The sequence below is a fragment of the Schistosoma haematobium genome (assembly GCF_000699445.3).
Source record: "Schistosoma haematobium chromosome Unknown HiC_scaffold_194, whole genome shotgun sequence".
NCBI classification, from domain to species: domain Eukaryota; kingdom Metazoa; phylum Platyhelminthes; class Trematoda; order Strigeidida; family Schistosomatidae; genus Schistosoma; species Schistosoma haematobium.
In genome coordinates, this window is record NW_026137042.1 from 32,481 (window position 1) to 104,569 (window position 72,089).

Sequence of the window (72,089 nt, forward strand, 5' to 3'; positions counted from 1 at the left end):
TGATCTGTGTAGAGAAACTAACGGCAAAATGGGATGTGTTTGTTTCTTGTCAATATCCAAAACGACCATGGAGGGAATTTTTCCCAGTAAACTGGCACTCTGATTATAAAGTCATATCTAAATCTGGAACGCAATCAGCTGATGGAGCCGAAGTTTCCTCACTGGAAGAAATAGAAAGTTTGTTGGAACTACAGAAGAACAGTGTCAACAATAAATAATTACAAGTACAATCTCTTCGTTTTAATTCCGTTCGTCAAATATTGAGGTGAATGCGGATATCAGTCTAGTATGAGAGAGGGAGAGAGAGAGAGAGAGAGCTGAAAATGATGTTTGTAATTGTTTTGAATCAATGGACGTAATTAGTTTGATCAGAATCACGATGAATATTGACTGATATTTATGACGGATAACAGTTCAATATCTATTGTTTTGTGTCTTTATACACCACTAGTTATCACGTAATTTATTCGCAAATGAAATTACTACTTATTCGCTCTTGTACTCTACTAATCCAATGACGTTCGTTCGGTCTGATCAGCCTAGCGTCCTATTAATCCATTGCTCGTCTAGCCCGTCCCTCTGAGTCTACAATGCCAACAACAGCTTCCACTATGCGAATTATTTATTTCAGACATACTGGGTTTATATATCATTCAGACAGACCGCAAAGCACCATAAGTAGGAAATAACATTTATACACAATAAAGCCAGAAAGTGACTGTGAACGTGGGAGACCGAAATCAATAAACTGAGTATAACTTATGAACAGAAAATCATGTTATAATAATAATAATAATAATAATAATAATCTGTCGATCAAAACGAAGCTTCTAATAAGTGGAATATAGATATACATAATTTGATCACTGAATAGTTATACCACAGGAGTATATAGATAATATTAGTCCATTAATAGGTCTCAGGAATTACTCGTAATTTAATCTTCGCTAGGATATAACATATTGTTAGTGGTAGATGTTATTGGGAAAAGTGAATGTTAAACACCAAGTGTCAAGAATACGATAATGATGGTGTTCTAAACAATTTAACCTCCTAGTTCACCGACATTAATTAAGCTGGTTGATAATCATCGAGTTGTGAAAATATAACTTGTCAGTCCACGTCGTTCCAATCAGTAAAATTTCAATGCAGTGTTGTTCAATGTTCCAACAGAGAGTTGACCGAGAGAGTAGTACAGATTGTTTTGTAAGAACGTGGCATTTATCCAATTCTCTGTTGTAAGTGAACATTCTGTTCTCCAGAGTTATTTATCATGACCTACTATTTGAAATGTCATTGTAAATAACGTACAGTTATCATATGAATAATGAATTTGTAAAGGTACATAATGAATGATTTCCACTCACTGGTCAATGAGAATGACTCTACAAATAATTGATGGTTACTGTGAGAACTCATAGACGTTCAACACATTAACCAAATTTGGTTTTGAGGGAACACATATGCTAGACTGAATTGCAGATTAAAAAGAAATAACTACACTCTTTTATTGATTAGGTATTTCACTTATCTTACCATACTACTTGGTATTGTACAGTAGATTAAATGATTATCAATCAATTTGAAGCCTTCCTCTCTGATTTCTTTGTTGAAATGAACTGCTCATCTTAAATATTGTCGATTTTTCTGAAGTTTCGAACCACTTTATTGTTTGTAGTTGTATCGCCTATCTCATTTGATTGTTTACTCCCTTTGAAGTATCCTAATACTCTGTAGAAATTTACTGTAGACAGCTTGTTTATTTCGAATCGATGGATACTGATTCACTCTGTTAACTGCTTACATGCTTCTTAGTCTGTTGAAAAATGAGACATAAGACAGGGAAAACAGGAATTTCAGGACACTTGAATGTTTATTAGTGAATTAGGAAAGGAGTTTTCATGGATAATTCACTTATTACAATCCTTTCATTTGATCACATTATCTGATGTCAAATATAGTTATGTCATCACTTTTATCTTATTCTTAACTTGACTCGTATACAAGTTGAATAGATTGCATAGGTAGTTTACATGGTGAATTGAATTGTTTTCATCTTATACTAATAAGCATTTACCGGTTAGCTTAAAAGTGAGACTTGTGAACTTTGAATATCCACATGAAAGATCGCATGTAGCCAAACATTAATTCAGGTAAACGTTTATTGCTTATATTGCACAAAGTTAGCGGATACACTTCGAAGGATTTTGTTCAAGATAAGAGAAGAAAATGATTAGCGATATGAGTATCATACTAATTGAGTTGTCGATTTTAAATTACGTTTAAATTTGAACAATACTCCGTTGTGCTATCACACTATATAATAGGTATATACTTTGTCCATTAAACTATGCAATGCAATTATATTCGATAGAGTAAATTTCTAGTACCGAGATATAGTAGATATTGTCAGATTTTGTATATAATTTTACTTACAAATTGATTGACTGACTCAATAAATGACTAGCTGACTGATCGTGGATAAACAACTATTGAAAACCAGCAAACATTGCGTAGCTGTTTTTCTTAGTGAATTTTCTATAGAACAATGTGCAATGAACTCGCATAAGGTCAGGGGTTATTCTATGAAGAGCACAGAATCTCAAAGCACAACTGTGATCAAACTGTCTACATTTCACCTCAATTAATGTCCACTCAGACTTTGATTTATAATTACTTATCACTGTCCATAATTATGTTTCCAATAACTGGATGCGAACAGGAGAGAGATTTTGATATGTGAATATTTGGAATTAGCATAGAATAATATTCTCCCATGTAAAATGAAAACCAGATATTTAGAGTGAAAGAGAATTGGTGACACTGAATAAATAGAAATGATCTATGTCAGTCAACGCTGTGATGGTAAATGTTTCTCTGTGATTATGGTTTCAATGATGGATTTCGTGCAACAACTATATCGATGCCTAATTACCACTAACTATTTCGTTATGATACACCAAAATGTGCTTGTGCACATGATGATGTGAGTTATGTGTATATGAAATATTGGAATGTGTATGAGTGATTTTCTGTGGTTGACTCAGTTACATAATACATTGCATGACGTAGTTCTCATGAATGGTGTGTTTTGTTGCTGGTAAGCAATATTAGGCAAATTTGATTGTAATGCATGACCGATGGGGATCAAGAAACAACATTAAAGCCAGCATGCAAATATCCAACTAATAACATCATTCTCCTCTTCACCATCACTTAGTTCAATAAACAAAGTGTGATAGATTTGTTGAGAAGCGTTAGATTAGTGAGATATTGATTCATGTGCCATTGTGGATGCTAGTCGGTTATAAGAGTACTCAATGAATTGGTGGTTGGAGTAATGTTTAAATGTAATGTTCATTAGCAAAATAAACCAATGTGAAGAGATTATTTTGACACATGTGTGAGAGTATTGGTACTCTCAAGAACAAATATTTGAATACTGATGATGATTAGTTTTCATTCAGTTACCTAGTGGTCAAATCATGTTTACTACTGATTCGGTTTACATTGTTGTTGGATACTGTGATATTCTGCTGGAATCAACATTGCAACAAGATGTGAATGGAATTTTGTAATTTCATCGTGAACATGGACGAACAATATCATCGTAACGAGCAACACTAAACAATTTGGCATTGTTCTTGATCAAATAGTGAAATCAACCATTGTGGGTCTGTTTATATCATTCATGTCAAAGGAATAAGGTGAAGTGTAGGATTTACGTGTGATTGTTTCGTGACGATTATGGGTTTCTAAATAAATAATATATTTGTAATATCTCAATGAGTCGAAATTTAGATTTTTCTGACTTTTCGTGACTTAGTGTAAGTCACTTCTTCAGAGAATAAATAACCTAATTAAAATTAATCCAAGTATAAATAGCACGTTGGAACAATGCAAGAATAATATTGGATCAATCAAAAACAGGTCTGAACAAGTTAATGTCATGTCATTCCGGTCAAGATGATTCATAAGCGATCTGTATGTAAATTTGTGCGTGTGGGTATTGTTCGATAAGATTTAAAGAATAAGGTTAAATGCGAGTGCATTGTATTAGTTTATGCTACTATATCTAACTAGATCACACGTATTCTTTAATTGGATGTCGATAAAATTAATTCACAGTAACATGATATGACCTATATAAAATAGCATATATAATGCAACTACTCGACCTACTGTGTTGTGCATAATATAAACCGATTTCACGTCCATAACTAATTAGATGAACAATGTCAGTCAATCTGTTCTTCCTCGTCACAGTAATTTCTTATCAAACTGTGTATCCAGTTGTGAGCATTCCTACAACAACTGAGATGAACAGCAATACCACTGCATCGAATAAATCATCAAGTCTACTGAATTGGAGAAATACAATCTCACAATGTGTTCGATTGTATATGGAACCAAATCAACTTGGTGATTGGTTTGATATATGTGATAGTAATGAGCTGCTCTCATCAACATTTGTTTGGAGAACCAAATCGATTTGTACAAGTGGAAATACGAATCCATTCAGAAAAACATATTGGTTAATATATGAGTAGGTTTGTCCAATTTGATATGATCCGTTGTGAGGTTTATGTTGTTAATGTGGATCTACGAAGCTTTGTCCACTTATCCGTTAATTCTATTCTCATGAAGTTATGTCACGGAATTCCTTGAAAACCACTAGAATTTAATAGTTATGCTTATAGTTTGTAATTCATGATACAATCACAACCAACTGTCATGATGATTTCCGGTTCTCTATGTGGTACATCTTGTATTAGTATAAAGACAACATACTGTTTGGTGAATTTCCGTAAACTAACAAAATTGAAGATCACCATTCATTTTGTTGTGTAGAATTAAGAATTAGAATTAGTTGACTGGAGACACGAAAATAATTTCATTCAGTGATGATGAAGCGTTGTAGACCAGTCTGTGTGTGTGTGTATGTGTGTGGTGATGCATTTCGTCTTTCCAATCAATGTTATCAGTTGATTCACGAAATTCAGTTGGTCGACTTGCTTTAGATATTCCGATTAAATGACGAATGGAAAGAGTGTTTGCTTCGTTTTGAATATCTTCGGATAATAGGTAGGTAATTTGCCTAATTATCTGATGCTTCCATTGTCTCCTACCAACGATCGTCAAATATGAAAATATGAATATAAAATGAGATAAGATCAGTGAGAATATCAGTTAATTTTATACACCTTCGCTGTCCTCGTTGGTAATGTAAACACATATGGTTTTCAGCAGAACAAGTTATGTGTTTATCTGTGATCAAATGATGACTCGCAAATTGTGGTTCAGTTGATCTACACTTAAGCAGCATCCGTTGAATGAATAAATAATGTGTAGAGTAGTTCTAGAGCAAATACATTCCACAGAACTGTGATACTTTCAGATCTATAAATAAATTGAATTAATTATCATCATGATTAATTTATGATTTTCATATCTACTTTTGCACGATTTTATCCATCTTTGTTTAGACGATCTCATTTCGCAGGACCTTACATACTACTCAGTGCCAGTAAATGTATTGACGATATAAATCAGTATAAACTTTCGGCAACTATGTCAATACTGATCTGTGTAGAGAAACTAACGGCAAAATGGGATGTGTTTGTTTCTTGTCAATATCCAAAACGACCATGGAGGGAATTTTTCCCAGTAAACTGGCACTCTGATTATAAAGTCATATCTAAATCTGGAACGCAATCAGCTGATGAAGCCGAAGTTTCCTCACTGGAAGAAATAGAAAGTTTGTTGGAACTACAGAAGAACAGTGTCAACAATAAATAATTACAAGTACAATCTCTTCGTTTTAATTCCGTTCGTCAAATATTGAGGTGAATGCGGATATCAGTCTAGTATGAGAGAGGAGAGAGAGAGAGAGAGAGAGAGCTGAAAATGATGTTTGTAATTGTTTTGAATCAATGGACGTAATTAGTTTGATCAGAATCACGATGAATATTGACTGATATTTATGACGGATAACAGTTCAATATCTATTGTTTTGTGTCTTTATACACCACTAGTTATCACATAATTTATTCGCAAATGAAATTACTACTTATTCGCTCTTGTACTCTACTAATCCAATGACGTTCGTTCGGTCTGATCAGCCTAGCGTCCTATTAATCCATTGCTCGTCTAGCCCGTCCCTCTGAGTCTACAATGCCAACAACAGCTTCCACTATGCGAATTATTTATTTCAGTCATACTGGGTTTATATATCATTCAGACAGACCGCAAAGCACCATAAGTAGGAAATAACATTTATACACAATAAAGCCAGAAAGTGACTGTGAACGTGGGAGACCGAAATCAATAAACTGAGTATAACTTATGAACAGAAAATCATGTATATAATAATAATAATAATAATAATAATCTGTCGATCAAAACGAAGCTTCTAATAAGTGGAATATAGATATACATAATTTGATCACTGAATAGTTATACCACAGGAGTATATAGATAATATTAGTCCATTAATAGGTCTCAGGAATTACTCGTAATTTAATCTTCGCTAGGATATAACATATTGTTAGTGGTAGATGTTATTGGGAAAAGTGAATGTTAAACACCAAGTGTCAAGAATACGATAATGATGGTGTTCTAAACAATTTAACCTCCTAGTTCACCGACATTAATTAAGCTGGTTGATAATCATCGAGTTGTGAAAATATAACTTGTCAGTCCACGTCGTTCCAATCAGTAAAATTTCAATGCAGTGTTGTTCAATGTTCCAACAGAGAGTTGACCGAGAGAGTAGTACAGATTGTTTTGTAAGAACGTGGCATTTATCCAATTCTCTGTTGTAAGTGAACATTCTGTTCTCCAGAGTTATTTATCATGACCTACTATTTGAAATGTCATTGTAAATAACGTACAGTTATCATATGAATAATGAATTTGTATAGGTACATAATGAATGATTTCCACTCACTGGTCAATGAGAATGACTCTACAAATAATTGATGGTTACTGTGAGAACTCATAGACGTTCAACACATTAACCAAATTTGGTTTTGAGGGAACACATATGCTAGACTGAATTGCAGATTAAAAAGAAATAACTACACTCTTTTATTGATTAGGTATTTCACTTATCTTACCATACTACTTGGTATTGTACAGTAGATTAAATGATTATCAATCAATTTGAAGCCTTCCTCTCTGATTTCTTTGTTGAAATGAACTGCTCATCTTAAATATTGTCGATTTTTCTGAAGTTACGAACCACTTTATTGTTTGTAGTTGTATCGCCTATCTCATTTGATTGTTTACTCCCTTTGAAGTATCCTAATACTCTGTAGAAATTTACTGTAGACAGCTTGTTTATTTCGAATCGATGGATACTGATTCACTCTGCTAACTGCTTACATGCTTCTTAGTCTGTTGAAAAATGAGACATAAGACAGGGAAAACAGGAATTTCAGGACACTTGAATGTTTATTAGTGAATTAGGAAAGGAGTTTTCATGGATAATTCACTTATTACAATCCTTTCATTTGATCACATTATCTGATGTCAAATATAGTTATGTCATCACTTTTATCTTATTCTTAACTTGACTCGTATACAAGTTGAATAGATTGCATAGGTAGTTTACATGGTGAATTGAATTGTTTTCATCTTATACTAATAAGCATTTACCGGTTAGCTTAAAAGTGAGACTTGTGAACTTTGAATATCCACATGAAAGATCGCATGTAGCCAAACATTAATTTAGGTAAACGTTTATTGCTTATATTGCACAAAGTTAGCGGATACACTTCGAAGGATTTTGTTCAAGATAAGAGAAGAAAATGATTAGCGATATGAGTATCATACTAATTGAGTTGTCGATTTTAAATTACGTCTAAATTTGAACAATACTCCGTTGTGCTATCACACTATATAATAGGTATATACTTTGTCCATTAAACTATGCAATGCAATTATATTCGATAGAGTAAATTTCTAGTACCGAGATATAGTAGATATTGTCAGATTTTGTATATAATTTTACTTACAAATTGATTGACTGACTCAATAAATGACTAGCTGACTGATCGTGGATAAACAACTATTGAAAACCAGCAAACATTGCGTAGCTGTTTTTCTTAGTGAATTTTCTATAGAACAATGTGCAATGAACTCGCATAAGGTCAGGGGTTATTCTATGAAGAGCACAGAATCTCAAAGCACAACTGTGATCAAACTGTCTACATTTCACCTCAATTAATGTCCACTCAGACTTTGATTTATAATTACTTATCACTGTCCATAATTATGTTTCCAATAACTGGATGCGAACAGGAGAGAGATTTTGATATGTGAATATTTGGAATTAGCATAGAATAATATTCTCCCATGTAAAATGAAAACCAGATATTTAGAGTGAAAGAGAATTGGTGACACTGAATAAATAGAAATGATCTATGTCAGTCAACGCTGTGATGGTAAATGTTTCTCTGTGATTGTCGTTTCAATGATGGATTTCGTGCAACAACTATATCGATGCCTAATTACCACTAACTATTTCGTTATGATACACCAAAATGTGCTTGTGCACATGATGATGTGAGTTATGTGTATATGAAATATTGGAATGTGTATGAGTGATTTTCTGTGGTTGACTCAGTTACATAATACATTGCATGACGTAGTTCTCATGAATGGTGTGTTTTGTTGCTGGTAAGCAATATTAGGCAAATTTGATTGTAATGCATGACCGATGGGGATCAAGAAACAACATTAAAGCCAGCATGCAAATATCCAACTAATAACATCATTCTCCTCTTCACCATCACTTAGTTCAATAAACAAAGTGTGATAGATTTGTTGAGAAGCGTTAGATTAGTGAGATATTGATTCATGTGCCATTGTGGATGCTAGTCGGTTATAAGAGTACTCAATGAATTGGTGGTTGGAGTAATGTTTAAATGTAATGTTCATTAGCAAAATAAACCAATGTGAAGAGATTATTTTGACACATGTGTGAGAGTATTGGTACTCTCAAGAACAAATATTTGAATACTGATGATGATTAGTTTTCATTCAGCTACCTAGTGGTCAACAAAATAGTATAGACCAAATATTTGGAAGGCATTTTGTAGTACATGTTTTGCTGAACAGACCAAACAAAGATCCAAGTCAAAGTGACATGGAGCCTTACGGATAAACTTCTCTATTACATTCAAGATAAAATAAATAACGAGAAATCAGTGAAAGTTATACTACCTTGTAGTTTACTGTATTTTACATAATAAATTACGCATCGATATTTGATATGTTCTGGTTGACTGGAATGCGCCAACTGTTGTCTAGACTCACTGAAATTCAATATTTCCATCGTGACCTCAGCACTACCTTCTTGATCCTGATTGACTTGGCACTATCACTAAATTTCAACGTATATTCAGAAGGGTGGGAATGAAGAATAGGGACGATCCGATCAGGTTTGTATTGCTATTTGATCACTAAAGTTTATAGTTGAAATGAGCACATTGACTACAGTATTCCACTTTCTGAAGGTTTCCAAAATGTTTTCAGAACTTACATACAAATAGGGAAGTTCGACTGCTTATTTAATAATGTATGTCACGTAATTTAAAGATAAACTTCAGAATGCTTTATTCAGCTGACAACTGTGTGAACATAACAAGTCTATTAAATTCAAATTCATTTTACTCATTTGAAACTGGTACTTAGATAGCTGATACTTTAAGTAATGGACTGAGTCATACAAACTGGTGTGACGGTCCTTACTGATACAGGCAATGTCACAGCTATTTACAGGTATCTGAACTGTGTTGAGGTGCTCACAAGTCGTAATAGGGACAATGAACTGAGCAAGTTCCAATAAATATGTTTCGAGATTTGTGTTTGATCACCAAGCTATTTTGTAGATCAATTGAAAACCTGTACAAATTCATTATTCATATGAAAACTACACGTCATTTACAATGACATTTGAAATAGTAGGTTATGAAAAATACCTCTGTAGAACAGAATGTTCACTTACAACAGAGAAATGGATAAATGCCACGTTCTTACAAAACAATCTGTACTACTCTCTCGGTCAGCTGTCTGTTGGAACATTGTGCAACACTGAATTGAAATTTTACTGATTGGAACGACGTGGACTGACAAGTTATATTTTCACAACTCGATGACCATCTACCAGCTTAATTAATCGATTTTGTCCTCCAAACAAATATTGATGAGAGCAGCTCATTACTATCACATATATCAAACCAATCACCAAGTTGATTTGGTTCCATATACAATCGAACACATTGTGAGATTGTATTTCTCCAATTCAGTAGACTTGATGATTTATTCGATGCAGTGGTATTGCTGTTCATCTCAGTTGTTGTAGGAATGCTCACAACTGGATACACAGTTTGATAAGAAATTACTGTGACGAGGAAGAACAGATTGACTGACATTGTTCATCTAATTAGTTGTGGAAGTGAAATCGGTTTATATTATGCACAACACAGTAGGTCGAGTAGTTGCATTGCTTATGCCATTTGCATATCGATCATGTGATGTGAAAAATATTTAGTTTGTAGGAAACGATGTGTCAACCGATCACATGCATCACATTCCCTATGCATGAGATATTATCATTACATAATCAGTTAGATTTGATTGCACAATGTTGTGAAGCAATAATATTCAACTCTACACCATCTTCGAATTTCAACATTTTCAAGTTGAATGATTAACACTTGTTTAATTTGTGTATGTCAAATCATCTTATCATGATAATGAAATGAGAGCTTGATGCACGGTGACCAACTGTCAGTTTTCAGTGGAATCGAACATGTACACAATCCTGTGATCCAAAGTCGAGATCCCATGGAGTGAGACTTGATAAGGACCAGTGAAATGTTCACATGTATTGACATGACTAATGGATGTGTTGTTGATGCCAGTGTGTTATTATTGTCCTCTTGTCACGAAACATGTTCGAGCATGGTAGATACGATTGGAAGATTCTCTAGACAAACTGAAATTAGGAAGAATGTGATCGAACTGATGCAAAATGCTCATCTGTGTTGTGAATTTAGTATGCCGATTTGATCTTAGAGAATTTGTGGTAACCGATCACATGTGAAGTGAATGAGTGAGGTGTGGAATGACACCTATTTGTTATTTTGCGAAATTCATTGGATTAAACTTGATTGATCTACATATCATTCAATCGATACAAGAATGTGATGTGATGTGCACATTGATTGTATACTGTTGTTATCATACTGATAATGTCACCCAGTATATAATATCGTCTTCGTCAACAACTCAGGTTCATTAACAACACTGACGTTTCTCTCAGTCGATTAGTATCGATGTGATTAGCGCTTCTTAATCAATAGAATAATTCTAATTGACTTCAGATTTCGATGGCTTATCGATTGGATTTGTGAAACAACTTGATTATCGATCACTTATTTATTGTCTAGAGGTTTCCTGAAATATCTTAGAATGTCTCTTAGAATCCTCTCAATTCAGCTTGTTTCCCTCCTAGTGTTCATTCGACTACGACCACTCTCCCCTAAACGGTATTGTTTTGGAGATCTAAATATGAATTTATTAGTGTACGAATTGTGTAGCGATATCGCTTTCTTAGTGATTGCATTGCAGAAACAAATATGGAAGTTCTACAGATAAGATATCTCTCTATAACCCTGAATAAATAACTCATTTTTCCCCTAATAGATGATAGTAATAATGATAATAATGATAATGAACTGTTTCGAACTGTCGCATACTCTGACACCCATCAATTATGTCATACATTTTGTTCATGCACATCCAGAACACTTCACCTCGTGCAATTCATTTCAACTAGATAATACTTTACTGAAATAACAAAAGAAATCATACCATTGAAATCATGTCACTCTCAGTGTCAACTTGTAATGCGTTAATCTACACAATTGTTAAAAGTCTTGATATTGTTAATTAAAATGTAATTGTTGATTAGTGATAGCATGATAGCAATACAAGTGTCAAGTAATGATTTCACTTAGTAATAATATCGACATTTTCACTGTCTTTCTCTGATGAACCTGGGTCAAATTCATTAGGTGTTTCGTCCCCAGAATTCCACTCCTGATTCAGTGCATCAACAATATTTTCCCCACTTTCATCAGACATCCTCGTTGACTCTCGTGGTATATTACAAGGTGAATGAACACTGTTTCTAGGCCATGTTAAACACTTCATTATGGATCCAACTGATCGTAGTCCACCTCGACGAATGACTGTAACACATGTATCTGGTTGAACTAGTATATATCGACCACGAAACATCACTTGCCTGTAAACAAGTACACAGTAATAAGAATACACATGTGACTGACTACATGGAAGTTTCAATATTGGTAAAACTGTTTGGAAAACAAACCACTTGAAATTATTTACCTTACATTGAACATCTGCACTGGTTTATCTAAACCCAATTATGGATTACTGTCATATAAATCCATCCAATAATCCCTGTTTTTGTAGAAGCTATATAGTCTCATGCATTTTACTGGCAGTGCGAGACTGTACAAAAGTCTTGTTTGTCTTTCTGAGCTATTCGAATTTGTGTGATCCTCGGTTGTAGTTTCCAACGTTTCAAGTGACCACACGGTGGAGCAAGATATCATCGTAACGAGCAACACTAAACAATTTGGCATTGTTCTTGATCAAATAGTGAAATCAACCATTGTGGGTCTGTTTATATCATTCATGTCAAAAGAATAAGGTGAAGTGTAGGATTTACGTGTGATTGTTTCGTGACGATTATGGGTTTCTAAATAAATAATATATTTGTAATATCTCAATGAGTCGAAATTTAGATTTTTCTGACTTTTCGTGACTTAGTGTAAGTCACTTCTTCAGAGAATAAATAACCTAATTAAAATTAATCCAAGTATAAATAGCACGTTGGAACAATGCAAGAATAATATTGGATCAATCAAAAACAGGTCTGAACAAGTTAATGTCATGTCATTCCGGTCAAGATGATTCATAAGCGATCTGTATGTAAATTTGTGCGTGTGGGTATTGTTCGATAAGATTTAAAGAATAAGGTTAAATGCGAGTGCATTGTATTAGTTTATGCTACTATATCTAACTAGATCACACGTATTCTTTAATTGGATGTCGATAAAATTAATTCACAGTAACATGATATGACCTATATAAAATAGCATATATAATGCAACTACTCGACCTACTGTGTTGTGCATAATATAAACCGATTTCACGTCCATAACTAATTAGATGAACAATGTCAGTCAATCTGTTCTTCCTCGTCACAGTAATTTCTTATCAAACTGTGTATCCAGTTGTGAGCATTCCTACAACAACTGAGATGAACAGCAATACCACTGCATCGAATAAATCATCAAGTCTACTGAATTGGAGAAATACAATCTCACAATGTGTTCGATTGTATATGGAACCAAATCAACTTGGTGATTGGTTTGATATATGTGATAGTAATGAGCTGCTCTCATCAACATTTGTTTGGAGAACCAAATCGATTTGTACAAGTGGAAATACGAATCCATTCAGAAAAACATATTGGTTAATATATGAGTAGGTTTGTCCAATTTGATATGATCCGTTGTGAGGTTTATGTTGTTAATGTGGATCTACGAAGCTTTGTCCACTTATCCGTTAATTCTATTCTCATGAAGTTATGTCACGGAATTCCTTGAAAACCACTAGAATTTAATAGTTATGCTTATAGTTTGTAATTCATGATACAATCACAACCAACTGTCATGATGATTTCCGGTTCTCTATGTGGTACATCTTGTATTAGTATAAAGACAACATACTGTTTGGTGAATTTCCGTAAACTAACAAAATTGAAGATCACCATTCATTTTGTTGTGTAGAATTAAGAATTAGAATTAGTTGACTGGAGACACGAAAATAATTTCATTCAGTGATGATGAAGCGTTGTAGACCAGTCTGTGTGTGTGTGTATGTGTGTGGTGATGCATTTCGTCTTTCCAATCAATGTTATCAGTTGATTCACGAAATTCAGTTGGTCGACTTACTTTAGATATTCCGATTAAATGACGAATGGAAAGAGTGTTTGCTTCGTTTTGAATATCTTCGGATAATAGGTAGGTAATTTGCCTAATTATCTGATGCTTCCATTGTCTCCTACCAACGATCGTCATATGTGAAAATATGAATATAAAATGAGAAAAGATCAGTGAGAATATCAGTTAATTTTGTACACCTTCGCTGTCCTCGTTGGTAATGTAAACACATATGGTTTTCAGCAGAACAAGTTATGTGTTTATCTGTGATCAAATGATGACTCGCAAATTGTGGTTCAGTTGATCTACACTTAAGCAGCATCCGTTGAATGAATAAATAATGTGTAGAGTAGTTCTAGAGCAAATACATTCCACAGAACTGTGATACTTTCAGATCTATAAATAAATTGAATTAATTATCATCATGATTAATTTATGATTTTCATATCTACTTTTGCACGATTTTATCCATCTTTGTTTAGACGATCTCATTTCGCAGGACCTTACATACTACTCAGTGCCAGTAAATGTATTGACGATATAAATCAGTATAAACTTTCGGCAACTATGTCAATACTGATCTGTGTAGAGAAACTAACGGCAAAATGGGATGTGTTTGTTTCTTGTCAATATCCAAAACGACCATGGAGGGAATTTTTCCCAGTAAACTGGCACTCTGATTATAAAGTCATATCTAAATCTGGAACGCAATCAGCTGATGGAGCCGAAGTTTCCTCACTGGAAGAAATAGAAAGTTTGTTGGAACTACAGAAGAACAGTGTCAACAATAAATAATTACAAGTACAATCTCTTCGTTTTAATTCCGTTCGTCAAATATTGAGGTGAATGCGGATATCAGTCTAGTATGAGAGAGAGAGAGAGAGCTGAAAATGATGTTTGTAATTGTTTTGAATCAATGGACGTAATTAGTTTGATCAGAATCACGATGAATATTGACTGATATTTATGACGGATAACAGTTCAATATCTATTGTTTTGTGTCTTTATACACCACTAGTTATCACATAATTTATTCGCAAATGAAATTACTACTTATTCGCTCTTGTACTCTACTAATCCAATGACGTTCGTTCGGTCTGATCAGCCTAGCGTCCTATTAATCCATTGCTCGTCTAGCCCGTCCCTCTGAGTCTACAATGCCAACAACAGCTTCCACTATGCGAATTATTTATTTCAGTCATACTGGGTTCATATATCATTCAGACAGACCGCAAAGCACCATAAGTAGGAAATAACATTTATACACAATAAAGCCAGAAAGTGACTGTGAACGTGGGAGACCGAAATCAATAAACTGAGTATAACTTATGAACAGAAAATCATGTTATAATAATAATAATAATAATAATAATCTGTCGATCAAAACGAAGCTTCTAATAAGTGGAATATAGATATACATAATTTGATCACTGAATAGTTATACCACAGGAGTATATAGATAATATTAGTCCATTAATAGGTCTCAGGAATTACTCGTAATTTAATCTTCGCTAGGATATAACATATTGTTAGTGGTAGATGTTATTGGGAAAGGTGAATGTTAAACACCAAGTGTCAAGAATACGATAATGATGGTGTTCTAAACAATTTAACCTCCTAGTTCACCGACATTAATTAAGCTGGTTGATAATCATCGAGTTGTGAAAATATAACTTGTCAGTCCACGTCGTTCCAATCAGTAAAATTTCAATGCAGTGTTGTTCAATGTTCCAACAGAGAGTTGACCGAGAGAGTAGTACAGATTGTTTTGTAAGAACGTGGCATTTATCCAATTCTCTGTTGTAAGTGAACATTCTGTTCTCCAGAGTTATTTATCATGACCTACTATTTGAAATGTCATTGTAAATAACGTACAGTTATCATATGAATAATGAATTTGTATAGGTACATAATGAATGATTTCCACTCACTGGTCAATGAGAATGACTCTACAAATAATTGATGGTTACTGTGAGAACTCATAGACGTTCAACACATTAACCAAATTTGGTTTTGAGGGAACACATATGCTAGACTGAATTGCAGATTAAAAAGAAATAACTACACTCTTTTATTGATTAGGTATTTCACTTATCTTACCATACTACTTGGTATTGTACAGTAGATTAAATGATTATCAATCAATTTGAAGCCTTCCTCTCTGATTTCTTTGTTGAAATGAACTGCTCATCTTAAATATTGTCGATTTTTCTGAAGTTTCGAACCACTTTATTGTTTGTAGTTGTATCGCCTATCTCATTTGATTGTTTACTCCCTTTGAAGTATCCTAATACTCTGTAGAAATTTACTGTAGACAGCTTGTTTATTTCGAATCGATGGATATTGATTCACTCTGCTAACTGCTTACATGCTTCTTAGTCTGTTGAAAAATGAGACATAAGACAGGGAAAACAGGAATTTCAGGACACTTGAATGTTTATTAGTGAATTAGGAAAGGAGTTTTCATGGATAATTCACTTATTACAATCCTTTCATTTGATCACATTATCTGATGTCAAATATAGTTATGTCATCACTTTTATCTTATTCTTAACTTGACTCGTATACAAGTTGAATAGATTGCATAGGTAGTTTACATGGTGAATTGAATTGTTTTCATCTTATACTAATAAGCATTTACCGGTTAGCTTAAAAGTGAGACTTGTGAACTTTGAATATCCACATGAAAGATCGCATGTAGCCAAACATTAATTTAGGTAAACGTTTATTGCTTATATTGCACAAAGTTAGCGGATACACTTCGAAGGATTTTGTTCAAGATAAGAGAAGAAAATGATTAGCGATATGAGTATCATACTAATTGAGTTGTCGATTTTAAATTACGTTTAAATTTGAACAATACTCCGTTGTGCTATCACACTATATAATAGGTATATACTTTGTCCATTAAACTATGCAATGCAATTATATTCGATAGAGTAAATTTCTAGTACCGAGATATAGTAGATATTGTCAGATTTTGTATATAATTTTACTTACAAATTGATTGACTGACTCAATAAATGACTAGCTGACTGATCGTGGATAAACAACTATTGAAAACCAGCAAACATTGCGTAGCTGTTTTTCTTAGTGAATTTTCTATAGAACAATGTGCAATGAACTCGCATAAGGTCAGGGGTTATTCTATGAAGAGCACAGAATCTCAAAGCACAACTGTGATCAAACTGTCTACATTTCACCTCAATTAATGTCCACTCAGACTTTGATTTATAATTACTTATCACTGTCCATAATTATGTTTCCAATAACTGGATGCGAACAGGAGAGAGATTTTGATATGTGAATATTTGGAATTAGCATAGAATAATATTCTCCCATGTAAAATGAAAACCAGATATTTAGAGTGAAAGAGAATTGGTGACACTGAATAAATAGAAATGATCTATGTCAGTCAACGCTGTGATGGTAAATGTTTCTCTGTGATTATGGTTTCAATGATGGATTTCGTGCAACAACTATATCGATGCCTAATTACCACTAACTATTTCGTTATGATACACCAAAATGTGCTTGTGCACATGATGATGTGAGTTATGTGTATATGAAATATTGGAATGTGTATGAGTGATTTTCTGTGGTTGACTCAGTTACATAATACATTGCATGACGTAGTTCTCATGAATGGTGTGTTTTGTTGCTGGTAAGCAATATTAGGCAAATTTGATTGTAATGCATGACCGATGGGGATCAAGAAACAACATTAAAGCCAGCATGCAAATATCCAACTAATAACATCATTCTCCTCTTCACCATCACTTAGTTCAATAAACAAAGTGTGATAGATTTGTTGAGAAGCGTTAGATTAGTGAGATATTGATTCATGTGCCATTGTGGATGCTAGTCGGTTATAAGAGTACTCAATGAATTGGTGGTTGGAGTAATGTTTAAATGTAATGTTCATTAGCAAAATAAACCAATGTGAAGAGATTATTTTGACACATGTGTGAGAGTATTGGTACTCTCAAGAACAAATATTTGAATACTGATGATGATTAGTTTTCATTCAGCTACCTAGTGGTCAACAAAATAGTATAGACCAAATATTTGGAAGGCATTTTGTAGTACATGTTTTGCTGAACAGACCAAACAAAGATCCAAGTCAAAGTGACATGGAGCCTTACGGATAAACTTCTCTATTACATTCAAGATAAAATAAATAACGAGAAATCAGTGAAAGTTATACTACCTTGTAGTTTACTGTATTTTACATAATAAATTACGCATCGATATTTGATATGTTCTGGTTGACTGGAATGCGCCAACTGTTGTCTAGACTCACTGAAATTCAATATTTCCATCGTGACCTCAGCACTACCTTCTTGATCCTGATTGACTTGGCACTATCACTAAATTTCAACGTATATTCAGAAGGGTGGGAATGAAGAATAGGGACGATCCGATCAGGTTTGTATTGCTATTTGATCACTAAAGTTTATAGTTGAAATGAGCACATTGACTACAGTATTCCACTTTCTGAAGGTTTCCAAAATGTTTTCAGAACTTACATACAAATAGGGAAGTTCGACTGCTTATTTAATAATGTATGTCACGTAATTTAAAGATAAACTTCAGAATGCTTTATTCAGCTGACAACTGTGTGAACATAACAAGTCTATTAAATTCAAATTCATTTTACTCATTTGAAACTGGTACTTAGATAGCTGATACTTTAAGTAATGGACTGAGTCATACAAACTGGTGTGACGGTCCTTACTGATACAGGCAATGTCACAGCTATTTACAGGTATCTGAACTGTGTTGAGGTGCTCACAAGTCGTAATAGGGACAATGAACTGAGCAAGTTCCAATAAATATGTTTCGAGATTTGTGTTTGATCACCAAGCTATTTTGTAGATCAATTGAAAACCTTTACAAATTCATTATTCACATAAAAACTACACGTCATTTACAATGACATTTGAAATAGTAGGTTATGAAAAATACCTCTGTAGAACAGAATGTTCACTTACAACAGAGAATTGGATAAATGCCACGTTCTTACAAAACAATCTGTACTACTCTCTCGGTCAACTGTCTGTTGGAACATTGAGCAACACTGAATTGAAATTTTACTGATCGGAACGACGTGGACTGACAAGTTATATTTTCACAACTCGATGACCATCTACCAGCTTAATTAATCGATTTTGTCCTCCAAACAAATATTGATGAGAGCAGCTCATTACTATCACATATATCAAACCAATCACCAAGTTGATTTGGTTCCATATACAATCGAACACATTGTGAGATTGTATTTCTCCAATTCAGTAGACTTGATGATTTATTCGATGCAGTGGTATTGCTGTTCATCTCAGTTGTTGTAGGAATGCTCACAACTGGATACACAGTTTGATAAGAAATTACTGTGACGAGGAAGAACAGATTGACTGACATTGTTCATCTAATTAGTTATGGACGTGAAATCGGTTTATATTATGCACAACACAGTAGGTCGAGTAGTTGCATTGCTTATGCCATTTGCATATCGATCATGTGATGTGAAAAATATTTAGTTTGTAGGAAACGATGTGTCAACCGATCACATGCATCACATTCCCTATGCATGAGATATTATCATTACATAATCAGTTAGATTTGATTGCACAATGTTGTGAAGCAATAATATTCAACTCTACACCATCTTCGAATTTCAACATTTTCAAATCGAATGATTAACACTTGTTTAATTTGTGTATGTCAAATCATCTTATCATGATAATGAAATGAGAGCTTGATGCACGGTGACCAACTGTCAGTTTTCAGTGGAATCGAACATGTACACAATCCTGTGATCCAAAGTCGAGATCCCATGGAGTGAGACTTGATAAGGACCAGTGAAATGTTCACATGTATTGACATGACTAATGGATGTGTTGTTGATGCCAGTGTGTTATTATTGTCCTCTTGTCACGAAACATGTTCGAGCATGGTAGATACGATTGGAAGATTCTCTAGACAAACTGAAATTAGGAAGAATGTGATCGAACTGATGCAAAATGCTCATCTGTGTTGTGAATTTAGTATGCCGATTTGATCTTAGAGAATTTGTGGTAACCGATCACATGTGAAGTGAATGAGTGAGGTGTGGAATGACACCTATTTGTTATTTTGCGAAATTCATTGGATTAAACTTGATTGATCTACATATCATTCAATCGATACAAGAATGTGATGTGATGTGCACATTGATTGTATACTGTTGTTATCATACTGATAATGTCACCCAGTATATAATATCGTCTTCGTCAACAACTCAGGTTCATTAACAACACTGACGTTTCTCTCAGTCGATTAGTATCGATGTGATTAGCGCTTCTTAATCAATAGAATAATTCTAATTGACTTCAGATTTCGATGGCTTATCGATTGGATTTGTGAAACAACTTGATTATCGATCACTTATTTATTGTCTAGAGGTTTCCTGAAACATCTTAGAATATCTCTTAGAATCCTCTCAATTCAGCTTTTTCCCTCCTAGTGTTCATTCGACTACGACCACTCTCCCTAAACGGTATTGTTTTGGAGATCTAAATATGAATTTATTGGTGTACGAATTGTGTAGTGATATCGCTTACTTGGTGATTGCATTGCTGAAACAAATATGGAAGTTCTACAGATAAGATATCTCTCTATAACCCTGAATAAATAACTCATTTTTCCCCTAATAGATGATAGTAATAATGATAATAATGATAATGAACTGTTTCGAACTGTCGCATACTCTGACACCCATCAATTATGTCATACATTTTGTTCATGCACATCCAGAACACTTCACCTCGTGCAATTCATTTCAACTAGATAATACTTTACTGAAATAACAAAAGAAATCATACCATTGAAATCATGTCACTCTCAGTGTCAACTTGTAATGCGTTAATCTACACAATTGTTAAAAGTCTTGAAATTGTTAATTAAAATGTAATTGTTGATTAGTGATAGCATGATAGCAATACAAGTGTCAAGTAATGATTTCACTTAGTAATAATATCGACATTTTCACTGTCTTTCTCTGATGAACCTGGGTCAAATTCATTAGGTGTTTCGTCCCCAGAATTCCACTCCTGATTCAGTGCATCAACAATATTTTCCCCACTTTCATCAGACATCCTCGTTGACTCTCGTGGTATATTACAAGGTGAATGAACACTGTTTCTAGGCCATGTTAAACACTTCATTATGGATCCAACTGATCGTAGTCCACCTCGACGAATGACTGTAACACATGTATCTGGTTGAACTAGTATATATCGACCACGAAACATCACTTGCCTGTAAACAAGTACACAGTAATAAGAATACACATGTGACTGACTACATGGAAGTTTCAATATTGGTAAAACTGTTTGGAAAACAAACCACTTGAAATTATTTACCTTACATTGAACATCTGCACTGGTTTATCTAAACCCAATTATGGATTACTGTCATATAAATCCATCCAATAATCCCTGTTTTTGTAGAAGCTATATAGTCTCATGCATTTTACTGGCAGTGCGAGACTGTACAAAAGTCTTGTTTGTCTTTCTGAGCTATTCGAATTTGTGTGATCCTCGGTTGTAGTTTCCAACGTTTCAAGTGACCACACGGTGGAGCAAGATATCATCGTAACGAGCAACACTAAACAATTTGGCATTGTTCTTGATCAAATAGTGAAATCAACCATTGTGGGTCTGTTTATATCATTCATGTCAAAAGAATAAGGTGAAGTGTAGGATTTACGTGTGATTGTTTCGTGACGATTATGGGTTTCTAAATAAATAATATATTTGTAATATCTCAATGAGTCGAAATTTAGATTTTTCTGACTTTTCGTGACTTAGTGTAAGTCACTTCTTCAGAGAATAAATAACCTAATTAAAATTAATCCAAGTATAAATAGCACGTTGGAACAATGCAAGAATAATATTGGATCAATCAAAAACAGGTCTGAACAAGTTAATGTCATGTCATTCCGGTCAAGATGATTCATAAGCGATCTGTATGTAAATTTGTGCGTGTGGGTATTGTTCGATAAGATTTAAAGAATAAGGTTAAATGCGAGTGCATTGTATTAGTTTATGCTACTATATCTAACTAGATCACACGTATTCTTTAATTGGATGTCGATAAAATTAATTCACAGTAACATGATATGACCTATATAAAATAGCATATATAATGCAACTACTCGACCTACTGTGTTGTGCATAATATAAACCGATTTCACGTCCATAACTAATTAGATGAACAATGTCAGTCAATCTGTTCTTCCTCGTCACAGTAATTTCTTATCAAACTGTGTATCCAGTTGTGAGCATTCCTACAACAACTGAGATGAACAGCAATACCACTGCATCGAATAAATCATCAAGTCTACTGAATTGGAGAAATACAATCTCACAATGTGTTCGATTGTATATGGAACCAAATCAACTTGGTGATTGGTTTGATATATGTGATAGTAATGAGCTGCTCTCATCAACATTTGTTTGGAGAACCAAATCGATTTGTACAAGTGGAAATACGAATCCATTCAGAAAAACATATTGGTTAATATATGAGTAGGTTTGTCCAATTTGATATGATCCGTTGTGAGGTTTATGTTGTTAATGTGGATCTACGAAGCTTTGTCCACTTATCCGTTAATTCTATTCTCATGAAGTTATGTCACGGAATTCCTTGAAAACCACTAGAATTTAATAGTTATGCTTATAGTTTGTAATTCATGATACAATCACAACCAACTGTCATGATGATTTCCGGTTCTCTATGTGGTACATCTTGTATTAGTATAAAGACAACATACTGTTTGGTGAATTTCCGTAAACTAACAAAATTGAAGATCACCATTCATTTTGTTGTGTAGAATTAAGAATTAGAATTAGTTGACTGGAGACACGAAAATAATTTCATTCAGTGATGATGAAGCGTTGTAGACCAGTCTGTGTGTGTGTGTATGTGTGTGGTGATGCATTTCGTCTTTCCAATCAATGTTATCAGTTGATTCACGAAATTCAGTTGGTCGACTTGCTTTAGATATTCCGATTAAATGACGAATGGAAAGAGTGTTTGCTTCGTTTTGAATATCTTCGGATAATAGGTAGGTAATTTGCCTAATTATCTGATGCTTCCATTGTCTCCTACCAACGATCGTCATATGTGAAAATATGAATATAAAATGAGATAAGATCAGTGAGAATATCAGTTAATTTTATACACCTTCGCTGTCCTCGTTGGTAATGTAAACACATATGGTTTTCAGCAGAACAAGTTATGTGTTTATCTGTGATCAAATGATGACTCGCAAATTGTGGTTCAGTTGATCTACACTTAAGCAGCATCCGTTGAATGAATAAATAATGTGTAGAGTAGTTCTAGAGCAAATACATTCCACAGAACTGTGATACTTTCAGATCTATAAATAAATTGAATTAATTATCATCATGATTAATTTATGATTTTCATATCTACTTTTGCACGATTTTATCCATCTTTGTTTAGACGATCTCATTTCGCAGGACCTTACATACTACTCAGTGCCAGTAAATGTATTGACGATATAAATCAGTATAAACTTTCGGCAACTATGTCAATACTGATCTGTGTAGAGAAACTAACGGCAAAATGGGATGTGTTTGTTTCTTGTCAATATCCAAAACGACCATGGAGGGAATTTTTCCCAGTAAACTGGCACTCTGATTATAAAGTCATATCTAAATCTGGAACGCAATCAGCTGATGGAGCCGAAGTTTCCTCACTGGAAGAAATAGAAAGTTTGTTGGAACTACAGAAGAACAGTGTCAACAATAAATAATTACAAGTACAATCTCTTCGTTTTAATTCCGTTCGTCAAATATTGAGGTGAATGCGGATATCAGTCTAGTATGAGAGAGGGAGAGAGAGAGAGAGAGAGAGCTGAAAATGATGTTTGTAATTGTTTTGAATCAATGGACGTAATTAGTTTGATCAGAATCACGATGAATATTGACTGATATTTATGACGGATAACAGTTCAATATCTATTGTTTTGTGTCTTTATACACCACTAGTTATCACATAATTTATTCGCAAATGAAATTACTACTTATTCGCTCTTGTACTCTACTAATCCAATGACGTTCGTTCGGTCTGATCAGCCTAGCGTCCTATTAATCCATTGCTCGTCTAGCCCGTCCCTCTGAGTCTACAATGCCAACAACAGCTTCCACTATGCGAATTATTTATTTCAGTCATACTGGGTTCATATATCATTCAGACAGACCGCAAAGCACCATAAGTAGGAAATAACATTTATACACAATAAAGCCAGAAAGTGACTGTGAACGTGGGAGACCGAAATCAATAAACTGAGTATAACTTATGAACAGAAAATCATGTATATAATAATAATAATAATAATAATAATAATAATCTGTCGATCAAAACGAAGCTTCTAATAAGTGGAATATAGATATACATAATTTGATCACTGAATAGTTATACCACAGGAGTATATAGATAATATTAGTCCATTAATAGGTCTCAGGAATTACTCGTAATTTAATCTTCGCTAGGATATAACATATTGTTAGTGGTAGATGTTATTGGGAAAAGTGAATGTTAAACACCAAGTGTCAAGAATACGATAATGATGGTGTTCTAAACAATTTAACCTCCTAGTTCACCGACATTAATTAAGCTGGTTGATAATCATCGAGTTGTGAAAATATAACTTGTCAGTCCACGTCGTTCCAATCAGTAAAATTTCAATGCAGTGTTGTTCAATGTTCCAACAGAGAGTTGACCGAGAGAGTAGTACAGATTGTTTTGTAAGAACGTGGCATTTATCCAATTCTCTGTTGTAAGTGAACATTCTGTTCTCCAGAGTTATTTATCATGACCTACTATTTGAAATGTCATTGTAAATAACGTACAGTTATCATATGAATAATGAATTTGTATAGGTACATAATGAATGATTTCCACTCACTGGTCAATGAGAATGACTCTACAAATAATTGATGGTTACTGTGAGAACTCATAGACGTTCAACACATTAACCAAATTTGGTTTTGAGGGAACACATATGCTAGACTGAATTGCAGATTAAAAAGAAATAACTACACTCTTTTATTGATTAGGTATTTCACTTATCTTACCATACTACTTGGTATTGTACAGTAGATTAAATGATTATCAATCAATTTGAAGCCTTCCTCTCTGATTTCTTTGTTGAAATGAACTGCTCATCTTAAATATTGTCGATTTTTCTGAAGTTTCGAACCACTTTATTGTTTGTAGTTGTATCGCCTATCTCATTTGATTGTTTACTCCCTTTGAAGTATCCTAATACTCTGTAGAAATTTACTGTAGACAGCTTGTTTATTTCGAATCGATGGATACTGATTCACTCTGTTAACTGCTTACATGCTTCTTAGTCTGTTGAAAAATGAGACATAAGACAGGGAAAACAGGAATTTCAGGACACTTGAATGTTTATTAGTGAATTAGGAAAGGAGTTTTCATGGATAATTCACTTATTACAATCCTTTCATTTGATCACATTATCTGATGTCAAATATAGTTATGTCATCCCTTTTATCTTATTCTTAACTTGACTCGTATACAAGTTGAATAGATTGCATAGGTAGTTTACATGGTGAATTGAATTGTTTTCATCTTATACTAATAAGCATTTACCGGTTAGCTTAAAAGTGAGACTTGTGAACTTTGAATATCCACATGAAAGATCGCATGTAGCCAAACATTAATTTAGGTAAACGTTTATTGCTTATATTGCACAAAGTTAGCGGATACACTTCGAAGGATTTTGTTCAAGATAAGAGAAGAAAATGATTAGCGATATGAGTATCATACTAATTGAGTTGTCGATTTTAAATTACGTTTAAATTTGAACAATACTCCGTTGTGCTATCACACTATATAATAGGTATATACTTTGTCCATTAAACTATGCAATGCAATTATATTCGATAGAGTAAATTTCTAGTACCGAGATATAGTAGATATTGTCAGATTTTGTATATAATTTTACTTACAAATTGATTGACTGACTCAATAAATGACTAGCTGACTGATCGTGGATAAACAACTATTGAAAACCAGCAAACATTGCGTAGCTGTTTTTCTTAGTGAATTTTCTATAGAACAATGTGCAATGAACTCGCATAAGGTCAGGGGTTATTCTATGAAGAGCACAGAATCTCAAAGCACAACTGTGATCAAACTGTCTACATTTCACCTCAATTAATGTCCACTCAGACTTTGATTTATAATTACTTATCACTGTCCATAATTATGTTTCCAATAACTGGATGCGAACAGGAGAGAGATTTTGATATGTGAATATTTGGAATTAGCATAGAATAATATTCTCCCATGTAAAATGAAAACCAGATATTTAGAGTGAAAGAGAATTGGTGACACTGAATAAATAGAAATGATCTATGTCAGTCAACGCTGTGATGGTAAATGTTTCTCTGTGATTGTCGTTTCAATGATGGATTTCGTGCAACAACTATATCGATGCCTAATTACCACTAACTATTTCGTTATGATACACCAAAATGTGCTTGTGCACATGATGATGTGAGTTATGTGTATATGAAATATTGGAATGTGTATGAGTGATTTTCTGTGGTTGACTCAGTTACATAATACATTGCATGACGTAGTTCTCATGAATGGTGTGTTTTGTTGCTGGTAAGCAATATTAGGCAAATTTGATTGTAATGCATGACCGATGGGGATCAAGAAACAACATTAAAGCCAGCATGCAAATATCCAACTAATAACATCATTCTCCTCTTCACCATCACTTAGTTCAATAAACAAAGTGTGATAGATTTGTTGAGAAGCGTTAGATTAGTGAGATATTGATTCATGTGCCATTGTGGATGCTAGTCGGTTATAAGAGTACTCAATGAATTGGTGGTTGGAGTAATGTTTAAATGTAATGTTCATTAGCAAAATAAACCAATGTGAAGAGATTATTTTGACACATGTGTGAGAGTATTGGTACTCTCAAGAACAAATATTTGAATACTGATGATGATTAGTTTTCATTCAGCTACCTAGTGGTCAACAAAATAGTATAGACCAAATATTTGGAAGGCATTTTGTAGTACATGTTTTGCTGAACAGACCAAACAAAGATCCAAGTCAAAGTGACATGGAGCCTTACGGATAAACTTCTCTATTACATTCAAGATAAAATAAATAACGAGAAATCAGTGAAAGTTATACTACCTTGTAGTTTACTGTATTTTACATAATAAATTACGCATCGATATTTGATATGTTCTGGTTGACTGGAATGCGCCAACTGTTGTCTAGACTCACTGAAATTCAATATTTCCATCGTGACCTCAGCACTACCTTCTTGATCCTGATTGACTTGGCACTATCACTAAATTTCAACGTATATTCAGAAGGGTGGGAATGAAGAATAGGGACGATCCGATCAGGTTTGTATTGCTATTTGATCACTAAAGTTTATAGTTGAAATGAGCACATTGACTACAGTATTCCACTTTCTGAAGGTTTCCAAAATGTTTTCAGAACTTACATACAAATAGGGAAGTTCGACTGCTTATTTAATAATGTATGTCACGTAATTTAAAGATAAACTTCAGAATGCTTTATTCAGCTGACAACTGTGTGAACATAACAAGTCTATTAAATTCAAATTCATTTTACTCATTTGAAACTGGTACTTAGATAGCTGATACTTTAAGTAATGGACTGAGTCATACAAACTGATGTGAAGGTGCCTACTGATACAGGCAATGTCACAGCTATTTACAGGTATCTGAACTGTGTTGAGGTGCTCACAAGTCGTAATAGGGACAATGAACTGAGCAAGTTCCAATAAATATGTTTCGAGATTTGTGTTTGATCACCAAGCTATTTTGTAGATCAATTGAAAACCTGTACAAATTCATTATTCATATGAAAACTACACGTCATTTACAATGACATTTGAAATAGTAGGTTATGAAAAATACCTCTGTAGAACAGAATGTTCACTTACAACAGAGAAATGGATAAATGCCACGTTCTTACAAAACAATCTGTACTACTCTCTCGGTCAGCTGTCTGTTGGAACATTGTGCAACACTGAATTGAAATTTTACTGATCGGAACGACGTGGACTGACAAGTTATATTTTCACAACTCGATGACCATCTACCAGCTTAATTAATCGATTTTGTCCTCCAAACAAATATTGATGAGAGCAGCTCATTACTATCACATATATCAAACCAATCACCAAGTTGATTTGGTTCCATATACAATCGAACACATTGTGAGATTGTATTTCTCCAATTCAGTAGACTTGATGATTTATTCGATGCAGTGGTATTGCTGTTCATCTCAGTTGTTGTAGGAATGCTCACAACTGGATACACAGTTTGATAAGAAATTACTGTGACGAGGAAGAACAGATTGACTGACATTGTTCATCTAATTAGTTGTGGAAGTGAAATCGGTTTATATTATGCACAACACAGTAGGTCGAGTAGTTGCATTGCTTATGCCATTTGCATATCGATCATGTGATGTGAAAAATATTTAGTTTGTAGGAAACGATGTGTCAACCGATCACATGCATCACATTCCCTATGCATGAGATATTATCATTACATAATCAGTTAGATTTGATTGCACAATGTTGTGAAGCAATAATATTCAACTCTACACCATCTTCGAATTTCAACATTTTCAAATCGAATGATTAACACTTGTTTAATTTGTGTATGTCAAATCATCTTATCATGATAATGAAATGAGAGCTTGATGCACGGTGACCAACTGTCAGTTTTCAGTGGAATCGAACATGTACACAATCCTGTGATCCAAAGTCGAGATCCCATGGAGTGAGACTTGATAAGGACCAGTGAAATGTTCACATGTATTGACATGACTAATGGATGTGTTGTTGATGCCAGTGTGTTATTATTGTCCTCTTGTCACGAAACATGTTCGAGCATGGTAGATACGATTGGAAGATTCTCTAGACAAACTGAAATTAGGAAGAATGTGATCGAACTGATGCAAAATGCTCATCTGTGTTGTGAATTTAGTATGCCGATTTGATCTTAGAGAATTTGTGGTAACCGATCACATGTGAAGTGAATGAGTGAGGTGTGGAATGACACCTATTTGTTATTTTGCGAAATTCATTGGATTAAACTTGATTGATCTACATATCATTCAATCGATACAAGAATGTGATGTGATGTGCACATTGATTGTATACTGTTGTTATCATACTGATAATGTCACCCAGTATATAATATCGTCTTCGTCAACAACTCAGGTTCATTAACAACACTGACGTTTCTCTCAGTCGATTAGTATCGATGTGATTAGCGCTTCTTAATCAATAGAATAATTCTAATTGACTTCAGATTTCGATGGCTTATCGATTGGATTTGTGAAACAACTTGATTATCGATCACTTATTTATTGTCTAGAGGTTTCCTGAAACATCTTAGAATATCTCTTAGAATCCTCTCAATTCAGCTTTTTCCCTCCTAGTGTTCATTCGACTACGACCACTCTCCCTAAACGGTATTGTTTTGGAGATCTAAATATGAATTTATTGGTGTACGAATTGTGTAGCGATATCGCTTACTTGGTGATTGCATTGCTGAAACAAATATGGAAGTTCTACAGATAAGATATCTCTCTATAACCCTGAATAAATAACTCATTTTTCCCCTAATAGATGATAGTAATAATGATAATAATGATAATGAACTGTTTCGAACTGTCGCATACTCTGACACCCATCAATTATGTCATGCATTTTGTTCATGCACATCCAGAACACTTCACCTCGTGCAATTCATTTCAACTAGATAATACTTTACTGAAATAACAAAAGAAATCATACCATTGAAATCATGTCACTCTCAGTGTCAACTTGTAATGCGTTAATCTACACAATTGTTAAAAGTCTTGAAATTGTTAATTAAAATGTAATTGTTGATTAGTGATAGCATGATAGCAATACAAGTGTCAAGTAATGATTTCACTTAGTAATAATATCGACATTTTCACTGTCTTTCTCTGATGAACCTGGGTCAAATTCATTAGGTGTTTCGTCCCCAGAATTCCACTCCTGATTCAGTGCATCAACAATATTTTCCCCACTTTCATCAGACATCCTCGTTGACTCTCGTGGTATATTACAAGGTGAATGAACACTGTTTCTAGGCCATGTTAAACACTTCATTATGGATCCAACTGATCGTAGTCCACCTCGACGAATGACTGTAACACATGTATCTGGTTGAACTAGTATATATCGACCACGAAACATCACTTGCCTGTAAACAAGTACACAGTAATAAGAATACACATGTGACTGACTACATGGAAGTTTCAATATTGGTAAAACTGTTTGGAAAACAAACCACTTGAAATTATTTACCTTACATTGAACATCTGCACTGGTTTATCTAAACCCAATTATGGATTACTGTCATATAAATCCATCCAATAATCCCTGTTTTTGTAGAAGCTATATAGTCTCATGCATTTTACTGGCAGTGCGAGACTGTACAAAAGTCTTGTTTGTCTTTCTGAGCTATTCGAATTTGTGTGATCCTCGGTTGTAGTTTCCAACGTTTCAAGTGACCACACGGTGGAGCAAGATATCATCGTAACGAGCAACACTAAACAATTTGGCATTGTTCTTGATCAAATAGTGAAATCAACCATTGTGGGTCTGTTTATATCATTCATGTCAAAAGAATAAGGTGAAGTGTAGGATTTACGTGTGATTGTTTCGTGACGATTATGGGTTTCTAAATAAATAATATATTTGTAATATCTCAATGAGTCGAAATTTAGATTTTTCTGACTTTTCGTGACTTAGTGTAAGTCACTTCTTCAGAGAATAAATAACCTAATTAAAATTAATCCAAGTATAAATAGCACGTTGGAACAATGCAAGAATAATATTGGATCAATCAAAAACAGGTCTGAACAAGTTAATGTCATGTCATTCCGGTCAAGATGATTCATAAGCGATCTGTATGTAAATTTGTGCGTGTGGGTATTGTTCGATAAGATTTAAAGAATAAGGTTAAATGCGAGTGCATTGTATTAGTTTATGCTACTATATCTAACTAGATCACACGTATTCTTTAATTGGATGTCGATAAAATTAATTCACAGTAACATGATATGACCTATATAAAATAGCATATATAATGCAACTACTCGACCTACTGTGTTGTGCATAATATAAACCGATTTCACGTCCATAACTAATTAGATGAACAATGTCAGTCAATCTGTTCTTCCTCGTCACAGTAATTTCTTATCAAACTGTGTATCCAGTTGTGAGCATTCCTACAACAACTGAGATGAACAGCAATACCACTGCATCGAATAAATCATCAAGTCTACTGAATTGGAGAAATACAATCTCACAATGTGTTCGATTGTATATGGAACCAAATCAACTTGGTGATTGGTTTGATATATGTGATAGTAATGAGCTGCTCTCATCAACATTTGTTTGGAGAACCAAATCGATTTGTACAAGTGGAAATACGAATCCATTCAGAAAAACATATTGGTTAATATATGAGTAGGTTTGTCCAATTTGATATGATCCGTTGTGAGGTTTATGTTGTTAATGTGGATCTACGAAGCTTTGTCCACTTATCCGTTAATTCTATTCTCATGAAGTTATGTCACGGAATTCCTTGAAAACCACTAGAATTTAATAGTTATGCTTATAGTTTGTAATTCATGATACAATCACAACCAACTGTCATGATGATTTCCGGTTCTCTATGTGGTACATCTTGTATTAGTATAAAGACAACATACTGTTTGGTGAATTTCCGTAAACTAACAAAATTGAAGATCACCATTCATTTTGTTGTGTAGAATTAAGAATTAGAATTAGTTGACTGGAGACACGAAAATAATTTCATTCAGTGATGATGAAGCGTTGTAGACCAGTCTGTGTGTGTGTGTATGTGTGTGGTGATGCATTTCGTCTTTCCAATCAATGTTATCAGTTGATTCACGAAATTCAGTTGGTCGACTTGCTTTAGATATTCCGATTAAATGACGAATGGAAAGAGTGTTTGCTTCGTTTTGAATATCTTCGGATAATAGGTAGGTAATTTGCCTAATTATCTGATGCTTCCATTGTCTCCTACCAACGATCGTCAAATATGAAAATATGAATATAAAATGAGATAAGATCAGTGAGAATATCAGTTAATTTTATACACCTTCGCTGTCCTCGTTGGTAATGTAAACACATATGGTTTTCAGCAGAACAAGTTATGTGTTTATCTGTGATCAAATGATGACTCGCAAATTGTGGTTCAGTTGATCTACACTTAAGCAGCATCCGTTGAATGAATAAATAATGTGTAGAGTAGTTCTAGAGCAAATACATTCCACAGAACTGTGATACTTTCAGATCTATAAATAAATTGAATTAATTATCATCATGATTAATTTATGATTTTCATATCTACTTTTGCACGATTTTATCCATCTTTGTTTAGACGATCTCATTTCGCAGGACCTTACATACTACTCAGTGCCAGTAAATGTATTGACGATATAAATCAGTATAAACTTTCGGCAACTATGTCAATACTGATCTGTGTAGAGAAACTAACGGCAAAATGGGATGTGTTTGTTTCTTGTCAATATCCAAAACGACCATGGAGGGAATTTTTCCCAGTAAACTGGCACTCTGATTATAAAGTCATATCTAAATCTGGAACGCAATCAGCTGATGGAGCCGAAGTTTCCTCACTGGAAGAAATAGAAAGTTTGTTGGAACTACAGAAGAACAGTGTCAACAATAAATAATTACAAGTACAATCTCTTCGTTTTAATTCCGTTCGTCAAATATTGAGGTGAATGCGGATATCAGTCTAGTATGAGAGAGGAGAGAGAGAGAGAGAGAGAGCTGAAAATGATGTTTGTAATTGTTTTGAATCAATGGACGTAATTAGTTTGATCAGAATCACGATGAATATTGACTGATATTTATGACGGATAACAGTTCAATATCTATTGTTTTGTGTCTTTATACACCACTAGTTATCACGTAATTTATTCGCAAATGAAATTACTACTTATTCGCTCTTGTACTCTACTAATCCAATGACGTTCGTTCGGTCTGATCAGCCTAGCGTCCTATTAATCCATTGCTCGTCTAGCCCGTCCCTCTGAGTCTACAATGCCAACAACAGCTTCCACTATGCGAATTATTTATTTCAGTCATACTGGGTTCATATATCATTCAGACAGACCGCAAAGCACCATAAGTAGGAAATAACATTTATACACAATAAAGCCAGAAAGTGACTGTGAACGTGGGAGACCGAAATCAATAAACTGAGTATAACTTATGAACAGAAAATCATGTATAATAATAATAATAATAATAATAATAATCTGTCGATCAAAACGAAGCTTCTAATAAGTGGAATATAGATATACATAATTTGATCACTGAATAGTTATACCACAGGAGTATATAGATAATATTAGTCCATTAATAGGTCTCAGGAATTACTCGTAATTTAATCTTCGCTAGGATATAACATATTGTTAGTGGTAGATGTTATTGGGAAAAGTGAATGTTAAACACCAAGTGTCAAGAATACGATAATGATGGTGTTCTAAACAATTTAACCTCCTAGTTCACCGACATTAATTAAGCTGGTTGATAATCATCGAGTTGTGAAAATATAACTTGTCAGTCCACGTCGTTCCAATCAGTAAAATTTCAATGCAGTGTTGTTCAATGTTCCAACAGAGAGTTGACCGAGAGAGTAGTACAGATTGTTTTGTAAGAACGTGGCATTTATCCAATTCTCTGTTGTAAGTGAACATTCTGTTCTCCAGAGTTATTTATCATGACCTACTATTTGAAATGTCATTGTAAATAACGTACAGTTATCATATGAATAATGAATTTGTATAGGTACATAATGAATGATTTCCACTCACTGGTCAATGAGAATGACTCTACAAATAATTGATGGTTACTGTGAGAACTCATAGACGTTCAACACATTAACCAAATTTGGTTTTGAGGGAACACATATGCTAGACTGAATTGCAGATTAAAAAGAAATAACTACACTCTTTTATTGATTACGTATTTCACTTATCTTACCATACTACTTGGTATTGTACAGTAGATTAAATGATTATCAATCAATTTGAAGCCTTCCTCTCTGATTTCTTTGTTGAAATGAACTGCTCATCTTAAATATTGTCGATTTTTCTGAAGTTTCGAACCACTTTATTGTTTGTAGTTGTATCGCCTATCTCATTTGATTGTTTACTCCCTTTGAAGTATCCTAATACTCTGTAGAAATTTACTGTAGACAGCTTGTTTATTTCGAATCGATGGATACTGATTCACTCTGTTAACTGCTTACATGCTTCTTAGTCTGTTGAAAAATGAGACATAAGACAGGGAAAACAGGAATTTCAGGACACTTGAATGTTTATTAGTGAATTAGGAAAGGAGTTTTCATGGATAATTCACTTATTACAATCCTTTCATTTGATCACATTATCTGATGTCAAATATAGTTATGTCATCCCTTTTATCTTATTCTTAACTTGACTCGTATACAAGTTGAATAGATTGCATAGGTAGTTTACATGGTGAATTGAATTGTTTTCATCTTATACTAATAAGCATTTACCGGTTAGCTTAAAAGTGAGACTTGTGAACTTTGAATATCCACATGAAAGATCGCATGTAGCCAAACATTAATTTAGGTAAACGTTTATTGCTTATATTGCACAAAGTTAGCGGATACACTTCGAAGGATTTTGTTCAAGATAAGAGAAGAAAATGATTAGCGATATGAGTATCATACTAATTGAGTTGTCGATTTTAAATTACGTTTAAATTTGAACAATACTCCGTTGTGCTATCACACTATATAATAGGTATATACTTTGTCCATTAAACTATGCAATGCAATTATATTCGATAGAGTAAATTTCTAGTACCGAGATATAGTAGATATTGTCAGATTTTGTATATAATTTTACTTACAAATTGATTGACTGACTCAATAAATGACTAGCTGACTGATCGTGGATAAACAACTATTGAAAACCAGCAAACATTGCGTAGCTGTTTTTCTTAGTGAATTTTCTATAGAACAATGTGCAATGAACTCGCATAAGGTCAGGGGTTATTCTATGAAGAGCACAGAATCTCAAAGCACAACTGTGATCAAACTGTCTACATTTCACCTCAATTAATGTCCACTCAGACTTTGATTTATAATTACTTATCACTGTCCATAATTATGTTTCCAATAACTGGATGCGAACAGGAGAGAGATTTTGATATGTGAATATTTGGAATTAGCATAGAATAATATTCTCCCATGTAAAATGAAAACCAGATATTTAGAGTGAAAGAGAATTGGTGACACTGAATAAATAGAAATGATCTATGTCAGTCAACGCTGTGATGGTAAATGTTTCTCTGTGATTGTCGTTTCAATGATGGATTTCGTGCAACAACTATATCGATGCCTAATTACCACTAACTATTTCGTTATGATACACCAAAATGTGCTTGTGCACATGATGATGTGAGTTATGTGTATATGAAATATTGGAATGTGTATGAGTGATTTTCTGTGGTTGACTCAGTTACATAATACATTGCATGACGTAGTTCTCATGAATGGTGTGTTTTGTTGCTGGTAAGCAATATTAGGCAAATTTGATTGTAATGCATGACCGATGGGGATCAAGAAACAACATTAAAGCCAGCATGCAAATATCCAACTAATAACATCATTCTCCTCTTCACCATCACTTAGTTCAATAAACAAAGTGTGATAGATTTGTTGAGAAGCGTTAGATTAGTGAGATATTGATTCATGTGCCATTGTGGATGCTAGTCGGTTATAAGAGTACTCAATGAATTGGTGGTTGGAGTAATGTTTAAATGTAATGTTCATTAGCAAAATAAACCAATGTGAAGAGATTATTTTGACACATGTGTGAGAGTATTGGTACTCTCAAGAACAAATATTTGAATACTGATGATGATTAGTTTTCATTCAGCTACCTAGTGGTCAACAAAATAGTATAGACCAAATATTTGGAAGGCATTTTGTAGTACATGTTTTGCTGAACAGACCAAACAAAGATCCAAGTCAAAGTGACATGGAGCCTTACGGATAAACTTCTCTATTACATTCAAGATAAAATAAATAACGAGAAATCAGTGAAAGTTATACTACCTTGTAGTTTACTGTATTTTACATAATAAATTACGCATCGATATTTGATATGTTCTGGTTGACTGGAATGCGCCAACTGTTGTCTAGACTCACTGAAATTCAATATTTCCATCGTGACCTCAGCACTACCTTCTTGATCCTGATTGACTTGGCACTATCACTAAATTTCAACGTATATTCAGAAGGGTGGGAATGAAGAATAGGGACGATCCGATCAGGTTTGTATTGCTATTTGATCACTAAAGTTTATAGTTGAAATGAGCACATTGACTACAGTATTCCACTTTCTGAAGGTTTCCAAAATGTTTTCAGAACTTACATACAAATAGGGAAGTTCGACTGCTTATTTAATAATGTATGTCACGTAATTTAAAGATAAACTTCAGAATGCTTTATTCAGCTGACAACTGTGTGAACATAACAAGTCTATTAAATTCAAATTCATTTTACTCATTTGAAACTGGTACTTAGATAGCTGATACTTTAAGTAATGGACTGAGTCATACAAACTGGTGTGACGGTCCTTACTGATACAGGCAATGTCACAGCTATTTACAGGTATCTGAACTGTGTTGAGGTGCTCACAAGTCGTAATAGGGACAATGAACTGAGCAAGTTCCAATAAATATGTTTCGAGATTTGTGTTTGATCACCAAGCTATTTTGTAGATCAATTGAAAACCTGTACAAATTCATTATTCATATGAAAACTACACGTCATTTACAATGACATTTGAAATAGTAGGTTATGAAAAATACCTCTGTAGAACAGAATGTTCACTTACAACAGAGAAATGGATAAATGCCACGTTCTTACAAAACAATCTGTACTACTCTCTCGGTCAGCTGTCTGTTGGAACATTGTGCAACACTGAATTGAAATTTTACTGATCGGAACGACGTGGACTGACAAGTTATATTTTCACAACTCGATGACCATCTACCAGCTTAATTAATCGATTTTGTCCTCCAAACAAATATTGATGAGAGCAGCTCATTACTATCACATATATCAAACCAATCACCAAGTTGATTTGGTTCCATATACAATCGAACACATTGTGAGATTGTATTTCTCCAATTCAGTAGACTTGATGATTTATTCGATGCAGTGGTATTGCTGTTCATCTCAGTTGTTGTAGGAATGCTCACAACTGGATACACAGTTTGATAAGAAATTACTGTGACGAGGAAGAACAGATTGACTGACATTGTTCATCTAATTAGTTGTGGAAGTGAAATCGGTTTATATTATGCACAACACAGTAGGTCGAGTAGTTGCATTGCTTATGCCATTTGCATATCGATCATGTGATGTGAAAAATATTTAGTTTGTAGGAAACGATGTGTCAACCGATCACATGCATCACATTCCCTATGCATGAGATATTATCATTACATAATCAGTTAGATTTGATTGCACAATGTTGTGAAGCAATAATATTCAACTCTACACCATCTTCGAATTTCAACATTTTCAAATCGAATGATTAACACTTGTTTAATTTGTGTATGTCAAATCATCTTATCATGATAATGAAATGAGAGCTTGATGCACGGTGACCAACTGTCAGTTTTCAGTGGAATCGAACATGTACACAATCCTGTGATCCAAAGTCGAGATCCCATGGAGTGAGACTTGATAAGGACCAGTGAAATGTTCACATGTATTGACATGACTAATGGATGTGTTGTTGATGCCAGTGTGTTATTATTGTCCTCTTGTCACGAAACATGTTCGAGCATGGTAGATACGATTGGAAGATTCTCTAGACAAACTGAAATTAGGAAGAATGTGATCGAACTGATGCAAAATGCTCATCTGTGTTGTGAATTTAGTATGCCGATTTGATCTTAGAGAATTTGTGGTAACCGATCACATGTGAAGTGAATGAGTGAGGTGTGGAATGACACCTATTTGTTATTTTGCGAAATTCATTGGACTAAACTTGATTGATCTACATATCATTCAATCGATACAAGAATGTGATGTGATGTGCACATTGATTGTATACTGTTGTTATCATACTGATAATGTCACCCAGTATATAATATCGTCTTCGTCAACAACTCAGGTTCATTAACAACACTGACGTTTCTCTCAGTCGATTAGTATCGATGTGATTAGCGCTTCTTAATCAATAGAATAATTCTAATTGACTTCAGATTTCGATGGCTTATCGATTGGATTTGTGAAACAACTTGATTATCGATCACTTATTTATTGTCTAGAGGTTTCCTGAAACATCTTAGAATATCTCTTAGAATCCTCTCAATTCAGCTTGTTTCCCTCCTAGTGTTCATTCGACTACGACCACTCTCCCTAAACGGTATTGTTTTGGAGATCTAAATATGAATTTATTGGTGTACGAATTGTGTAGCGATATCGCTTTCTTAGTGATTGCATTGCAGAAACAAATATGGAAGTTCTACAGATAAGATATCTCTCTATAACCCTGAATAAATAACTCATTTTTCCCCTAATAGATGATAGTAATAATGATAATAATGATAATGAACTGTTTCGAACTGTCGCATACTCTGACACCCATCAATTATGTCATACATTTTGTTCATGCACATCCAGAACACTTCACCTCGTGCAATTCATTTCAACTAGATAATACTTTACTGAAATAACAAAAGAAATCATACCATTGAAATCATGTCACTCTCAGTGTCAACTTGTAATGCGTTAATCTACACAATTGTTAAAAGTCTTGAAATTGTTAATTAAAATGTAATTGTTGATTAGTGATAGCATGATAGCAATACAAGTGTCAAGTAATGATTTCACTTAGTAATAATATCGACATTTTCACTGTCTTTCTCTGATGAACCTGGGTCAAATTCATTAGGTGTTTCGTCCCCAGAATTCCACTCCTGATTCAGTGCATCAACAATATTTTCCCCACTTTCATCAGACATCCTCGTTGACTCTCGTGGTATATTACAAGGTGAATGAACACTGTTTCTAGGCCATGTTAAACACTTCATTATGGATCCAACTGATCGTAGTCCACCTCGACGAATGACTGTAACACATGTATCTGGTTGAACTAGTATATATCGACCACGAAACATCACTTGCCTGTAAACAAGTACACAGTAATAAGAATACACATGTGACTGACTACATGGAAGTTTCAATATTGGTAAAACTGTTTGGAAAACAAACCACTTGAAATTATTTACCTTACATTGAACATCTGCACTGGTTTATCTAAACCCAATTATGGATTACTGTCATATAAATCCATCCAATAATCCCTGTTTTTGTAGAAGCTATATAGTCTCATGCATTTTACTGGCAGTGCGAGACTGTACAAAAGTCTTGTTTGTCTTTCTGAGCTATTCGAATTTGTGTGATCCTCGGTTGTAGTTTCCAACGTTTCAAGTGACCACACGGTGGAGCAAGATATCATCGTAACGAGCAACACTAAACAATTTGGCATTGTTCTTGATCAAATAGTGAAATCAACCATTGTGGGTCTGTTTATATCATTCATGTCAAAAGAATAAGGTGAAGTGTAGGATTTACGTGTGATTGTTTCGTGACGATTATGGGTTTCTAAATAAATAATATATTTGTAATATCTCAATGAGTCGAAATTTAGATTTTTCTGACTTTTCGTGACTTAGTGTAAGTCACTTCTTCAGAGAATAAATAACCTAATTAAAATTAATCCAAGTATAAATAGCACGTTGGAACAATGCAAGAATAATATTGGATCAATCAAAAACAGGTCTGAACAAGTTAATGTCATGTCATTCCGGTCAAGATGATTCATAAGCGATCTGTATGTAAATTTGTGCGTGTGGGTATTGTTCGATAAGATTTAAAGAATAAGGTTAAATGCGAGTGCATTGTATTAGTTTATGCTACTATATCTAACTAGATCACACGTATTCTTTAATTGGATGTCGATAAAATTAATTCACAGTAACATGATATGACCTATATAAAATAGCATATATAATGCAACTACTCGACCTACTGTGTTGTGCATAATATAAACCAATTTCACGTCCATAACTAATTAGATGAACAATGTCAGTCAATCTGTTCTTCCTCGTCACAGTAATTTCTTATCAAACTGTGTATCCAGTTGTGAGCATTCCTACAACAACTGAGATGAACAGCAATACCACTGCATTGAATAGATCATCAAGTCTACTGAATTGGAGAAATACAATCTCACAATGTGTTCGATTGTATATGGAACCAAATCAACTTGGTGATTGGTTTGATATATGTGATAGTAATGAGCTGCTCTCATCAACATTTGTTTGGAGAACCAAATCGATTTGTACAAGTGGAAATACGAATCCATTCAGAAAAACATATTGGTTAATATATGAGTAGGTTTGTCCAATTTGATATGATCCGTTGTGAGGTTTATGTTGTTAATGTGGATCTACGAAGCTTTGTCCACTTATCCGTTAATTCTATTCTCATGAAGTTATGTCACGGAATTCCTTGAAAACCACTAGAATTTAATAGTTATGCTTATAGTTTTTGATTCATGATACAATCACAACCAACTGTCATGATGATTTCCGGTTCTCTATGTGGTACATCTTGTATTGGTATACAGACAACATACTGTTTGGTGAATTTCCGTAAACTAACAAAATTGAAGATCACCATTCATTTTGTTGTGTAGAATTAAGAATTAGAATTAGTTGACTGGAGACACGAAAATAATTTCATTCAGTGATGATGAAGCGTTGTAGACCAGTCTGTGTGTGTGTGTGTATGTGTGTGGTGATGCATTTCGTCTTTCCAATCAATGTTATCAGTTGATTCACGAAATTCAGTTGGTCGACTTGCTTTAGATATTCCGATTAAATGACGAATAGAAAGAGTGTTTGCTTCGTTTTGAATATCTTCGGATAATAGGTAGGTAATTTGCCTAATTATCTGATGCTTCCATTGTCTCCTACCAACGATCGTCATATGTGAAAATATGAATATAAAATGAGATAAGATCAGTGAGAATATCAGTTAATTTTGTACACCTTCGCTGTCCTCGTTGGTAATGTAAACACATATGGTTTTCAGCAGAACAAGTTATGTGTTTATCTGTGATCAAATGATGACTCGCAAATTGTGGTTCAGTTGATCTACACTTAAGCAGCATCCGTTGAATGAATAAATAATGTGTAGAGTAGTTCTAGAGCAAATACATTCCACAGAACTGTGATACTTTCAGATCTATAAATAAATTGAATTAATTATCATCATGATTAATTTATGATTTTCATATCTACTTTTGCACGATTTTATCCATCTTTGTTTAGACGATCTCATTTCGCAGGACCTTACATACTACTCAGTGCCAGTAAATGTATTGACGATATAAATCAGTATAAACTTTCGGCAACTATGTCAATACTGATCTGTGTAGAGAAACTAACGGCAAAATGGGATGTGTTTGTTTCTTGTCAATATCCAAAACGACCATGGAGGGAATTTTTCCCAGTAAACTGGCACTCTGATTATAAAGTCATATCTAAATCTGGAACGCAATCAGCTGATGGAGCCGAAGTTTCCTCACTGGAAGAAATAGAAAGTTTGTTGGAACTACAGAAGAACAGTGTCAACAATAAATAATTACAAGTACAATCTCTTCGTTTTAATTCCGTTCGTCAAATATTGAGGTGAATGCGGATATCAGTCTAGTATGAGAGAGGAGAGAGAGAGAGAGAGAGAGCTGAAAATGATGTTTGTAATTGTTTTGAATCAATGGACGTAATTAGTTTGATCAGAATCACGATGAATATTGACTGATATTTATGACGGATAACAGTTCAATATCTATTGTTTTGTGTCTTTATACACCACTAGTTATCACGTAATTTATTCGCAAATGAAATTACTACTTATTCGCTCTTGTACTCTACTAATCCAATGACGTTCGTTCGGTCTGATCAGCCTAGCGTCCTATTAATCCATTGCTCGTCTAGCCCGTCCCTCTGAGTCTACAATGCCAACAACAGCTTCCACTATGCGAATTATTTATTTCAGTCATACTGGGTTCATATATCATTCAGACAGACCGCAAAGCACCATAAGTAGGAAATAACATTTATACACAATAAAGCCAGAAAGTGACTGTGAACGTGGGAGACCGAAATCAATAAACTGAGTATAACTTATGAACAGAAAATCATGTTATAATAATAATAATAATAATAATAATAATAATAATCTGTCGATCAAAACGAAGCTTCTAATAAGTGGAATATAGATATACATAATTTGATCACTGAATAGTTATACCACAGGAGTATATAGATAATATTAGTCCATTAATAGGTCTCAGGAATTACTCGTAATTTAATCCTCGCTAGGATATAACATATTGTTAGTGGTAGATGTTATTGGGAAAAGTGAATGTTAAACACCAAGTGTCAAGAATACGATAATGATGGTGTTCTAAACAATTTAACCTCCTAGTTCACCGACATTAATAAAGCTGGTTGATAATCATCGAGTTGTGAAAATATAACTTGTCAGTCCACGTCGTTCCAATCAGTAAAATTTCAATGCAGTGTTGTTCAATGTTCCAACAGAGAGTTGACCGAGAGAGTAGTACAGATTGTTTTGTAAGAACGTGGCATTTATCCAATTCTCTGTTGTAAGTGAACATTCTGTTCTCCAGAGTTATTTATCATGACCTACTATTTGAAATGTCATTGTAAATAACGTACAGTTATCATATGAATAATGAATTTGTAAAGGTACATAATGAATGATTTCCACTCACTGGTCAATGAGAATGACTCTACAAATAATTGATGGTTACTGTGAGAACTCATAGACGTTCAACACATTAACCAAATTTGGTTTTGAGGGAACACATATGCTAGACTGAATTGCAGATTAAAAAGAAATAACTACACTCTTTTATTGATTACGTATTTCACTTATCTTACCATACTACTTGGTATTGTACAGTAGATTAAATGATTATCAATCAATTTGAAGCCTTCCTCTCTGATTTCTTTGTTGAAATGAACTGCTCATCTTAAATATTGTCGATTTTTCTGAAGTTTCGAACCACTTTATTGTTTGTAGTTGTATCGCCTATCTCATTTGATTGTTTACTCCCTTTGAAGTATCCTAATACTCTGTAGAAATTTACTGTAGACAGCTTGTTTATTTCGAATCGATGGATACTGATTCACTCTGTTAACTGCTTACATGCTTCTTAGTCTGTTGAAAAATGAGACATAAGACAGGGAAAACAGGAATTTCAGGACACTTGAATGTTTATTAGTGAATTAGGAAAGGAGTTTTCATGGATAATTCACTTATTACAATCCTTTCATTTGATCACATTATCTGATGTCAAATATAGTTATGTCATCACTTTTATCTTATTCTTAACTTGACTCGTATACAAGTTGAATAGATTGCATAGGTAGTTTACATGGTGAATTGAATTGTTTTCATCTTATACTAATAAGCATTTACCGGTTAGCTTAAAAGTGAGACTTGTGAACTTTGAATATCCACATGAAAGATCGCATGTAGCCAAACATTAATTTAGGTAAACGTTTATTGCTTATATTGCACAAAGTTAGCGGATACACTTCGAAGGATTTTGTTCAAGATAAGAGAAGAAAATGATTAGCGATATGAGTATCATACTAATTGAGTTGTCGATTTTAAATTACGTTTAAATTTGAACAATACTCCGTTGTGCTATCACACTATATAATAGGTATATACTTTGTCCATTAAACTATGCAATGCAATTATATTCGATAGAGTAAATTTCTAGTACCGAGATATAGTAGATATTGTCAGATTTTGTATATAATTTTACTTACAAATTGATTGACTGACTCAATAAATGACTAGCTGACTGATCGTGGATAAACAACTATTGAAAACCAGCAAACATTGCGTAGCTGTTTTTCTTAGTGAATTTTCTATAGAACAATGTGCAATGAACTCGCATAAGGTCAGGGGTTATTCTATGAAGAGCACAGAATCTCAAAGCACAACTGTGATCAAACTGTCTACATTTCACCTCAATTAATGTCCACTCAGACTATGATTTATAATTACTTATCACTGTCCATAATTATGTTTCCAATAACTGGATGCGAACAGGAGAGAGATTTTGATATGTGAATATTTGGAATTAGCATAGAATAATATTCTCCCATGTAAAATGAAAACCAGATATTTAGAGTGAAAGAGAATTGGTGACACTGAATAAATAGAAATGATCTATGTCAGTCAACGCTGTGATGGTAAATGTTTCTCTGTGATTGTCGTTTCAATGATGGATTTCGTGCAACAACTATATCGATGCCTAATTACCACTAACTATTTCGTTATGATACACCAAAATGTGCTTGTGCACATGATGATGTGAGTTATGTGTATATGAAATATTGGAATGTGTATGAGTGATTTTCTGTGGTTGACTCAGTTACATAATACATTGCATGACGTAGTTCTCATGAATGGTGTGTTTTGTTGCTGGTAAGCAATATTAGGCAAATTTGATTGTAATGCATGACCGATGGGGATCAAGAAACAACATTAAAGCCAGCATGCAAATATCCAACTAATAACATCATTCTCCTCTTCACCATCACTTAGTTCAATAAACAAAGTGTGATAGATTTGTTGAGAAGCGTTAGATTAGTGAGATATTGATTCATGTGCCATTGTGGATGCTAGTCGGTTATAAGAGTACTCAATGAATTGGTGGTTGGAGTAATGTTTAAATGTAATGTTCATTAGCAAAATAAACCAATGTGAAGAGATTATTTTGACACATGTGTGAGAGTATTGGTACTCTCAAGAACAAATATTTGAATACTGATGATGATTAGTTTTCATTCAGCTACCTAGTGGTCAACAAAATAGTATAGACCAAATATTTGGAAGGCATTTTGTAGTACATGTTTTGCTGAACAGACCAAACAAAGATCCAAGTCAAAATGACATGGAGCCTTACGGATAAACTTCTCTATTACATTCAAGATAAAATAAATAACGAGAAATCAGTGAAAGTTATACTACCTTGTAGTTTACTGTATTTTACATAATAAATTACGCATCGATATTTGATATGTTCTGGTTGACTGGAATGCGCCAACTGTTGTCTAGACACAAGGAAATTCAATATATCCATCGTGACCTCAGCACTACCTTCTTGATCCTGATTGCCTTAGCACTATCACTAAATTTCAACGTATATTCACAAGGGTGGTTAATGGATTTATGTTTCGGTCAATTTTTACCCTGTGTTATTGATCGATTGAAGTGACAGCTAAACACGTACGGACGGCCTAGAGTCTCGATTGGTCCCACTTCCCTGTCTAGCCCATTTAGTTGAGTCCAAAACACAAGCCACAGCCTCGGAGATATGAATCATCATATTTCAAACATACTTTGTTTATATACCAATCAAACATACCACATCGTACCACAAAAATAGAAAACAACATTTTGTACAATATTCAACGAGTGAACAGGTATCGACCAATAGGAAATGTCCATTTAAAGTCCAAGGCCATCATTGGACTTAACATGATAATTATTGGTCTATTCCTCTGCATCCACAACACCTCCCCTTTTTTTTGAAGATCCGGAGTTGATATCCGGATTTTGAAATTTTCTGGGTTCATCCTCCCCCACGAAATAATGTTGGGTCCTCATATCCCCAAGTTAAAATCAATTTGACTTTATTTAACACATAATTGTCACATGAAACAGAGAAGTCACTAAAAGTGATTAAGTAGTGTGGACCAACGTCGCTTGATATGAGGTCATCAACGTTCGATTCTTCTGGAACATTATCATAGAATTCCTTGAAAATCTCATTTGTGGATAGTTGATCACTGGGATAATTAACACCTATCAAAATTGTATTAAACTTGTGATCATCATTTGGTGCATTTAACACATTTTCTGGTACAAGAGGATCTAGATAATAAGATTCATCACAATCTTCTGTTGTTGACTGATGAGGACCGTTTGGAGCAGCTAGACTCAGTATACTGCACGATTTGTTTCCTGTTTCCTTGTGAGAGGGTACTGTAATTAATTTATGAGCATTTATTAAGAGATCTTCTTCCTGTGAGCTGGGTACATCACTGTCTCTACACGTTTCAGGAACACTGGGATTTGAACCCACGACAGGGAATGTTTCTGAATTTGACATTTCTGGACAACTGGGCGGATCATGAATGACTTTCTCGTTTACATCACTGGTCGTCCGGGATTCACAGAGGCTTTTATAAACAGCTTCATATGTTCTGCAGTTGTTTTCCATCTCAGTTTGCAGATGAGAAATGAACTTACTAACTTCTGTTGCATCTTCGAAACATGGAAAATTTACCAACAGTGTGCGTAAATTTTCTAAAAAATTTAACTGGCTATTTTTGAAACACTGCTGTTGTTGCTCAAGTAGAAGCTGTAATTGGCCGGAAAACGTAGTCATTTTTTTCTTTTCTGTACCAGCAATGAAAATTAACTGTAGGAATAATGACCAACGTTGCTCAAGGACGCTGATGACAATCTGGATGCTGATTGGTTGAAACAATTAGCCTGAATCTCGTCCAATTACAAGGTTCAAAATTTTTCTACATCCCCGTCGCCAATTGTTATGGCTTTATGTTGCGGTCAATTTTTACCCTGTGTTATTGATCGATTGCAGTGACAGCTAAACACGTACGGGCGGCCTAGAGTCTCGATTGGTCCCACTTCCCTGTCTAGCCCATTTAGTTGAGTCCAAAACACAAGCCACAGCCTCGGAGATATGAATCATCATATTTCAAACATACTTTGTTTATATACCAATCAAACATACCACATCGTACCACAAAAATAGAAAACAACATTTTGTACAATATTCAACGAGTGAACAGGTATCGACCAATAGGAAATGTCCATTTAAAGTCCAAGGCCATCATTGGACTTAACATGATAATTATTGGTCTATTCCTCTGCATCCACAACACCTCCCCTTTTTTTTGAAGATCCGGAGTTGATATCCGGATTTTGAAATTTTCTGGGTTCATCCTCCCCCACGAAATAATGTTGGGTCCTCATATCCCCAAGTTAAAATCAATTTGACTTTATTTAACACATAATTGTCACATGAAACAGAGAAGTCACTAAAAGTGATTAAGTAGTGTGGACCAACGTCGCTTGATATGAGGTCATCAACGTTCGATTCTTCTGGAACATTATCATAGAATTCCTTGAAAATCTCATTTGTGGATAGTTGATCACTGGGATAATTAACACCTATCAAAATTGTATTAAACTTGTGATCATCATTTGGTGCATTTAACACATTTTCTGGTACAAGAGGATCTAGATAATAAGATTCATCACAATCTTCTGTTGTTGACTGATGAGGACCGTTTGGAGCAGCTAGACTCAGTATACTGCACGATTTGTTTCCTGTTTCCTTGTGAGAGGGTACTGTAATTAATTTATGAGCATTTATTAAGAGATCTTCTTCCTGTGAGCTGGGTACATCACTGTCTCTACACGTTTCAGGAACACTGGGATTTGAACCCACGACAGGGAATGTTTCTGAATTTGACATTTCTGGACAACTGGGCGGATCATGAATGACTTTCTCGTTTACATCACTGGTCGTCCGGGATTCACAGAGGCTTTTATAAACAGCTTCATATGTTCTGCAGTTGTTTTCCATCTCAGTTTGCAGATGAGAAATGAACTTACTAACTTCTGTTGCATCTTCGAAACATGGAAAATTTACCAACAGTGTGCGTAAATTTTCTAAAAAATTTAACTGGCTATTTTTGAAACACTGCTGTTGTTGCTCAAGTAGAAGCTGTAATTGGCCGGAAAACGTAGTCATTTTTTTCTTTTCTGTACCAGCAATGAAAATTAACTGTAGGAATAATGACCAACGTTGCTCAAGGACGCTGATGACAATCTGGATGCTGATTGGTTGAAACAATTAGCCTGAATCTCGTCCAATTACAAGGTTCAAAATTTTTCTACATCCCCGTCGCCAATTGTTATGGCTTTATGTTGCGGTCAATTTTTACCCTGTGTTATTGATCGATTGCAGTGACAGCTAAACACGTACGGGCGGCCTAGAGTCTCGATTGGTCCCACTTCCCTGTCTAGCCCATTTAGTTGAGTCCAAAACACAAGCCACAGCCTCGGAGATATGAATCATCATATTTCAAACATACTTTGTTTATATACCAATCAAACATACCACATCGTACCACAAAAATAGAAAACAACATTTTGTACAATATTCAACGAGTGAACAGGTATCGACCAATAGGAAATGTCCATTTAAAGTCCAAGGCCATCATTGGACTTAACATGATAATTATTGGTCTATTCCTCTGCATCCACAACACCTCCCCTTTTTTTTGAAGATCCGGAGTTGATATCCGGATTTTGAAATTTTCTGGGTTCATCCTCCCCCACGAAATAATGTTGGGTCCTCATATCCCCAAGTTAAAATCAATTTGACTTTATTTAACACATAATTGTCACATGAAACAGAGAAGTCACTAAAAGTGATTAAGTAGTGTGGACCAACGTCGCTTGATATGAGGTCATCAACGTTCGATTCTTCTGGAACATTATCATAGAATTCCTTGAAAATCTCATTTGTGGATAGTTGATCACTGGGATAATTAACACCTATCAAAATTGTATTAAACTTGTGATCATCATTTGGTGCATTTAACACATTTTCTGGTACAAGAGGATCTAGATAATAAGATTCATCACAATCTTCTGTTGTTGACTGATGAGGACCGTTTGGAGCAGCTAGACTCAGTATACTGCACGATTTGTTTCCTGTTTCCTTGTGAGAGGGTACTGTAATTAATTTATGAGCATTTATTAAGAGATCTTCTTCCTGTGAGCTGGGTACATCACTGTCTCTACACGTTTCAGGAACACTGGGATTTGAACCCACGACAGGGAATGTTTCTGAATTTGACATTTCTGGACAACTGGGCGGATCATGAATGACTTTCTCGTTTACATCACTGGTCGTCCGGGATTCACAGAGGCTTTTATAAACAGCTTCATATGTTCTGCAGTTGTTTTCCATCTCAGTTTGCAGATGAGAAATGAACTTACTAACTTCTGTTGCATCTTCGAAACATGGAAAATTTACCAACAGTGTGCGTAAATTTTCTAAAAAATTTAACTGGCTATTTTTGAAACACTGCTGTTGTTGCTCAAGTAGAAGCTGTAATTGGCCGGAAAACGTAGTCATTTTTTTCTTTTCTGTACCAGCAATGAAAATTAACTGTAGGAATAATGACCAACGTTGCTCAAGGACGCTGATGACAATCTGGATGCTGATTGGTTGAAACAATTAGCCTGAATCTCGTCCAATTACAAGGTTCAAAATTTTTCTACATCCCCGTCGCCAATTGTTATGGCTTTATGTTGCGGTCAATTTTTACCCTGTGTTATTGATCGATTGCAGTGACAGCTAAACACGTACGGGCGGCCTAGAGTCTCGATTGGTCCCACTTCCCTGTCTAGCCCATTTAGTTGAGTCCAAAACACAAGCCACAGCCTCGGAGATATGAATCATCATATTTCAAACATACTTTGTTTATATACCAATCAAACATACCACATCGTACCACAAAAATAGAAAACAACATTTTGTACAATATTCAACGAGTGAACAGGTATCGACCAATAGGAAATGTCCATTTAAAGTCCAAGGCCATCATTGGACTTAACATGATAATTATTGGTCTATTCCTCTGCATCCACAACACCTCCCTTTTTTTGAAGATCCGGAGTTGATATCCGGATTTTGAAATTTTCTGGGTTCATCCTCCCCCACGAAATAATGTTGGGTCCTCATATCCCCAAGTTAAAATCAATTTGACTTTATTTAACACATAATTGTCACATGAAACAGAGAAGTCACTAAAAGTGATTAAGTAGTGTGGACCAACGTCGCTTGATATGAGGTCATCAACGTTCGATTCTTCTGGAACATTATCATAGAATTCCTTGAAAATCTCATTTGTGGATAGTTGATCACTGGGATAATTAACACCTATCAAAATTGTATTAAACTTGTGATCATCATTTGGTGCATTTAACACATTTTCTGGTACAAGAGGATCTAGATAATAAGATTCATCACAATCTTCTGTTGTTGACTGATGAGGACCGTTTGGAGCAGCTAGACTCAGTATACTGCACGATTTGTTTCCTGTTTCCTTGTGAGAGGGTACTGTAATTAATTTATGAGCATTTATTAAGAGATCTTCTTCCTGTGAGCTGGGTACATCACTGTCTCTACACGTTTCAGGAACACTGGGATTTGAACCCACGACAGGGAATGTTTCTGAATTTGACATTTCTGGACAACTGGGCGGATCATGAATGACTTTCTCGTTTACATCACTGGTCGTCCGGGATTCACAGAGGCTTTTATAAACAGCTTCATATGTTCTGCAGTTGTTTTCCATCTCAGTTTGCAGATGAGAAATGAACTTACTAACTTCTGTTGCATCTTCGAAACATGGAAAATTTACCAACAGTGTGCGTAAATTTTCTAAAAAATTTAACTGGCTATTTTTGAAACACTGCTGTTGTTGCTCAAGTAGAAGCTGTAATTGGCCGGAAAACGTAGTCATTTTTTTCTTTTCTGTACCAGCAATGAAAATTAACTGTAGGAATAATGACCAACGTTGCTCAAGGACGCTGATGACAATCTGGATGCTGATTGGTTGAAACAATTAGCCTGAATCTCGTCCAATTACAAGGTTCAAAATTTTTCTACATCCCCGTCGCCAATTGTTATGGCTTTATGTTGCGGTCAATTTTTACCCTGTGTTATTGATCGATTGCAGTGACAGCTAAACACGTACGGACGGCCTAGAGTCTCGATTGGTCCCACTTCCCTGTCTAGCCCATTTAGTTGAGTCCAAAACACAAGCCACAGCCTCGGAGATATGAATCATCATATTTCAAACATACTTTGTTTATATACCAATCAAACATACCACATCGTACCACAAAAATAGAAAACAACATTTTGTACAATATTCAACGAGTGAACAGGTATCGACCAATAGGAAATGTCCATTTAAAGTCCAAGGCCATCATTGGACTTAACATGATAATTATTGGTCTATTCCTCTGCATCCACAACACCTCCCCTTTTTTTTGAAGATCCGGAGTTGATATCCGGATTTTGAAATTTTCTGGGTTCATCCTCCCCCACGAAATAATGTTGGGTCCTCATATCCCCAAGTTAAAATCAATTTGACTTTATTTAACACATAATTGTCACATGAAACAGAGAAGTCACTAAAAGTGATTAAGTAGTGTGGACCAACGTCGCTTGATATGAGGTCATCAACGTTCGATTCTTCTGGAACATTATCATAGAATTCCTTGAAAATCTCATTTGTGGATAGTTGATCACTGGGATAATTAACACCTATCAAAATTGTATTAAACTTGTGATCATCATTTGGTGCATTTAACACATTTTCTGGTACAAGAGGATCTAGATAATAAGATTCATCACAATCTTCTGTTGTTGACTGATGAGGACCGTTTGGAGCAGCTAGACTCAGTATACTGCACGATTTGTTTCCTGTTTCCTTGTGAGAGGGTACTGTAATTAATTTATGAGCATTTATTAAGAGATCTTCTTCCTGTGAGCTGGGTACATCACTGTCTCTACACGTTTCAGGAACACTGGGATTTGAACCCACGACAGGGAATGTTTCTGAATTTGACATTTCTGGACAACTGGGCGGATCATGAATGACTTTCTCGTTTACATCACTGGTCGTCCGGGATTCACAGAGGCTTTTATAAACAGCTTCATATGTTCTGCAGTTGTTTTCCATCTCAGTTTGCAGATGAGAAATGAACTTACTAACTTCTGTTGCATCTTCGAAACATGGAAAATTTACCAACAGTGTGCGTAAATTTTCTAAAAAATTTAACTGGCTATTTTTGAAACACTGCTGTTGTTGCTCAAGTAGAAGCTGTAATTGGCCGGAAAACGTAGTCATTTTTTTCTTTTCTGTACCAGCAATGAAAATTAACTGTAGGAATAATGACCAACGTTGCTCAAGGACGCTGATGACAATCTGGATGCTGATTGGTTGAAACAATTAGCCTGAATCTCGTCCAATTACAAGGTTCAAAATTTTTCTACATCCCCGTCGCCAATTGTTATGGCTTTATGTTGCGGTCAATTTTTACCCTGTGTTATTGATCGATTGCAGTGACAGCTAAACACGTACGGACGGCCTAGAGTCTCGATTGGTCCCACTTCCCTGTCTAGCCCATTTAGTTGAGTCCAAAACACAAGCCACAGCCTCGGAGATATGAATCATCATATTTCAAACATACTTTGTTTATATACCAATCAAACATACCACATCGTACCACAAAAATAGAAAACAACATTTTGTACAATATTCAACGAGTGAACAGGTATCGACCAATAGGAAATGTCCATTTAAAGTCCAAGGCCATCATTGGACTTAACATGATAATTATTGGTCTATTCCTCTGCATCCACAACACCTCCCCTTTTTTTTGAAGATCCGGAGTTGATATCCGGATTTTGAAATTTTCTGGGTTCATCCTCCCCCACGAAATAATGTTGGGTCCTCATATCCCCAAGTTAAAATCAATTTGACTTTATTTAACACATAATTGTCACATGAAACAGAGAAGTCACTAAAAGTGATTAAGTAGTGTGGACCAACGTCGCTTGATATGAGGTCATCAACGTTCGATTCTTCTGGAACATTATCATAGAATTCCTTGAAAATCTCATTTGTGGATAGTTGATCACTGGGATAATTAACACCTATCAAAATTGTATTAAACTTGTGATCATCATTTGGTGCATTTAACACATTTTCTGGTACAAGAGGATCTAGATAATAAGATTCATCACAATCTTCTGTTGTTGACTGATGAGGACCGTTTGGAGCAGCTAGACTCAGTATACTGCACGATTTGTTTCCTGTTTCCTTGTGAGAGGGTACTGTAATTAATTTATGAGCATTTATTAAGAGATCTTCTTCCTGTGAGCTGGGTACATCACTGTCTCTACACGTTTCAGGAACACTGGGATTTGAACCCACGACAGGGAATGTTTCTGAATTTGACATTTCTGGACAACTGGGCGGATCATGAATGACTTTCTCGTTTACATCACTGGTCGTCCGGGATTCACAGAGGCTTTTATAAACAGCTTCATATGTTCTGCAGTTGTTTTCCATCTCAGTTTGCAGATGAGAAATGAACTTACTAACTTCTGTTGCATCTTCGAAACATGGAAAATTTACCAACAGTGTGCGTAAATTTTCTAAAAAATTTAACTGGCTATTTTTGAAACACTGCTGTTGTTGCTCAAGTAGAAGCTGTAATTGGCCGGAAAACGTAGTCATTTTTTTCTTTTCTGTACCAGCAATGAAAATTAACTGTAGGAATAATGACCAACGTTGCTCAAGGACGCTGATGACAATCTGGATGCTGATTGGTTGAAACAATTAGCCTGAATCTCGTCCAATTACAAGGTTCAAAATTTTTCTACATCCCCGTCGCCAATTGTTATGGCTTTATGTTGCGGTCAATTTTTACCCTGTGTTATTGATCGATTGCAGTGACAGCTAAACACGTACGGACGGCCTAGAGTCTCGATTGGTCCCACTTCCCTGTCTAGCCCATTTAGTTGAGTCCAAAACACAAGCCACAGCCTCGGAGATATGAATCATCATATTTCAAACATACTTTGTTTATATACCAATCAAACATACCACATCGTACCACAAAAATAGAAAACAACATTTTGTACAATATTCAACGAGTGAACAGGTATCGACCAATAGGAAATGTCCATTTAAAGTCCAAGGCCATCATTGGACTTAACATGATAATTATTGGTCTATTCCTCTGCATCCACAACACCTCCCCTTTTTTTGAAGATCCGGAGTTGATATCCGGATTTTGAAATTTTCTGGGTTCATCCTCCCCCACGAAATAATGTTGGGTCCTCATATCCCCAAGTTAAAATCAATTTGACTTTATTTAACACATAATTGTCACATGAAACAGAGAAGTCACTAAAAGTGATTAAGTAGTGTGGACCAACGTCGCTTGATATGAGGTCATCAACGTTCGATTCTTCTGGAACATTATCATAGAATTCCTTGAAAATCTCATTTGTGGATAGTTGATCACTGGGATAATTAACACCTATCAAAATTGTATTAAACTTGTGATCATCATTTGGTGCATTTAACACATTTTCTGGTACAAGAGGATCTAGATAATAAGATTCATCACAATCTCCTGTTGTTGACTGATGAGGACCGTTTGGAGCAGCTAGACTCAGTATACTGCACGATTTGTTTCCTGTTTCCTTGTGAGAGGGTACTGTAATTAATTTATGAGCATGTAATAAGAGATCTTCTTTCTGTGAGTTGGGTACATCACTGTCTGTACACGTTTCAGGAACAGTGGGATTTGAACCCACGACAGGGAATGTTTCGGAATTTGACATTTCTGGACAACTGGGCGGATCATGAATGACTTTCTCGTTTACATCACTGGTCGTCCGGGATTCACAGAGGCTTTTATAAACAGCTTCATATGTTCTGCAGTTGTTTTCCATCTCAGTTTGCAGATGAGAAATGAACTTACTAACTTCTGTTGCATCTTCGAAACATGGAAAATTTACCAACAGTGTGCGTAAATTTTCTAAAAATTTAACTGGCTATTTTTGAAACACTGCTGTTGTTGCTCAAGTAGAAGCTGTAATTGGCCGGAAAACGTAGTCATTTTTTTCTTTTCTGTACCAGCAATGAAAATTAACTGTAGGAATAATGACCAACGTTGCTCAAGGACGCTGATGACAATCTGGATGCTGATTGGTTGAAACAATTAGCCTGAATCTCGTCCAATTACAAGGTTCAAAATTTTTCTACATCCCCGTCGCCAATTGTTATGGCTTTATGTTGCGGTCAATTTTTACCCTGTGTTATTGATCGATTGCAGTGACACGTAAACACGTACGGACGGCCTAGAGTCTCGATTGGTCCCACTTCCCTGTCTAGCCCAGTTAGTTGAGTCCAGAACACAAGCCACAGCCTCGGAGATATGAATCATCATATTTCAAACATACTTTGTTTATATACCAATCAAACATACCACATCGTACCACAAAAATAGAAAACAACATTTTGTACAATATTCAACGAGTGAACAGGTATCGACCAATAGGAAATGTCCATTTAAAGTCCAAGGCCACCATTGGACTTAACATGATAATTATTGGTCTATTCCTCCGCATCTACAACACCTCCCCTTTTTTTGAAGATCCGGAGTTGATATCCGGATTTTGAAATTTTCTGGGTTCATCCTCCCCCACGAAATAACGTTGGGTCCTCATATCCCTAAGTTAAAACTAATTTGACTTTATTTAACATATAATCGTCACATGGAACAGAGAAGTCACTAAAAGTGATTAAGTAGTGTGGACCAACGTCGCTTGATATGAGGTCATCAACGTTTGATTCTTCTGGAACATTATCATAGAATTCCTTGAAAATCTCATTTGTGGATAGTTGATCACTGAGATAATCAACATCTATCAAAATTGTATTAGATTTCTGATCATCATTTGATGCATCTAACACATTTTCTGGCACAAGAGGATCTAGATAATAAGATTCATCAGAATCTCCTGTTGTTGACTGATGAGGACCGTTTGGAGCAGCTAGACTCAGTATACTGCACGATTTGTTTCCTGTTTCCTTGTGAGAGGGTACTGTAATTAATTTATGAGCATGTAATAAGAGATCTTCTTTCTGTGAGTTGGGTACATCACTGTCTGTACACGTTTCAGGAACAGTGGGATTTGAACCCACGACAGGGAATGTTTCGGAATTTGACATTTCTGGACAACTGGGCGGATCATGAATGACTTTCTCGTTTACATCACTGGTCGTCCGGGATTCACAGAGGCTTTTATAAACAGCTTCATATGTTCTGCAGCTGTTTTCCAGCTCAGTCTGCAGATGAGAAATGAACTTACCAACTTCTGTTGCATTTCCGAAACATGGAAAATTTACCAACAGTGTGCGTAAATCTTCTAGAAAATTCAACTGGCTATTTTTGAAACATTGCTGTTGTTGCTCAAGTAGAAGCTGTAATTGGCCGGAAAACGTAGTCATTTTTTTCTTTTCTGCACCAGCAATGAAAATTAACTGTAGGAATAATGACAAATGTTGCTCAAGGACGCTGATGATAAATCTGGACTCTGATTGGTCGAAACAATTAGCCTGAATCTCGTCCAATTACAAGGTTCAAAATTTTTCTCCATCCCCGTCGCCAATTGTTATGACTTTAGGTTGCGGTCGATTTTTACCCTGTGCTAATTGTTGTGTCCTTGACTGAAGAGATTAGAGAACATCGTATTGCAGTGACAATGACACGTAAACACGTACGGACGGCCTAGAGTCTCGATTGGTCCCACTTCCCTGTCTAGCCCAGTTAGTTGAGTCCAGAACACAAGTCACAGCCTCTGAGATATGAATCATTATATTTCAAACATACTTTGTTTATATACCAATCAAGCATACCACATCGTACCATAAAAATAGAAAACAACATTTTGTACAATATTCAACAAGTGAACAGATATCGACCAATAGAAAATGTCCATTTAAAGTCCAAGGACACCATTGGACTTAACATGATAATTATTGGTCTATTCCTCCGCATCTACAACACCTCCCCTTTTTTTTGAAGATCCGGAGTTGATATCCGGATTTTGAAATTTTCTGGGTTCATCCTCCCCCACGAAATAATGTTGGGTCCTCATATCCACAAGTTAAAATTAATTTGACTTTATTTAACACATAATTGTCACATGGAACAGAGAAATCACTAAAAGTGATTAAGTAGTGTGGACCAACGTCGCTTGATATGAGGTCATCAACGTTCGATTCTTCTGGAGCATTATCATAGAATTCCTTGAAAATCTCATTTGTGGATAGTTGATCACTGAGATAATCAACATCTATCAAAATTGTATTAGATTTCTGATCATCATTTGATGCATCTAACACATTTTCTGGTACAAGAGGATCTAGATAATAAGATTCATCAGAATCTCCTGTTGTTGACTGATGAGGACCGTTTGGAGCAGCTAGACTCAGTATACTGCACGATTTGTTTCCTGTTTCCTTTTGAGAGGGTACTGTAATTAATTTATGAGCATTTAATAAGAGATCTTCTTCCTGTGAGCTGGGTACATCACTGTCTGTACAGGTTTCAGGAACAGTGGGATTTGAACCCACGACAGGGAATGTTTCCGAATTTGACATTTCTGGACAACTGGGCGGATCATGAATGACTTTCTCGTTTACATCACTGGTCGTCCGGGATTCACAGAGGCTTTTATAAACAGCTTCATATGTTCTGCAGCTGTTTTCCAGCTCAGTCTGCAGATGAGAAATGAACTTACCAACTTCTGTTGCATTTCCGAAACATGGAAAATTTACCAACAGTGTGCGTAAATCTTCTAAAAATTCAACTGGCTATTTTTGAAACACTGCTGTTGTTGCTCAAGTAGAAGCTGTAATTGGCCGGAAAACGTAGTCATTTTTTTCTTTTCTGCACCAGCAATGAAAATTAACTGTAGGAATAATGACAAATGTTGCTCAAGGACGCTGATGATAAATCTGGACTCTGATTGGTCGAAACAATTAGCCTGAATCTCGTCCAATTACAAGGTTCAAAATTTTTCTCCATCCCCGTCGCCAATTGTTATGACTTTAGGTTGCTGTCGATTTTTACCCTGTGCTAATTGTTGTGTCCTTGACTGAAGAGATTAGAGAACAGCGTATTTATCGATCGGTCCAATGACACGTAAACACGTACGGACGGCCTAGAGTCTCGATTGGTCCCACTTCCCTGTCTAGCCCAGTTAGTTGAGTCCAGAACACAAGTCACAACCTCTGAGATATGAATCATTATATTTCAAACATACTTTGTTTATATACCAATCAAGCACACCACATCGTACCATAAAATAGAAAACAACATTTTGTACAATATTCAACAAGTGAACAGATATCGACCAATAGAAAATGTCCATTTAAAGTCCAAGGACACGATTGGACTTAACATGATAATTATTGGTCTATTCCTCCGCATCCACAACACCTCCCCTTTTTTTTGAAGATCCGGAGTTGATATCCGGATTTTGAAATTTTCTGGGTTCATCCTCCCCCACGAAATAATGTTGGGTCCTCATATCCACAAGTTAAAATTAATTTGACTTTATTTAACACATAATTGTCACATGGAACAGAGAAATCACTAAAAGTGATTAAGTAGTGTGGACCAACGTCGCTTGATATGAGGTCATCAACGTTCGATTCTTCTGGAGCATTATCATAGAATTCCTTGAAAATCTCATTTGTGGATAGTTGATCACTGAGATAATCAACATCTATCAAAATTGTATTAGATTTCTGATCATCATTTGATGCATCTAACACATTTTCTGGCACAAGAGGATCTAGATAATAAGATTCATCAGAATCTCCTGTTGTTGACTGATGAGGACCGTTTGGAGCAGCTAGACTCAGTATACTGCACGATTTGTTTCCTGTTTCCTTTTGAGAGGGTACTGTAATTAATTTATGAGCATTTAATAAGAGATCTTCTTCCTGTGAGCTGGGTACATCACTGTCTGTACAGGTTTCAGGAACAGTGGGATTTGAACCCACGACAGGGAATGTTTCCGAATTTGACATTTCTGGACAACTGGGCGGATCATGAATGACTTTCTCGTTTACATCACTGGTCGTCCGGGATTCACAGAGGCTTTTATAAACAGCTTCATATGTTCTGCAGCTGTTTTCCAGCTCAGTCTGCAGATGAGAAATGAACTTACCAACTTCTGTTGCATTTCCGAAACATGGAAAATTTACCAACAGTGTGCGTAAATCTTCTAGAAAATTCAACTGGCTATTTTTGAAACACTGCTGTTGTTGCTCAAGTAGAAGCTGTAATTGGCCGGAAAACGTAGTCATTTTTTTCTTTTCTGCACCAGCAATGAAAATTAACTGTAGGAATAATGACAAATGTTGCTCAAGGACGCTGATGATAAATCTGGACTCTGATTGGTCGAAACAATTAGCCTGAATCTCGTCCAATTACAAGGTTCAAAATTTTTCTCCATCCCCGTCGCCAATTGTTATGACTTTAGGTTGCTGTCGATTTTTACCCTGTGCTAATTGTTGTGTCCTTGACTGAAGAGATTAGAGAACAGCGTATTTATCGATCGGTCCAATGACACGTAAACACGTACGGACGGCCTAGAGTCTCGATTGGTCCCACTTCCCTGTCTAGCCCAGTTAGTTGAGTCCAGAACACAAGTCACAACCTCTGAGATATGAATCATTATATTTCAAACATACTTTGTTTATATACCAATCAAGCACACCACATCGTACCATAAAATAGAAAACAACATTTTGTACAATATTCAACAAGTGAACAGATATCGACCAATAGAAAATGTCCATTTAAAGTCCAAGGACACGATTGGACTTAACATGATAATTATTGGTCTATTCCTCCGCATCCACAACACCTCCCCTTTTTTTTGAAGATCCGGAGTTGATATCCGGATTTTGAAATTTTCTGGGTTCATCCTCCCCCACGAAATAATGTTGGGTCCTCATATCCACAAGTTAAAATTAATTTGACTTTATTTAACACATAATTGTCACATGGAACAGAGAAATCACTAAAAGTGATTAAGTAGTGTGGACCAACGTCGCTTGATATGAGGTCATCAACGTTCGATTCTTCTGGAGCATTATCATAGAATTCCTTGAAAATCTCATTTGTGGATAGTTGATCACTGAGATAATCAACATCTATCAAAATTGTATTAGATTTCTGATCATCATTTGATGCATCTAACACATTTTCTGGCACAAGAGGATCTAGATAATAAGATTCATCAGAATCTCCTGTTGTTGACTGATGAGGACCGTTTGGAGCAGCTAGACTCAGTATACTGCACGATTTGTTTCCTGTTTCCTTTTGAGAGGGTACTGTAATTAATTTATGAGCATTTAATAAGAGATCTTCTTCCTGTGAGCTGGGTACATCACTGTCTGTACAGGTTTCAGGAACAGTGGGATTTGAACCCACGACAGGGAATGTTTCCGAATTTGACATTTCTGGACAACTGGGCGGATCATGAATGACTTTCTCGTTTACATCACTGGTCGTCCGGGATTCACAGAGGCTTTTATAAACAGCTTCATATGTTCTGCAGCTGTTTTCCAGCTCAGTCTGCAGATGAGAAATGAACTTACCAACTTCTGTTGCATTTCCGAAACATGGAAAATTTACCAACAGTGTGCGTAAATCTTCTAAAAAATTCAACTGGCTATTTTTGAAACATTGCTGTTGTTGCTCAAGTAGAAGCTGTAATTGGCCGGAAAACGTAGTCATTTTTTTCTTTTCTGCACCAGCAATGAAAATTAACTGTAGGAATAATGACAAATGTTGCTCAAGGACGCTGATGATAAATCTGGACTCTGATTGGTCGAAACAATTAGCCTGAATCTCGTCCAATTACAAGGTTCAAAATTTTTCTCCATCCCCGTCGCCAATTGTTATGACTTTAGGTTGCTGTCGATTTTTACCCTGTGCTAATTGTTGTGTCCTTGACTGAAGAGATTAGAGAACAGCGTATTTATCGATCGGTCCAATGACACGTAAACACGTACGGACGGCCTAGAGTCTCGATTGGTCCCACTTCCCTGTCTAGCCCAGTTAGTTGAGTCCAGAACACAAGTCACAACCTCTGAGATATGAATCATTATATTTCAAACATACTTTGTTTATATACCAATCAAGCACACCACATCGTACCATAAAATAGAAAACAACATTTTGTACAATATTCAACAAGTGAACAGATATCGACCAATAGAAAATGTCCATTTAAAGTCCAAGGACACGATTGGACTTAACATGATAATTATTGGTCTATTCCTCCGCATCCACAACACCTCCCCTTTTTTTGAAGATCCGGAGTTGATATCCGGATTTTGAAATTTTCTGGGTTCATCCTCCCCCACGAAATAATGTTGGGTCCTCATATCCACAAGTTAAAATTAATTTGACTTTATTTAACACATAATTGTCACATGGAACAGAGAAATCACTAAAAGTGATTAAGTAGTGTGGACCAACGTCGCTTGATATGAGGTCATCAACGTTCGATTCTTCTGGAGCATTATCATAGAATTCCTTGAAAATCTCATTTGTGGATAGTTGATCACTGAGATAATCAACATCTATCAAAATTGTATTAGATTTCTGATCATCATTTGATGCATCTAACACATTTTCTGGCACAAGAGGATCTAGATAATAAGATTCATCAGAATCTCCTGTTGTTGACTGATGAGGACCGTTTGGAGCAGCTAGACTCAGTATACTGCACGATTTGTTTCCTGTTTCCTTTTGAGAGGGTACTGTAATTAATTTATGAGCATTTAATAAGAGATCTTCTTCCTGTGAGCTGGGTACATCACTGTCTGTACAGGTTTCAGGAACAGTGGGATTTGAACCCACGACAGGGAATGTTTCCGAATTTGACATTTCTGGACAACTGGGCGGATCATGAATGACTTTCTCGTTTACATCACTGGTCGTCCGGGATTCACAGAGGCTTTTATAAACAGCTTCATATGTTCTGCAGCTGTTTTCCAGCTCAGTCTGCAGATGAGAAATGAACTTACCAACTTCTGTTGCATTTCCGAAACATGGAAAATTTACCAACAGTGTGCGTAAATCTTCTAAAAAATTCAACTGGCTATTTTTGAAACATTGCTGTTGTTGCTCAAGTAGAAGCTGTAATTGGCCGGAAAACGTAGTCATTTTTTTCTTTTCTGCACCAGCAATGAAAATTAACTGTAGGAATAATGACAAATGTTGCTCAAGGACTCTGATGATAAATCTGGACTCTGATTGGTCGAAACAATTAGCCTGAATCTCGTCCAATTACAAGGTTCAAAATTTTTCTCCATCCCCGTCGCCAATTGTTATGACTTTAGGTTGCTGTCGATTTTTACCCTGTGCTAATTGTTGTGTCCTTGACTGAAGAGATTAGAGAACAGCGTATTTATCGATCGGTCCAATGACACGTAAACACGTACGGACGGCCTAGAGTCTCGATTGGTCCCACTTCCCTGTCTAGCCCAGTTAGTTGAGTCCAGAACACAAGTCACAACCTCTGAGATATGAATCATTATATTTCAAACATACTTTGTTTATATACCAATCAAGCACACCACATCGTACCATAAAATAGAAAACAACATTTTGTACAATATTCAACAAGTGAACAGATATCGACCAATAGAAAATGTCCATTTAAAGTCCAAGGACACGATTGGACTTAACATGATAATTATTGGTCTATTCCTCCGCATCCACAACACCTCCCCTTTTTTTGAAGATCCGGAGTTGATATCCGGATTTTGAAATTTTCTGGGTTCATCCTCCCCACGAAATAATGTTGGGTCCTCATATCCACAAGTTAAAATTAATTTGACTTTATTTAACACATAATTGTCACATGGAACAGAGAAATCACTAAAAGTGATTAAGTAGTGTGGACCAACGTCGCTTGATATGAGGTCATCAACGTTCGATTCTTCTGGAGCATTATCATAGAATTCCTTGAAAATCTCATTTGTGGATAGTTGATCACTGAGATAATCAACATCTATCAAAATTGTATTAGATTTCTGATCATCATTTGATGCATCTAACACATTTTCTGGCACAAGAGGATCTAGATAATAAGATTCATCAGAATCTCCTGTTGTTGACTGATGAGGACCGTTTGGAGCAGCTAGACTCAGTATACTGCACGATTTGTTTCCTGTTTCCTTTTGAGAGGGTACTGTAATTAATTTATGAGCATTTAATAAGAGATCTTCTTCCTGTGAGCTGGGTACATCACTGTCTGTACAGGTTTCAGGAACAGTGGGATTTGAACCCACGACAGGGAATGTTTCCGAATTTGACATTTCTGGACAACTGGGCGGATCATGAATGACTTTCTCGTTTACATCACTGGTCGTCCGGGATTCACAGAGGCTTTTATAAACAGCTTCATATGTTCTGCAGCTGTTTTCCAGCTCAGTCTGCAGATGAGAAATGAACTTACCAACTTCTGTTGCATTTCCGAAACATGGAAAATTTACCAACAGTGTGCGTAAATCTTCTAGAAAATTCAACTGGCTATTTTTGAAACATTGCTGTTGTTGCTCAAGTAGAAGCTGTAATTGGCCGGAAAACGTAGTCATTTTTTTCTTTTCTGCACCAGCAATGAAAATTAACTGTAGGAATAATGACAAATGTTGCTCAAGGACGCTGATGATAAATCTGGACTCTGATTGGTCGAAACAATTAGCCTGAATCTCGTCCAATTACAAGGTTCAAAATTTTTCTCCATCCCCGTCGCCAATTGTTATGACTTTAGGTTGCTGTCGATTTTTACCCTGTGCTAATTGTTGTGTCCTTGACTGAAGAGATTAGAGAACAGCGTATTTATCGATCGGTCCAATGACACGTAAACACGTACGGACGGCCTAGAGTCTCGATTGGTCCCACTTCCCTGTCTAGCCCAGTTAGTTGAGTCCAGAACACAAGTCACAACCTCTGAGATATGAATCATTATATTTCAAACATACTTTGTTTATATACCAATCAAGCACACCACATCGTACCATAAAATAGAAAACAACATTTTGTACAATATTCAACAAGTGAACAGATATCGACCAATAGAAAATGTCCATTTAAAGTCCAAGGACACGATTGGACTTAACATGATAATTATTGGTCTATTCCTCCGCATCCACAACACCTCCCCTTTTTTTTGAAGATCCGGAGTTGATATCCGGATTTTGAAATTTTCTGGGTTCATCCTCCCCCACGAAATAATGTTGGGTCCTCATATCCACAAGTTAAAATTAATTTGACTTTATTTAACACATAATTGTCACATGGAACAGAGAAATCACTAAAAGTGATTAAGTAGTGTGGACCAACGTCGCTTGATATGAGGTCATCAACGTTCGATTCTTCTGGAGCATTATCATAGAATTCCTTGAAAATCTCATTTGTGGATAGTTGATCACTGAGATAATCAACATCTATCAAAATTGTATTAGATTTCTGATCATCATTTGATGCATCTAACACATTTTCTGGCACAAGAGGATCTAGATAATAAGATTCATCAGAATCTCCTGTTGTTGACTGATGAGGACCGTTTGGAGCAGCTAGACTCAGTATACTGCACGATTTGTTTCCTGTTTCCTTTTGAGAGGGTACTGTAATTAATTTATGAGCATTTAATAAGAGATCTTCTTCCTGTGAGCTGGGTACATCACTGTCTGTACAGGTTTCAGGAACAGTGGGATTTGAACCCACGACAGGGAATGTTTCCGAATTTGACATTTCTGGACAACTGGGCGGATCATGAATGACTTTCTCGTTTACATCACTGGTCGTCCGGGATTCACAGAGGCTTTTATAAACAGCTTCATATGTTCTGCAGCTGTTTTCCAGCTCAGTCTGCAGATGAGAAATGAACTTACCAACTTCTGTTGCATTTCCGAAACATGGAAAATTTACCAACAGTGTGCGTAAATCTTCTAAAAAATTCAACTGGCTATTTTTGAAACATTGCTGTTGTTGCTCAAGTAGAAGCTGTAATTGGCCGGAAAACGTAGTCATTTTTTTCTTTTCTGCACCAGCAATGAAAATTAACTGTAGGAATAATGACAAATGTTGCTCAAGGACGCTGATGATAAATCTGGACTCTGATTGGTCGAAACAATTAGCCTGAATCTCGTCCAATTACAAGGTTCAAAATTTTTCTCCATCCCCGTCGCCAATTGTTATGACTTTAGGTTGCTGTCGATTTTTACCCTGTGCTAATTGTTGTGTCCTTGACTGAAGAGATTAGAGAACAGCGTATTTATCGATCGGTCCAATGACACGTAAACACGTACGGACGGCCTAGAGTCTCGATTGGTCCCACTTCCCTGTCTAGCCCAGTTAGTTGAGTCCAGAACACAAGTCACAACCTCTGAGATATGAATCATTATATTTCAAACATACTTTGTTTATATACCAATCAAGCACACCACATCGTACCATAAAATAGAAAACAACATTTTGTACAATATTCAACAAGTGAACAGATATCGACCAATAGAAAATGTCCATTTAAAGTCCAAGGACACGATTGGACTTAACATGATAATTATTGGTCTATTCCTCCGCATCCACAACACCTCCCCTTTTTTTGAAGATCCGGAGTTGATATCCGGATTTTGAAATTTTCTGGGTTCATCCTCCCCCACGAAATAATGTTGGGTCCTCATATCCACAAGTTAAAATTAATTTGACTTTATTTAACACATAATTGTCACATGGAACAGAGAAATCACTAAAAGTGATTAAGTAGTGTGGACCAACGTCGCTTGATATGAGGTCATCAACGTTCGATTCTTCTGGAGCATTATCATAGAATTCCTTGAAAATCTCATTTGTGGATAGTTGATCACTGAGATAATCAACATCTATCAAAATTGTATTAGATTTCTGATCATCATTTGATGCATCTAACACATTTTCTGGCACAAGAGGATCTAGATAATAAGATTCATCAGAATCTCCTGTTGTTGACTGATGAGGACCGTTTGGAGCAGCTAGACTCAGTATACTGCACGATTTGTTTCCTGTTTCCTTTTGAGAGGGTACTGTAATTAATTTATGAGCATTTAATAAGAGATCTTCTTCCTGTGAGCTGGGTACATCACTGTCTGTACAGGTTTCAGGAACAGTGGGATTTGAACCCACGACAGGGAATGTTTCCGAATTTGACATTTCTGGACAACTGGGCGGATCATGAATGACTTTCTCGTTTACATCACTGGTCGTCCGGGATTCACAGAGGCTTTTATAAACAGCTTCATATGTTCTGCAGCTGTTTTCCAGCTCAGTCTGCAGATGAGAAATGAACTTACCAACTTCTGTTGCATTTCCGAAACATGGAAAATTTACCAACAGTGTGCGTAAATCTTCTAAAAATTCAACTGGCTATTTTTGAAACATTGCTGTTGTTGCTCAAGTAGAAGCTGTAATTGGCCGGAAAACGTAGTCATTTTTTTCTTTTCTGCACCAGCAATGAAAATTAACTGTAGGAATAATGACAAATGTTGCTCAAGGACGCTGATGATAAATCTGGACTCTGATTGGTCGAAACAATTAGCCTGAATCTCGTCCAATTACAAGGTTCAAAATTTTTCTCCATCCCCGTCGCCAATTGTTATGACTTTAGGTTGCTGTCGATTTTTACCCTGTGCTAATTGTTGTGTCCTTGACTGAAGAGATTAGAGAACAGCGTATTTATCGATCGGTCCAATGACACGTAAACACGTACGGACGGCCTAGAGTCTCGATTGGTCCCACTTCCCTGTCTAGCCCAGTTAGTTGAGTCCAGAACACAAGTCACAACCTCTGAGATATGAATCATTATATTTCAAACATACTTTGTTTATATACCAATCAAGCACACCACATCGTACCATAAAATAGAAAACAACATTTTGTACAATATTCAACAAGTGAACAGATATCGACCAATAGAAAATGTCCATTTAAAGTCCAAGGACACGATTGGACTTAACATGATAATTATTGGTCTATTCCTCCGCATCCACAACACCTCCCCTTTTTTTGAAGATCCGGAGTTGATATCCGGATTTTGAAATTTTCTGGGTTCATCCTCCCCCACGAAATAATGTTGGGTCCTCATATCCACAAGTTAAAATTAATTTGACTTTATTTAACACATAATTGTCACATGGAACAGAGAAATCACTAAAAGTGATTAAGTAGTGTGGACCAACGTCGCTTGATATGAGGTCATCAACGTTCGATTCTTCTGGAGCATTATCATAGAATTCCTTGAAAATCTCATTTGTGGATAGTTGATCACTGAGATAATCAACATCTATCAAAATTGTATTAGATTTCTGATCATCATTTGATGCATCTAACACATTTTCTGGCACAAGAGGATCTAGATAATAAGATTCATCAGAATCTCCTGTTGTTGACTGATGAGGACCGTTTGGAGCAGCTAGACTCAGTATACTGCACGATTTGTTTCCTGTTTCCTTTTGAGAGGGTACTGTAATTAATTTATGAGCATTTAATAAGAGATCTTCTTCCTGTGAGCTGGGTACATCACTGTCTGTACAGGTTTCAGGAACAGTGGGATTTGAACCCACGACAGGGAATGTTTCCGAATTTGACATTTCTGGACAACTGGGCGGATCATGAATGACTTTCTCGTTTACATCACTGGTCGTCCGGGATTCACAGAGGCTTTTATAAACAGCTTCATATGTTCTGCAGCTGTTTTCCAGCTCAGTCTGCAGATGAGAAATGAACTTACCAACTTCTGTTGCATTTCCGAAACATGGAAAATTTACCAACAGTGTGCGTAAATCTTCTAAAAATTCAACTGGCTATTTTTGAAACACTGCTGTTGTTGCTCAAGTAGAAGCTGTAATTGGCCGGAAAACGTAGTCATTTTTTTCTTTTCTGCACCAGCAATGAAAATTAACTGTAGGAATAATGACAAATGTTGCTCAAGGACGCTGATGATAAATCTGGACTCTGATTGGTCGAAACAATTAGCCTGAATCTCGTCCAATTACAAGGTTCAAAATTTTTCTCCATCCCCGTCGCCAATTGTTATGACTTTAGGTTGCTGTCGATTTTTACCCTGTGCTAATTGTTGTGTCCTTGACTGAAGAGATTAGAGAACAGCGTATTTATCGATCGGTCCAATGACACGTAAACACGTACGGACGGCCTAGAGTCTCGATTGGTCCCACTTCCCTGTCTAGCCCAGTTAGTTGAGTCCAGAACACAAGTCACAACCTCTGAGATATGAATCATTATATTTCAAACATACTTTGTTTATATACCAATCAAGCACACCACATCGTACCATAAAATAGAAAACAACATTTTGTACAATATTCAACAAGTGAACAGATATCGACCAATAGAAAATGTCCATTTAAAGTCCAAGGACACGATTGGACTTAACATGATAATTATTGGTCTATTCCTCCGCATCCACAACACCTCCCCTTTTTTTTGAAGATCCGGAGTTGATATCCGGATTTTGAAATTTTCTGGGTTCATCCTCCCCCACGAAATAATGTTGGGTCCTCATATCCACAAGTTAAAATTAATTTGACTTTATTTAACACATAATTGTCACATGGAACAGAGAAATCACTAAAAGTGATTAAGTAGTGTGGACCAACGTCGCTTGATATGAGGTCATCAACGTTCGATTCTTCTGGAGCATTATCATAGAATTCCTTGAAAATCTCATTTGTGGATAGTTGATCACTGAGATAATCAACATCTATCAAAATTGTATTAGATTTCTGATCATCATTTGATGCATCTAACACATTTTCTGGCACAAGAGGATCTAGATAATAAGATTCATCAGAATCTCCTGTTGTTGACTGATGAGGACCGTTTGGAGCAGCTAGACTCAGTATACTGCACGATTTGTTTCCTGTTTCCTTTTGAGAGGGTACTGTAATTAATTTATGAGCATTTAATAAGAGATCTTCTTCCTGTGAGCTGGGTACATCACTGTCTGTACAGGTTTCAGGAACAGTGGGATTTGAACCCACGACAGGGAATGTTTCCGAATTTGACATTTCTGGACAACTGGGCGGATCATGAATGACTTTCTCGTTTACATCACTGGTCGTCCGGGATTCACAGAGGCTTTTATAAACAGCTTCATATGTTCTGCAGCTGTTTTCCAGCTCAGTCTGCAGATGAGAAATGAACTTACCAACTTCTGTTGCATTTCCGAAACATGGAAAATTTACCAACAGTGTGCGTAAATCTTCTAAAAATTCAACTGGCTATTTTTGAAACACTGCTGTTGTTGCTCAAGTAGAAGCTGTAATTGGCCGGAAAACGTAGTCATTTTTTTCTTTTCTGCACCAGCAATGAAAATTAACTGTAGGAATAATGACAAATGTTGCTCAAGGACTCTGATGATAAATCTGGACTCTGATTGGTCGAAACAATTAGCCTGAATCTCGTCCAATTACAAGGTTCAAAATTTTTCTCCATCCCCGTCGCCAATTGTTATGACTTTAGGTTGCTGTCGATTTTTACCCTGTGCTAATTGTTGTGTCCTTGACTGAAGAGATTAGAGAACAGCGTATTTATCGATCGGTCCAATGACACGTAAACACGTACGGACGGCCTAGAGTCTCGATTGGTCCCACTTCCCTGTCTAGCCCAGTTAGTTGAGTCCAGAACACAAGTCACAACCTCTGAGATATGAATCATTATATTTCAAACATACTTTGTTTATATACCAATCAAGCACACCACATCGTACCATAAAATAGAAAACAACATTTTGTACAATATTCAACAAGTGAACAGATATCGACCAATAGAAAATGTCCATTTAAAGTCCAAGGACACGATTGGACTTAACATGATAATTATTGGTCTATTCCTCCGCATCCACAACACCTCCCCTTTTTTTGAAGATCCGGAGTTGATATCCGGATTTTGAAATTTTCTGGGTTCATCCTCCCCACGAAATAATGTTGGGTCCTCATATCCACAAGTTAAAATTAATTTGACTTTATTTAACACATAATTGTCACATGGAACAGAGAAATCACTAAAAGTGATTAAGTAGTGTGGACCAACGTCGCTTGATATGAGGTCATCAACGTTCGATTCTTCTGGAGCATTATCATAGAATTCCTTGAAAATCTCATTTGTGGATAGTTGATCACTGAGATAATCAACATCTATCAAAATTGTATTAGATTTCTGATCATCATTTGATGCATCTAACACATTTTCTGGCACAAGAGGATCTAGATAATAAGATTCATCAGAATCTCCTGTTGTTGACTGATGAGGACCGTTTGGAGCAGCTAGACTCAGTATACTGCACGATTTGTTTCCTGTTTCCTTTTGAGAGGGTACTGTAATTAATTTATGAGCATTTAATAAGAGATCTTCTTCCTGTGAGCTGGGTACATCACTGTCTGTACAGGTTTCAGGAACAGTGGGATTTGAACCCACGACAGGGAATGTTTCCGAATTTGACATTTCTGGACAACTGGGCGGATCATGAATGACTTTCTCGTTTACATCACTGGTCGTCCGGGATTCACAGAGGCTTTTATAAACAGCTTCATATGTTCTGCAGCTGTTTTCCAGCTCAGTCTGCAGATGAGAAATGAACTTACCAACTTCTGTTGCATTTCCGAAACATGGAAAATTTACCAACAGTGTGCGTAACTTTTCTAAAAAATTCAACTGGCTATTTTTGAAACACTGCTGTTGTTGCTCAAGTAGAAGCTGTAATTGGCCGGAAAACGTAGTCATTTTTTTCTTTTCTGTACCAGCAATGAAAATTAACTGTAGGAATAATGACCAACGTTGCTCAAGGACGCTGATGACAATCTGGATGCTGATTGGTTGAAACAATTAGCCTGAATCTCGTCCAATTACAAGGTTCAAAATTTTTCTACATCCCCGTCGCCAATTGTTATGGCTTTATGTTGCGGTCAATTTTTACCCTGTGTTATTGATCGATTGCAGTGACAGCTAAACACGTACGGACGGCCTAGAGTCTCGATTGGTCCCACTTCCCTGTCTAGCCCATTTAGTTGAGTCCAAAACACAAGCCACAGCCTCTGAGATATGAATCATCATATTTCAAACATACTTTGTTTATATACCAATCAAACATACCACATCGTACCATAAAATAGAAAACAACATTTTGTACAATATTCAACGAGTGAACAGATATCGACCAATAGGAAATGTCCATTTAAAGTCCAAGGCCATCATTGGACTTAACATGATAATTATTGGTCTATTCCTCTGCATCCACAACACCTCCCCTTTTTTTTGAAGATCCGGAGTTGATATCCGGATTTTGAAATTTTCTGGGTTCATCCTCCCCACGAAATAATGTTGGGTCCTCATATCCCCAAGTTAAAATCAATTTGACTTTATTTAACACATAATTGTCACATGAAACAGAGAAGTCACTAAAAGTGATTAAGTAGTGTGGACCAACGTCGCTTGATATGAGGTCATCAACGTTCGATTCTTCTGGAACATTATCATAGAATTCCTTGAAAATCTCATTTGTGGATAGTTGATCACTGGGATAATTAACACCTATCAAAATTGTATTAAACTTGTGATCATCATTTGGTGCATTTAACACATTTTCTGGTACAAGAGGATCTAGATAATAAGATTCATCACAATCTTCTGTTGTTGACTGATGAGGACCGTTTGGAGCAGCTAGACTCAGTATACTGCACGATTTGTTTCCTGTTTCCTTGTGAGAGGGTACTGTAATTAATTTATGAGCATTTATTAAGAGATCTTCTTCCTGTGAGCTGGGTACATCACTGTCTCTACACGTTTCAGGAACACTGGGATTTGAACCCACGACAGGGAATGTTTCTGAATTTGACATTTCTGGACAACTGGGCGGATCATGAATGAC

The 72,089-nt window shown here is 35.6% G+C and overlaps 5 protein-coding genes across 6 annotated transcripts; 4 read left to right on the forward strand and 1 right to left on the reverse strand.

Annotated features, from left to right (window-relative positions):
* The first annotated feature begins 13,131 nt into the window (after positions 1-13,131).
* On the forward strand, positions 13,132-14,855 carry MS3_00002520 (uncharacterized protein). The gene has a single exon (XM_051210117.1). The coding sequence runs from the start codon at positions 14,484-14,486 to the stop codon at positions 14,841-14,843; it is 360 nt and encodes a 119-aa protein (XP_051064090.1). The 5' UTR covers positions 13,132-14,483; the 3' UTR covers positions 14,844-14,855.
* A 7,405-nt stretch (positions 14,856-22,260) lies between these two features.
* On the forward strand, positions 22,261-23,883 carry MS3_00002521 (uncharacterized protein). Its single transcript, XM_051210118.1, has one exon. The coding sequence runs from the start codon at positions 23,512-23,514 to the stop codon at positions 23,869-23,871; it is 360 nt and encodes a 119-aa protein (XP_051064091.1). The 5' UTR covers positions 22,261-23,511; the 3' UTR covers positions 23,872-23,883.
* Positions 23,884-30,029: 6,146 nt separating this feature from the next.
* MS3_00002523 (uncharacterized protein) lies at positions 30,030-30,974 on the reverse strand. Its single transcript, XM_051210119.1, has 2 exons — positions 30,499-30,974; positions 30,030-30,394 (listed from the first exon to the last, which is right to left on the reverse strand). Exons 1-2 carry the CDS (start codon positions 30,510-30,512, stop codon positions 30,097-30,099), a joined length of 312 nt encoding a protein of 103 aa, XP_051064092.1. The 5' UTR covers positions 30,513-30,974; the 3' UTR covers positions 30,030-30,096.
* Positions 30,975-31,304: 330 nt separating this feature from the next.
* MS3_00002524 (uncharacterized protein) lies at positions 31,305-32,930 on the forward strand. Of its 2 annotated transcripts, none has more exons than XM_051210121.1 (2): positions 31,305-31,669; positions 32,606-32,930. In XM_051210121.1, the coding sequence occupies exons 1-2, from the start codon at positions 31,662-31,664 to the stop codon at positions 32,916-32,918; spliced, it is 321 nt and encodes a 106-aa protein (XP_051064093.1). In that variant the 5' UTR covers positions 31,305-31,661; the 3' UTR covers positions 32,919-32,930. The 2 variants fall into 2 exon arrangements, with proteins under 2 accessions (XP_051064093.1, XP_051064094.1); XM_051210120.1 differs by having other exon boundaries at positions 31,500-31,665.
* Positions 32,931-40,349: 7,419 nt separating this feature from the next.
* MS3_00002525 (uncharacterized protein) lies at positions 40,350-42,237 on the forward strand. The gene has a single exon (XM_051210122.1). The coding sequence runs from the start codon at positions 41,603-41,605 to the stop codon at positions 41,960-41,962; it is 360 nt and encodes a 119-aa protein (XP_051064095.1). The 5' UTR covers positions 40,350-41,602; the 3' UTR covers positions 41,963-42,237.
* The last annotated feature ends 29,852 nt before the right edge of the window (positions 42,238-72,089 follow it).

Bases quoted from the DNA above. Each gene is read 5' to 3' on its own strand.
- MS3_00002520 (XM_051210117.1), top strand. From the start codon at position 14,484: ATGATTTTCATATCTACTTTTGCACGATTTTATCCATCTTTGTTTAGA.
- MS3_00002521 (XM_051210118.1), top strand. From the start codon at position 23,512: ATGATTTTCATATCTACTTTTGCACGATTTTATCCATCTTTGTTTAGA.
- MS3_00002524 (XM_051210120.1), top strand. From the start codon at position 31,523: ATGGAACCAAATCAACTTGGTGATTGGTTTGATATATGTGATAGTAAT. The intron at 31,666-32,605 runs GTAGGTTTGTCC...ATCTTTGTTTAG, and splicing joins ACATATTGGTTAATATATGA to ACGATCTCATTTCGCAGGAC.
- MS3_00002525 (XM_051210122.1), top strand. From the start codon at position 41,603: ATGATTTTCATATCTACTTTTGCACGATTTTATCCATCTTTGTTTAGA.